Source organism: Zea mays, chromosome 5 (assembly GCF_902167145.1).
Source record: "Zea mays cultivar B73 chromosome 5, Zm-B73-REFERENCE-NAM-5.0, whole genome shotgun sequence".
In the NCBI taxonomy this organism is placed as follows: Eukaryota; Viridiplantae; Streptophyta; class Magnoliopsida; order Poales; family Poaceae; genus Zea; species Zea mays.
Genome location: NC_050100.1, coordinates 194,781,855 through 194,851,645, shown reverse-complemented (window position 1 = coordinate 194,851,645; position 69,791 = coordinate 194,781,855). Strand labels below are relative to the sequence as shown.

General features: G+C 43.2%; 7 protein-coding genes, 1 long non-coding RNA gene and 4 pseudogenes across 12 annotated transcripts in view; 10 read left to right on the top strand and 2 right to left on the bottom strand.

Moving 5' to 3' along the window:
• The window catches only part of LOC100382768 (uncharacterized), a 1,800-nt gene extending 935 nt beyond the window's left edge, over positions 1-865 (top strand). Inside the window, exon 1 of the mRNA NM_001175478.1 lies at positions 1-865. This exon is cut by the window's left edge and continues 935 nt beyond it. Coding sequence (NP_001168949.1) covers positions 409-726 — 318 coding nt within the window. The 5' untranslated portion in view covers positions 1-408 and the 3' untranslated portion in view covers positions 727-865.
• LOC109939992 (uncharacterized) overlaps positions 1-926 on the bottom strand; it is a 2,383-nt gene extending 1,457 nt beyond the window's left edge. The window contains exon 1 of the long non-coding RNA XR_002262488.2: positions 682-926. This is a non-coding gene — a long non-coding RNA (uncharacterized lncRNA). The remainder of the gene's footprint in view (positions 1-681) is intronic.
• Positions 927-2,620: 1,694 nt separating this feature from the next.
• On the top strand, positions 2,621-6,939 carry LOC100275801 (uncharacterized). Of its 2 annotated transcripts, XM_035967865.1 has the most exons (9): positions 2,621-2,877; positions 3,363-3,614; positions 3,967-4,081; positions 5,277-5,393; positions 5,476-5,562; positions 5,669-5,745; positions 5,861-5,988; positions 6,384-6,520; positions 6,627-6,939. In XM_035967865.1, exons 2-9 carry the CDS (start codon positions 3,388-3,390, stop codon positions 6,702-6,704), a joined length of 966 nt encoding a protein of 321 aa, XP_035823758.1. In that variant the 5' UTR covers positions 2,621-2,877; positions 3,363-3,387; the 3' UTR covers positions 6,705-6,939. The 2 variants fall into 2 exon arrangements, with proteins under 2 accessions (XP_035823758.1, NP_001343980.1); NM_001357051.1 differs by lacking the exon at positions 2,621-2,877 and having other exon boundaries at positions 3,323-3,614; positions 6,627-6,937.
• A 2,146-nt stretch (positions 6,940-9,085) lies between these two features.
• Positions 9,086-9,496, top strand: LOC109939850 (14-3-3 superfamily protein pseudogene; annotated as a pseudogene). Its single transcript, NR_163452.1, has one exon. The product of NR_163452.1 is annotated as a 14-3-3 superfamily protein pseudogene (transcript).
• An 861-nt stretch (positions 9,497-10,357) lies between these two features.
• Positions 10,358-10,839, top strand: LOC103645488 (14-3-3 superfamily protein pseudogene; annotated as a pseudogene). Its single transcript, XR_002262071.1, has 2 exons — positions 10,358-10,439; positions 10,536-10,839. The product of XR_002262071.1 is annotated as a 14-3-3 superfamily protein pseudogene (transcript).
• Positions 10,840-20,717: 9,878 nt separating this feature from the next.
• Positions 20,718-22,733, top strand: LOC103643752 (cold-regulated 413 plasma membrane protein 1). 2 transcript variants are annotated; one of them, XM_008666922.3, is made up of 5 exons: positions 20,718-20,921; positions 21,011-21,110; positions 21,210-21,472; positions 21,980-22,050; positions 22,210-22,733. In XM_008666922.3, exons 1-5 carry the CDS (start codon positions 20,845-20,847, stop codon positions 22,461-22,463), a joined length of 765 nt encoding a protein of 254 aa, XP_008665144.2. In that variant the 5' UTR covers positions 20,718-20,844; the 3' UTR covers positions 22,464-22,733. The 2 variants fall into 2 exon arrangements, with proteins under 2 accessions (XP_008665144.2, XP_020393360.1); XM_020537771.2 differs by having other exon boundaries at positions 21,011-21,116.
• Positions 22,734-23,839: 1,106 nt separating this feature from the next.
• LOC100275088 (uncharacterized) lies at positions 23,840-26,110 on the top strand. The gene is made up of 6 exons (NM_001149273.1): positions 23,840-24,204; positions 24,302-24,385; positions 24,757-25,006; positions 25,171-25,267; positions 25,400-25,465; positions 25,880-26,110. The coding sequence occupies exons 1-6, from the start codon at positions 24,054-24,056 to the stop codon at positions 26,072-26,074; spliced, it is 843 nt and encodes a 280-aa protein (NP_001142745.1). The 5' UTR covers positions 23,840-24,053; the 3' UTR covers positions 26,075-26,110.
• LOC109939283 (threonine synthase pseudogene) lies at positions 26,770-27,711 on the top strand (annotated as a pseudogene).
• On the top strand, positions 27,965-29,581 carry LOC103627491 (uncharacterized). Its single transcript, XM_020538628.2, has 3 exons — positions 27,965-28,321; positions 28,748-28,789; positions 29,179-29,581. The coding sequence occupies exons 1-3, from the start codon at positions 27,977-27,979 to the stop codon at positions 29,230-29,232; spliced, it is 441 nt and encodes a 146-aa protein (XP_020394217.1). The 5' UTR covers positions 27,965-27,976; the 3' UTR covers positions 29,233-29,581.
• Positions 29,582-34,989: 5,408 nt separating this feature from the next.
• On the top strand, positions 34,990-38,233 carry LOC541800 (yellow stripe 1). Its single transcript, NM_001397119.1, has 8 exons — positions 34,990-35,118; positions 35,252-35,677; positions 35,761-35,930; positions 36,012-36,109; positions 36,190-36,324; positions 36,415-36,604; positions 36,765-36,882; positions 36,987-38,233. The coding sequence occupies exons 2-8, from the start codon at positions 35,275-35,277 to the stop codon at positions 37,919-37,921; spliced, it is 2,049 nt and encodes a 682-aa protein (NP_001384048.1). The 5' UTR covers positions 34,990-35,118; positions 35,252-35,274; the 3' UTR covers positions 37,922-38,233.
• Positions 38,234-40,370: 2,137 nt separating this feature from the next.
• LOC103628784 (uncharacterized) lies at positions 40,371-42,384 on the top strand. Its single transcript, XM_008648920.3, has 4 exons — positions 40,371-40,673; positions 40,771-40,852; positions 42,071-42,271; positions 42,359-42,384. Exons 1-4 carry the CDS (start codon positions 40,383-40,385, stop codon positions 42,382-42,384), a joined length of 600 nt encoding a protein of 199 aa, XP_008647142.1. The 5' UTR covers positions 40,371-40,382.
• Positions 42,385-46,307: 3,923 nt separating this feature from the next.
• On the bottom strand, positions 46,308-54,259 carry LOC103628782 (uncharacterized; annotated as a pseudogene).
• Between the last annotated feature and the right edge of the window lie 15,532 nt (positions 54,260-69,791).

The following is a 69,791-nucleotide window of genomic DNA, read 5'->3' as shown; positions in this document are numbered from 1 at the left end:
GATACCTGCCTAGAGCAAACAATGGTAAAGAACAGAAAATACATAAAAACGTAAATAAACAGGCATAATCGAAGAGTGATTGCTGTATCATCAGAAAAGAAGGTACTTCTCACTCACAGTGATGAAACACTGTGTCAGAAGGTGTCCTAAGATTGTTTCGAGGTTTCATCATCTGATACTACAAAGAAAAATACAAAGACGTAGTTCAACAACACAGGAAGTGGAAACAAGAGATTAAATTACCCAACAGGATGTCTGTGCATCGCTCGCTGGGCAGAAACCGACCTCGGATCAAGTGTTGGATTATATATCAGGTGATCCTCTCTATCCAAAATCAAAATACGGAGCAGGAAAAACAACGAAACGAGAAGATTGAAAGGGGGCCTTTGGTTACTCAGTGGTGGCAATATGGTTATTGGTTCGATTCTGCCAGCGAGTGTCCTCAATTCCTTCAGAAGAGGGAGCTCGGTATCCTCATCGCAACAGTCTGTTCCACGCTCAAGTGGAAAGAAAAAAGCAAGAGAGAACAAAAAACCTCGCCCCAAGAAAATATTTCGAATAGAAAATAAACGAGGCCCAAAGAAGGAATTTGGATGGCTCGGTTCAGCGGGAAAATCGGCATACAGATCGATCTCGTATACAGAGAGACCTGTGATTTGGTCTGTTGAGCTTGAATATTACCGAGTCGTCACTGCCATCTCACTTCACTTGCGAAGAACCGATTAGAACGAACGAAAAAAAACGATGAGGCATCCCCTGCCCGGAGCCCGCAGATCTGGCTTGGCGCTGGCATGGCGGCGGATGAATTGAGGGGTGGGGTTCTACCTAGAGCTAAGCGGCCATTGAGGAATCCTTAGAGGCGGCGTTTATATGGAGGGGATTGGTGAGTTTAGGGTTTGAGCAGGAGGTGTGGATGAGTGGGCTTGGGCCATGGGCTGTTTTCCTCATGCTATGCTTTGGGTTGGTGGCCCAGTGGGTTGGTCTAGCCCACAGAGTAAGGGCTTGTACTGTTGTATACTTTATTGCCGTTACTTCGCACAAAACAATTGTGACACGGCACAAAGGAATTGCGATATGCCTGTCGCTAATAAAGTTACGAATTGTTTTGGTTTTGCTTGCACGGTCTTCAAATACGTGTCGTTAAATCTAGTTGTGCAGTTTATGGAGGCACAGCGAGGTTGTGGCGTGCTTATCTTTCTAGCGCAGGGGCGGGCCTTATTCAGTTCAAGGCTATTCAAATGAATACCTATTATTTTGGTAAAAGAACTTCAGTACATATACATATATATATAGTGTATATGCATAGATAAAAAATAAATCAAATAAATAAAGAAATTATGTTAATTTGGATCAAAATATCTCCTTCCTATTTCTCATACCTAATAACCTAATAGTTTGCCGTGGACCATGAGGTCTAATAGAACGGTAAAGCCCACCTCAGCATCTCACGGCAAAAAAAAATCCTCAAACCCTATTGTAGTCAAACTATGGCAGAGCCATCAGATAGGCCAGCCACCAAGTCGTGGTCGTGTCTTGCAGCCCCATATGCCATGGAGACACCAGTACCTCCGTTGCGCCATTGTGGCTCCGCAACACAACTAGGTACATAGACTTGACCGCTAACTGTCATTGCGTTGTGTCTGGCCTCGTTGTTGCATCGTCTGTCATCCGTCGTCTGAGGCTTCAATCCACCATAGTCAGGCGCGTCACCGCGTGTCAGGACAGAAAACCAGGGGGCAAGGTCCTATCGTGCCGATGTCCAATCCCACCTAGCATGTGGCCACCCGACCTTGACCTCCCCTGATTTGCTGCTTGCAGTACTGGGATGTAGGTGGGGCATTAGCGATTGGAAAATGCCAAAGAGAACAAGCAGCCAGCCAGTAACCGAACAACAACAAACAAATGCATTTCGATTTAAAACTTTTGAAATAGTTTAATAAAATTTGAGTTTAGTAGACTAGTTATTGAATCAGTTATGACCATAGCGTGTGTGTTTAATTATAGGTTATATATATATAATTAATTATATATATATATATATATATATATATCGATAGACATGTTTTAATCTTCCAAAAAACCATCTTATAAAAAAATTTGAATACCTACCCTCTAAATTTTGGGCCTGCCACTGTCCAGCGGGGGTATAAACGAATTGCGACGCGCGGATAGTCTCGGTGGTCTTTAGATAAACACGATCTAAGTTACATGGCAATTAATTATGTTGGTGTAATCGTACAAATTTGGTGTATTAAATATAAATCCGACGGTTACTACTATTTTTAGGTGGAAATGATTAAATGTGAAATTGAAACTAGGTTTTATATTAAAGAGGTTATGTAGTAGATCGTTTGATTATATAATTGTGTAAAGGAGTGTACCCACGTTGAAAGGAGGGAGGGCACAGGCTCCCACGCTGAATAGAGCGGTTATATTGCTATTTTTTAGATGTTTATTTCCAACAAAGAAGCACTCCATATGGTAATTTATAAACATGTAGGATAAACAGGTGTACGTTAGAATTACATCTGCATAAAAAAACAGCCCGGCACTCCAAGTGCCTCGTCATCAGAAATTCAGAATCCACTAATCTCCGATATTTTTTATCTTCTCCTGTCGCAATCCCATTTTTGCTGGAGAAAAAAAAAACAGGGCTCTAAAATACGAGCTCCACTACTCCTTGGCTCCTTGCTTCAGGCACGCTCATCTTCCACGCTCTGCTCCCGTGCTCCATCGATCAGGAATTCAGAACTCACAAACACGCCTGCTCCCTCTTCGATAAATCCAACCTATTATCCAAACCGTCTCCCGTCTGATCCGTCGCCGTCGAGGAGTCGACTCGCCTATCCACAGGCAAAAAGAAGAAAAAGGAGAGATGTAACGCACCCACTGGGCCAGTCCGCCAAAGCCCACCATCACCAGCGTCGGGCGTTCATGCGCTCGCGCGCAGCCTATTCAGACAGGCACCTCGCTCTCAAAACCTAGGCTGAGAGAGGAGGGAGGCCCGCCCTTATAAGTGCAACACGGCCCCCTTGGCTAGGCGAGGTGGTACTAACCCAGGGCATGCATACCGGCCCCTTACATCCCACCCCCCTAAGAGGCCCAAAGCTCTCCCAGGCAGCAGCGGCAATGTGGGCTCCGATACCATTTGTAACGCACCCACTGGGCCAGTCCGCCAAAGCCCACCATCACCAGCGTCGGGCGTTCATGCGCTCGCGCGCAGCCTATTCAGACAGGCACCTCGCTCTCAAAACCTAGGCTGAGAGAGGAGGGAGGCCCGCCCTTATAAGTGCAACACGGCCCCCTTGGCTAGGCGAGGTGGTACTAACCCAGGGCATGCATACCGGCCCCTTACAAGAGAGTATCTAGCTGGGAGCGTCGCCGGCGATGCTCTGCTCCGGCCGCATGCTGGCCTGCAACGGGGTCTTGCCCGGTCGGCTCCGGCTGCCGAGGGCCGACGCCTACCACCTGCGCCCACCAGCGCTCGCGCGGAGGTGGCGCGTCGTGGCCTCCGCTGCGGCGTCCGGCGGCTCCCCTGACCTCCCATCGTCGTCGTCTTCGCCGCCTAATCCGCCGTTTGGGGCCGGGGACGACCAGACCGCCGCGTCACCTGGGTAAAAAATTCTATAGGAATAGGAAGCTGGTAATTTTAGCTCTGCTGGTGAACTGTAAGACGTGAGCGAAACATGTTGTTCCGCTGGTCTACCTGCGTGTGAATAGTGAGTCGGTTTGTGATTGCCCGTGCGACGAATCTCGTTCGGACATAGTTTCCCAATCCATCAAGAATACATGGACATGCTGGATCTCTTTTTGAAAAGTAGGTTAATATGTTGGATCTGGCTGACAAACTATTGACCTTGAAGTTTCCATGAATATTTGTTTGTACCCTTTTGCATTTATCGATAGTATTCAGGCTTGGTTTGTGCTCGACGGAGCTAACATTGGCCCCTGCTTGGCTTTTTGCAGGTTTTGCATCATTGAAGGGCCTGAGACGGTCCAAGATTTTGCAAAGCTAGACTTGCAGGAGATTCAGGATAATATTAGGAGCCGCCGAAACAAGATTTTCTTGCATATGGAGGAGGTTTGTTAAATTTGTTTTCTTATGTCGCATACTGCTACTTATTTCGTTAAATATTAATTTTGTAAGATTGACATGTATGAAATTGCTTGTCAAAATAGATAACATTAAACAACATGCTGCCATCCATGGTTACTGAAATGGTCACACCCTTGTCTAAAACATAAGTATTAGTGTATTACTTAATTTGAATTAGACACTAAAGCTTAGCGTGATTGTGTTGGGAAATTTTGTTCTATAGCACTGAAAGATTGCATTTTTGGAAAATATCACCAAAAGCGCCTGATTCCAACTGCCGAAAAACAAACATTGTGGAATTTTATTTCTTCGTTAGAATTGATTGGTTTTGAGGACATTCTCCTTGCTTATTTTCTCTAGACAGTAGACACATACATGAAATGACAGAAAATTCCCATGTGCTAGATTGGCCAGATTGCCATAACAAGGCTAAACCACACCCTATAGGTTCTGTCTCCAAATTGATGTGGCTATTATGCTCACGTGCTGCACAACCTCCCCTTTGCTCCTCTCTGCCCCAGGCCGACGCTCGCCCCTGTTCCACACCTGGACGGCAACCCTGCTATGTTCCCATCCAAGCACCAGGCACCACCTGTGCTTATCGCACCCAAGCCAAGATTTCAGCAGCGAGACAAGGAGCATAGCCCCCGAAGCAGGATTGGTGCATATGTGCTTAAATATAGCAGCTATCATCTGGGTTTTGAAGGCTGGTTCTGTTCTGTGTTTAGATGGTCTGGGGCATTTTGGTCCAACTTAACGGCAGCCAGTCCAAAATTAAACAGAATAACAGATTGCTAAATCTGCAGTGTTTGGATCTTTCAATGGTATTTTACTCAGCCAGGTTCTTTCTGTGGTATTTTCTAAAAGACACGAGCTTAGAATGAATTTTCCCTTGTGTAACTGGGTGCTATTGTTATACTCTGTTCTGGGCATCCATGTTATGCAGATACTAGATGACTGCCCATGTGAACTATCAGAAAACTTGAGATAGATCTTTCACAAAAAGAAAACTCGAGATATCCATCATGTTTGCATGCCTTGTGCAGCTTCTTTCGTTCTCTAAACTGATTGAGTGTTTTAGTTGTCTGTTATAGTTGGTTCTGGTTGCAGTGGTGCCAGAAAATGCATCATATGCTCTTTCTAAGTCTTATATCCTTAGTTCCGTGTGCTTTGTTCATAGATTCGAAGATTGAGAATACAGCAAAGAATAAAAAATGTGGAACTCGGAATTTCAGATGAAGAGCGTGACCATGAACTCCCTGATTTTCCATCATTTATTCCGTTCTTGCCTCCTCTGGTATGTATGTGTGGCGTTCAGCACTCAGACACTTTGATGCCTAGTTGTTACTAAGGTATAAACTTCTACCTTATGTGAACAGAGTGCAGCTAATCTAAAGGTCTACTATGCCACATGTTTCACCCTCATAGCTGGGATAATGGTGTTTGGTGGTTTTCTTGCACCAATCGTAAGTCACAGTTTTCAATTTTGGTATCGCTAATGGTGACTATCATAGTTTATTTTGCCATATAAATTGCTTTGAATGCTTAACAAGTGGATGTGATGTCATGCAGCTGGAACTTAAACTTGGTGTAGGGGGCACGTCTTATGAAGACTTCATCCGCAGCGTTCATCTGCCGATGCAGTTGAGGTACTACCACTTTTCCATGGTCCATTAATGTATCAAGGATCATCTAGCTAGAGAAGTCAAGACTGATCTGCTATGGCTACTGACTGCTCTCTTCATTTGTCTACTTGTACTGCAGCCAGGTAGATCCCATTGTGGCATCTTTCTCAGGCGGAGCAGTTGGAGTTATCTCTGCCCTAATGGTTGTTGAGATAAACAATGTCAAGCAGCAGGAGCTTAAGCGGTGCAAATACTGTTTAGGAACCGGTACGTTTTCCTCCAAAACCTTTTCATGCTCGTATACCATGAAGTTAGGTTCTATAGAAGATGGCATATGCCATTCAGTTTTCGCAGCTATACAGACCAGTGTAAACATTATTTATGTTGGCCTGAAGCTCACACTGAAGTCTGATATATGTTGTGAAGTTCGTTGCTTGCTCAGTTTTAGTGCAGTAATAATAAGATGTTGACACCTGGGTCAAAATAGTGTTGTGATGAATTTGAAGTGCTGACAGCTCTTGGGCCCCATATCAATATTTGCCATGCATTCTGTATGACTACCAAAATATACTTTTGCATACAACACTTCCTTCTTATTTATGTGAGCTGAATTTACTGTTTGTTCAGACAGTGTGACAGTTCTATGTTCATATGTCTTGTAGGATACCTGGCATGTGCCCGCTGTTCAAGTACGGGCGCTCTTGTGCTCACAGAGCCTGTTTCCACATTCAGTGATGGCGATCAGCCTTTATCCGCACCAAAGACAGAGAGATGCCCGAATTGCTCAGGCTCGGGAAAGGTAATTGGATCTTTTATACATGCTGAATACTCTCGTGCCAGTGCCACCGAGCCTCGAACCTCGATAGAGATTCTGATTGCACATGAATCATTTGTCAAAAATCCAGGTGATGTGCCCAACATGCCTCTGCACTGGGATGGCAATGGCAAGCGAGCATGACCCCCGGATCGACCCGTTTATTTGAGGTGCACCTTTAGTCCAGGAACTGCTGCAACGTGTGGAAGATGCTTTTGTAGATAACAGCATCCACAAAAGATTCACAGATAGGCCGAATCGTGAATTCGAATCGACGTTGTACGACACGAATAGGACGAACTGAAGAGTGCAGAGAGGTGTATGTTGTAAAGTAATAAAAAAAATATTTAGACCAAAGACCGTTTGGCCCCGTTTTATAGAAATCAAGCTATGTTTGATTGTAATTGTTTGATGGGGAGAACCAGCTTACAAAGACACGAGTTCAGACAGTGCCCAAAGCACAACCCTCTAAGAAAAAATAATAATAAACCACAGCAGTCTAAACCAACACCAGCCAAAGATTATTACAAGCTATGAACCGAGCAAGACGAACTACGCAGCTATTCCTGACTATTTTGCGCCAAGTAAATAGTATTTCAGCCGTCCAGGGCTGAAAAAAAAGCTCCAATAGGGCTGAAAAAAAGCTCGAGCGTGGAGCAAGCCTGTTTTTTTTACTTGAAACAAAAAACGAGCCAGCTTATGCTTGTGGTTAACTCGATTTAACAACAATTTATTACATAAAATTCTAATTAACATATAGTCAGTACTAAATAGTCGATTAATTCACGTTTTAAGGTTACTGTACAAAATCAACCTATTTTCTATATCATATTAGTTATATACTTATTTTACTAATCTAAAATATGTTACTTAAATTGTTTTCGAGATTCTATATTATATTTTGGAAGCGAGTTCATGCTTATGGTGAGGCTAGTCGTAGGCTATGGTCTCACATCGAGAGCTCGAACATGTACGGATTTTTGTGTCTCTCGTGCATTTACATCCAAATTTCGACCACACGATATACTCCAATTCACTATCGAATAATCTTCGACATATATCGCACTAGGTATGAGAATTCGCGCAGATCACCAGAGAGTTGATGACAACCATTACCAACCTCTGCACCATATAGTCGGGTCATCATCAACTTGAGCCGGCCCTTATGAGCTTTTAGTTCTTCTTGGTACTATGCAATGCAAGGCAATGGTTTAGTACATTAGACTCCGACAAATAGAAATGCCAGAGACAAAGAGTCTTTTTTAAGGGTTTGTCTAGTTTGTAGAAACTAATTTTTATTCCTCTATTTTATTTTTAGTAACTAAATTGTTAAATATAAAAACTAAAACTCTATTTTAGTTTCCGTTTTTAGCAAGATTTTAGCAGGAGACTAAAATGAAATAAAATGAAGAGACTAAAAATTTGCCATTAGAAATCAAACATCTCCTAAATCAGCTATCTACTCTTTCATCTAGGAGAAGGTACCAAAACAAGAGGACATATCTGGTGCACATGAAATTTAGTGCAAATGATGCATATAATAAATCATCACTATTCATCTCAGATCTAACGTCTCTGGTTGATCATTATAATTTACAAATAACACTTTCCACCACTACACCACACCATATTAGAGGTGTCCTTAGCAAAATATACCAAACGGCTAGAGACGTTCGATATAAGATGAGTGGTAATGATTTAATATGTGCATCATGTGCACTAAACATCCATGTGCACCAGATATGTTTTTCCAAAACAAATGTTGACATCCGCTTCGTCCCCGATTTTTGTGAATTTGATTTGCCCTATGCCTATTTCGATCTAGAAACTCCCCCTCCGAACACAACGAAGTCGTGCTATGAATTAGAGCAGGATTAAGATCACATACTCTCGAATGCTGTGGATCATCATGATGACACTGCATATGAGTTTCCTATTTTAACTGCAAATACATGACCAAATACATACCTACGAGTATTTTATTGGACACTTTACTATACCATGTGTATGAGCAAGTTCTCTTGCCATATATCGACTATCTGATAATAAACTCGCTAACCTATGACATAATGATTCAGATTATAAATTATTAAAGGTATTCTATCTATACTACTAATTAAGGCTGCAAGGGGTAGGCTGCCTCCTTGCGTTCTGCCTTTTTTTTCATTTCCTGTTTTGCCCTCCTGCCCGCGCACCTCACCTGCCCGCGTCGCCTCCTCTCCTGTCCTCCGCGTGCGTTGGGCGGGCAGCCAACTCCCCCACCAAACCCTAATCACTCCGGCGCCGCGCCGCGCGGACCTGCCTCGATCCGCTCCAGCGGCCGCCCGCCGAGGCGGCTGTGCGGTGGATCCAACCTGTCGTCTTGTTGCGCCTCGTGCGTCAACGTGAGGTAGGAGCAACATCCACTTCCGCAGGCTGGTCGAGTACCACACGAGGCTGCGCATGATGAGGAGCCTCCGCGACTCCCTCCATGGCCGAATCACCGCACGCCTCGAAGCCAAGGTTGGTGTCTCCCCCCTCTCTTTCTCTCCGTCGTAGACTGTGCAACCAATGTGCAATCGCTCAATCAAGAAATCTAGGGCATATAGCCTGATTAGTTCACCAAAATCCGGCGGAGGGGAGGAGCTCTCCGTGGAGGAGCGCAACCTGCTGTCCGTCGCCTACAAGAACGTCATCGGCGCCCGCAGGGCCTCGTGGCGGATCATCTCCTCCATCGAGCAGAAGGAGGAGGGCCGCGGGAACGAGGCGCACGCCGCCTCCATCCGCGCCTACCGCTCCAAGATCGAGACCGAGCTCGCCCGCATCTGCGACGGCATCCTCGCCCTGCTCGACTCCCACCTCGTCCCATCCGCCGGAGGCGCCGAGTCCAAGGTCTTCTACATCAAGATGAAGGGTGACTACCACATGTATACCATTATCGCTAGCAGATCTCACTTTTTTATTCTTCGTATTTGCCTGTAGAGTCTAGACTATGCGATCTATTTATGGAGTGGCGAAGGAGGGAGGAGTCCATACCATGGGAATTGTGTTTTGGAGAAGTTAAAACCTGAGATCTGTGCGTAGATGTTTTGTATGGTAGCAGGGGCATGAGGCTCCCTGTAAAAACCTCCTCCAACCGTGTATGCAGTGTGCGCAGTACTCAAAAGGTTTTCTATAAAATGTCCCTGTATGTATAGGGAGAAGAATCTTCTCTATATAGGGGGAGTGATATGCTCTCCACGTTAATTATGTGGTTCTTATTCCTAATTAACTCCCGTGATATGATAATAATGTGTATTATGGTATTATAAATATTGTTTGCTTCTAATTCAAAGAAAAAAGATAAATAAATGTTAATCTGTAGTGTATAAAGGAAGCTGGATTGTAGTGTATAGGGGAAGCTGGATAGGGGGGAATGGTTGGAGACAAAACATAGTGGGAGAATAAGGGAGTTTAGTGTAGTAAAATATATTAAAAAATACAGATAAGGGGAGATGTATAGGGGAAATGGTTGGAGATGGCATGAGTTCTTATTATCAATTGGGTCTAAATTTAACGTGTGGTCTTTTTGTTTGAACTTTTTGTTATTTGTGGCCGAAAGTTCAAAAGATAAAAAGGGGAAAGGGGTTGTGCAGGCTGTGACGTTTTTTAGTGAGGTTGTTGTCCTTTTATTTATGTTGCACATTGAAGTTGCTTATCTATGAATTTGCCCTGTATGATGCACGATGCTGTGCTGTCTCCTGTAATGCATGGTTGAAATATGTGAAATTGTGTTTCATGGTTTTACCCCCTACCCTACAGCACGTATATATTGTTATCTGATTTCTCCACATGATGATTTGGCAGGTACCTTCCTGAGTTCAAGTCTGGTGCAGAGAGGAAGGATGCTGCGGAGAGCACCATGAATGCCTACAAAGCTGCTCAGGTTGGACCATGGTGTACATGTTGATAGGATGAAGGTGTACATATCTTATTAATTGTGATTCATAGTTTCTGGGTTTTTTGGGGGGGGGGTTTGTAGGACATTGCTCTTGCAGATCTGGCTCCAACCCACCCCATCAGGCTTGGCCTTGCTCTCAACTTCTCAGTGTTCTACTACAAGATCCTGAACTCCCCTGATCGTGCCTGCAACCTTGCAAAACAGGTTTGCTTCTTCTCCTTCTATCCCCCCTTTGTGATTTGCTTTCATTTTGAGACCCTTTGTGATTTGTTTTAATTTTGAGACATGATGTCTCCTAGATTGTGTGTAGCTTCTGGGCAACGGATTGAGTGTGCATAAACAGCTCCTGTCTCCATCAGCTTATGTAGGGGTTTGGTTGATTCAATTAAAAAAAAGATGGTGCAAAGGAAATAGTTCACTTGCCTCCATCTGCATGCCTATTCACTGAAACAATTTTTTCTTACATTAGGCACTGTGTAAGTGATGGATCTAATTACTCTGGGTGCTAACAAAATGCTTCTTTTGTTGCATATTTGTTTCAAAGAACGAGAGCTCGAAATAGTAACAGGAAAAAATACCCAGGAGAAAATACTACTGAGAATAATAGTAGCGCAATCTTTGATGGTATACAAGTAATAGAACCCAATTTTGGTTTGATAGATAAACCAGATGCAGATACAAATGACATGATTTCTGAAAAGTTGATGGTACAAATTAATCTTAACGAAGGCATTGAAGAGGATATCCCACCAAGCCAATATACTACCAGGTGTGAAGAGAAATTAACTATGACTCAAGCTGCCATCTCGAGGGAAGCTGGACCTCCAGGTTATGATCCTGGAGAAAACTTTCTTCAGGTCAGTTCAATGATTACTAGCTGTGAGCAGAGTGTGATAATGGCTCCTAGCGCTATCGCAAGAGGAGTTGGTCCACCAGGATATACGCCTGGAGAACACCAGGGCAATGGGGCTCCATGGAATACAAGCTATGAGCGAAGACCGTTTACGAGTCCTGCGACTAGCTCAAGAGAAGTCAGACCTCCAGGATATGGGCCTGAAGAAAACCAAGGCAGTGGCATTTCCTGTAATACAAGCAGAGAGCAAATATTGTTTATGAGCCCTACAACCATCTCGAGAGAACTTGGTCCACCAGGATATTTGCCCAGAGAAAACCAGCGCAGTGACACTTCATGGAATACAAGCTGTGAGTCGGGACTATTTATGAGTCCTGCGACCACCTCAATAGAACATGGTCCACCAGGATATGGGCCTGTAGTCTTGATGCTTGCTTTATTGTGTATACTATTTAGTATAAATAGTTGTATATATTATTTTTGTCCTGAAATATTTAGGATGACTATATGTACGAGTTATGACTATGACTAGGCTTGAGTAATCGGTCTGGTCGAGGACTAATCATGATTAGTTGCCCAGTCTGTCCCATGACAACTAGGTTTGACTATACAATTTATAAACATTGGATCCTATCTAAGTGCATTCAAAGCAACTAGAGTCCATTTGGACTTTGATTATCCAAATTCACTACCACTTCTACCTTTGGTAATGGATAAGCAGCTGAAGCTCTTGTTCTTCCCCTGATCCTCATGACTAACATGCTCTTGTCAGGCTGTTGAATTGATTGATGCAGAAATAGCGCAGTCATTTTCACAACAAAGGAAAAAAAGAGATGGCGGTGGTCCTACATATCATGAAACTTTTGCTTATGCTCAAGGGTCGTTTGCTCGTGTACCTGAAGCTTACGTTCTAAGCCTGGGCATTTATCTGCTTCCCAACAGAGAGTGCACGAGGTACAGCAGCAGAACATAAACTTCTGAATTAAAATTTTGCATATTGTTTCTGCATTGGATACATGACTGTCTGCATCTAATTCTGTTCTTTTCAGGACTTTGTTCACGTGTGGCATTGAAAGTTCCCTTTGACCCGGGAACAGGATCTGGATGTCGCCTAGAGGGGGGGGGGTGAATAGGCGAATAAAACTTATTACTTTAAAACTTAAATTCTTACTCTACTCGAAGACTTAGTACGCAGTGGAATGAGAAGACTCTTCGAGTAGGTCGCAGCGGAATGGAAGATCCTGTCTCAATATGTCCTGCACTTCAAATCAAGCTTATAACACAGATAAGTATTGAAGTGCAGATATAAAAACGAGTAAGGCAGAGAGTCAGGATAGAACAGAGCACACAGACGCAAGGGTTTATCCCGAGGTTCGGCCAAGCCTGAAATGCTTGCCTAGTCCTCGTTGGAGTTAGCCACACCTGGGCTTGGAGTCTATTTCAACTCCTTCCTCCGTTTGCTCAGATCTGTCAATATGACAGATAGAGCCTTTCACTATTGAGTGGGGTTACAACAGAACCGCGGCTGCTTACAAACTTCTTGGCAGCACTCCGGCAGAGTAACGATACGCTCAAGACCTTGCTCTAGCTCTAAGCAGCACTTCTCCTCTCTCTTAAGGCTTATAGCTGTGCCTTCTACACAAACTATAGAGTTACACACACGAGGGAGAGTGAGAATTGATTCGAGTGATGTCTACACTTGTTGGCTGCACTTGTATATTGCTTGAGGCGCCTAGGGGTCCCTTTTATAGGCACAAGGGGCCTAGGAGCCGTTGGGAGCAAACCAGGAAGGCAAATCTTGTCTTCTGTCGGGTGGCGCACCGGACAGTCCGGTGCACACCGGACACTGTCCGGTGCCCGATTTCTTTCCTTCTATGGCAAAGCCGACCGTTGCAGATGCGGGAGCCGTTGGCGCACCGGACATGTCCGGTACACACCGGACAGTCCGGTGCCCCCATTCGACCGTTGGCTCGTCCACGTGTCACGCGCGAATTGCGCGGCCGACCGTTGCCCAAGCCGACCGTTGGCTCACCGGACAGTCCGGTGTACACCGGACAGTCCGGTGAATTATAGCCGATCGTCGCCAGACTTCTCCCGAGAGCGGCCTGTTCACTGGAGTTCAGCCTGGCGCACCGGACACTGTCCGGTGCACCACCGGACACTGTCCGGTGCACCACCGGACAGTCCGGTGTGCCAGACTGAGCTGCCTTGGCTGTACATAGCCAGGCCCTTTGCACCTCTCTTCTTTTCTTCTTCTTTCTGTTTCTAACACTTAGACAAGTATATTAGTCCACAAAACCAATGTACTAAGTATAGAAACATACCTTCTCTTAACCATTAAATCTATAGCATTCCACATGCTTGAGCTTTGATGTTGGACTCATAAATCATCAAGTTGGCTTGACTTGATCTAGATTGACATTTCTTCGCTCCAACATCCTGCAAAGGTCACATAGAACATCTCCAAACATAGGAACAACCCAAACTAAAGATCAAGATGAACTTAGCTCTTTTGGGTTGCTTCCAGTTCTGGTTTTGACACTTGTTCTCCTTCTAGTGACCTTGATCTCCTTCTTAGAGCTTGATCTTGAGCCTTATGACTTACACCACATGACTGTAGCTTTTACCTCATTGGTTGTAAGTCACGTTCTTATGTAGTGATCCTTGATGTGTCGTAGCTGTTCTCAACTCGATCACCCTTGACTTTGCAAGCCTTCTTCTTCACCCTTGGCTTTGGGTTCCTCAGTCTCCTTGACCTTCTCCCGTGCACTTGGTACCTCGAAGCTCTTCTTGCCTCAGTCCTTGGCTTGATCAGTTGTCTCCGAGCTACTCACCCGAGTATCACTTTTGCAATGTCCATCTTACTTGTGATGTCCATCATGTATCCATAATCCAGTTCTTGGACCATCACATTTGTTCACTTGTGTTGAACCCTGTCAGCTTTACACTAAGCACCTGTTCAACACTTAACACACTTGTTAGTCCTTTAATTGAGTTGTCATCCAAACACCAAAACCACAAGAGAGCTTTCAATCTCCCCCTTTTTGGTGATTGATGGCAACACAATTAAAGCTTACATTAGAATATGATTTAAAGCACAGACTTTGAAATCTAAGTTTATAGAATTGCTCCCCCTAAATATGTGCTTACTTCAAAATCATAATTTTGGCCTAATATGCCAATTTGCACATACTTAGGCAATTCGAAGCATTTCTAAACCTTAGCACTTTTTGGAATGCATTGTGTCAAGAATCAAACCATGATGTTATAACACACAAATGCACATAATCAGAGTTAAGCACCATTCAAATTAGTGGATATATCACAGGAATATCAACCTACCACTATTCACCATTAAGATACCAATTTAAACTCAGATACTAATTTAAAGCAATATTAAGCACCATAAACCATATGTATCATAAGCACCATAAACCATATGCATCATTATCCACATGACTGTCTATTTCAGAATGAACACAATAGATGCCAATTAATTCATAGCAACGGAAGCACTAGTCCATATGATGCACCACATATAATACTGCAAGAAGCATATGAATAACACACTAGCAAAGCTCAAACTAACACATCACCAAAGCTCAAACTAACACATTACCCTTTAGGATAAGCTTTCCTCTCAGGTTGAGATATAAGCTTTAATGCACATATTCTCCCCCTTTGACATCAAACACCAAAACCATATTCAAGCAAGAACATAGGATGATGTCAAGGGACAGCAGGGTGTTAAGGAGGAGAGACACAGTATCAAAACTCCCCCTTACTTATTGAGCATATGCACTACCAACATTTAAGTAAGATACAAATACGCAAAAAGATTACCACTTCCTTTTGTACCTTTACCATGTTGTAGTGTACTTCCCATCTTGAGAGTATTTAATCTCTCGAGAGCTTCTCCACACTTGTGCCTGATTCTTTATCCTAACCTTTTCTTGTTGCTAAGACACCAGACTTAGAACAAGTTATAGTATTGGGCACAAGAAGAAACTTCTATTCTAGTGATTACCAAAAGATACCAATTGAAGCATACTACCAAGGCTACCAATTGAAAAATCATCACTGTCATAGCTCCATGATATTTCAAGATAAGCATCTAGGATCACCAACTATTATAGAGCACGAGCAACCTTTAAATACGTAATTACTTACAACTTTAGATACCAATTACTAGACTTGTGGAGGTACCCAAGTCCTGATCGCTCCATTTCTTGCTCATATTCTCTTTTCCACCTTGAGACTATATAGGATCACTCAAAAAAACAGTTAGTCTCAAAAGACACAAGTTATGTGTGCTCCCCCTAAAGTTGTGCATCAAGTATTTGAATGACTTGCACCTTGCACGTTCTAGCATCCTCAGAAGTAAAGGGGAAACATACCTTGGTCTAGGCATAATATATCAATTACATCACAACAAGATACCAATTGAATAGATGAGATAATACAACTTATGACTAGTGGAAACAATGCATGCCTCATGATATATAACATTTAAAAACACCAAGGCACGCTTCACACATGATGATCATTGCAACACATATACTAATTGAAAAACAACAAGATCATACATATAAAGCACAATGTCTAAGCACACCATGATTAAGAAGTATTTTCTTAGGTACACCAAAGGAAACAACATTTTAAAGCATAAAGCACCTAAGCCAAGATACTACCAATTGAAAGGCAAAAACATAGCTATGATCACAATCAACGGAACTTCAAGATATTCAATGAAATTGCATAGTTCCATTCTCCATACCTTTGCCTTTTACCTGAATGCCATGAGATTCATTCTTTTAGGTATTGTGTAGTGAGAGCACATGTTGTCACCAATTTAGGGCACCTTTTGCTCATGCACCTCATAGCTCGAGAGGGTGCATTAGAGACACAACATGGATTTCTTGTTTTGGTATACACAGAGTATCAAGACAGAGTAATCATGTGAACATGGACTAAACAAAACTATCATGCTTGCACATAGGTTAATCATTAAAAAAACATAGCATGACTTACAAAAAGATACATGTCTATCCACATACACTAAGAGAGTTAATCATGGTGGATATAACAAATGAAAGAGCTACCCATGAATGATTCAAAAGATATATCCTATAGTGCACTAGTCATGTTTAAACAAACATCATTATGATTCATTTAGCACAGGCAATCATAAAGCATAACTACTCCAAGGACAGGTAGCACAACAAGCTAACTTAAGAGCAATACTAAATTGCAGTTATGTACTTAAAATACACGAGTACCGTCCTTTGGAGAGCACGTTGTAGATTCTCATCAAAGTCCTTTACTTGATTCACCAATAATGATTCAGGACCTATACACCTTATTTCACTTGAGATGAACATGGGATTAGTGTTTTACAATAAATCAACCTTGGGTCAATAAACACCAAAACAATTAAAAAAGCTTAAGCATAGAGTTTGATATAACCGTCTTAAGCTTTCCCATGGTCTCCAGTCCATCTCAAGGCACCTGCATGATCTAGTTAGCACAGTTTGGTACCCACCTAGGGATGGGTCCCTGACATTCAACTAAAAGTGCCTTTGGTACCCAAATAGTCTTTGTGCTAGTTCTAGGTGATCTCGTTATAGATCTAGCACAAGTGTATGATTTGGGTCTCCTAAGCGAATAAGATTGAGACAAATTTACTTGCTTAGGAACCTCACCTTTATTACATACCTTAGATAGATGACCTTGCTCACCATACTTGTAGCAGAAGCGTCGCTTAACCTGACATGACGCTTGCTGTTTGTCATTTTCCTTGGTGAGAGTCATCTTGGAGGATGCACATTCTTGATTCTTCATGACCGGACATGAAGTGATCATGTGGTCCTTATTGTTGCATCCAAAACAACTCCTTGTCCCTTCATTCTTGTCTTTGTACGGACAAGACGCGATGAGGTGGCCTAACTTCTTGCACTTGAAGCACCTCCTTTTTCCTTTTCCCTTTTTGTACTTGAATGACATGGAGAGATGATCAGTGCAAACAACATGACTAATTGAATTTTTACCTTTTTTCTTGTTCATGTTGATTTCTTCATTTATAGCTTTGGGAACATTCTTCTTATTGAGCTTAACACTTGCTGCAGTTTTTCCTTTCTCAAGCTTCTTCACCACGCGCCCGTGGATATCTTGAGAGAGTTGAGCTAAGCGTCTTCTCCTCAGTTGTCGTTGCTTCTTATTCCCACAGAATTTCTTTTGTGACCCTAAAACTTGTTGCTCAATCAATGATTGGCTTTCTTTTGAGCAACAGGGGTTAGCACATGATGATATACAATCTAAATGCGCACACGTGCGAGAATGAGGTTCACATGAATTTAAGTTTGAAATTACAACCTCATGAGCAACATTAAGCATGATATGGTCATCAACTAATTTACTATGAGAGTATGACAACATATCATACTTTTCACTAAGAGCAAGCTTTTCTAAATTCATTGTTTCTACTTGACTTCTAAGCATAGAATTTTCAGTTTTAAGTTGAGCAACATTAGATAGAGCGTCATAATTATTACTTTGCTCAATTAACATTGAATCATACCGTTGGACCAAGACATCATGAGAGCACCTCAGCTCCTCATGTTCTTTGGTCATCTTCTCAAGGCTGTTGTTTGTTTTGATGAGAGTCTCCTCTAGCCTGAGAAGCGTCTCGCCTTGTTCCTTGTTCCTTCTCAACAACTTAACCAAGAGAGCTTTGTCCGCTTTGTTGAGATGGTTGTAGAAACGGCGAATCTCCTCTTCTTCCACATCATCGGTCTCATTTTCCCTGTCATTAATGTCAGTGGAAGCAATATAGGAAAAAGTACCTTGTGATGATGAAGATTCATCCTCGCTATCATCCTCATATTCCTCCTCATCATGGCTTTTGTCTCCACCGTCATTGTAAGCAATAAAACATTTATTATTAGTGGAGACCAAACCTATCGACGAGGTAGATTCATCGTTGGGTGTCCATCGTTCTTGATCTTCTCCCTTTGAATGGTTAGCATCACAAGCAATATAGGGAGTAGAAGTAGTACAATTTGCCACAAAATATTTTACTTTAATTCTATTCCATAAATCATGAGCATCAACCATTAAATCATTGTCACTACTCATGATGGCAAAATAAGCACCTCTAGAAAGAGAATCAACTAAGATGCTACAAGCACGGTGATTGAGAGAAAAACATCTTAGTTCATCATTAGAGGGATTTTTACTAATATCGGATGGAAAAATACTTCTCCTAAAGATCTGTCTCAAATCAGGATCAACACTCATGAAAGCATTATAAATAGAGACAGACCAAGATTTGTAATTAGAGCCATCGCCTAAAAGAAGTTCTACAGTTACCTCTTGTGACGACATCGTTATCTCCGGACGGCTAAGCCCACACTGGAGAGGCCTAGCTCCGATACCAATTGAAAGTTCCCTTTGACCCGGGAACAGGATCTGGATGTCGCCTAGAGGGGGGGGTGAATAGGCGAATAAAACTTATTACTTTAAAACTTAAATTCTTACTCTACTCGAAGACTTAGTACGCAGTGGAATGAGAAGACTCTTCGAGTAGGTCGCAGCGGAATGGAAGATCCTGTCTCAATATGTCCTGCACTTCAAATCAAGCTTATAACACAGATAAGTATTGAAGTGCAGATATAAAAACGAGTAAGGCAGAGAGTCAGGATAGAACAGAGCACACAGACGCAAGGGTTTATCCCGAGGTTCGGCCAAGCCTGAAATGCTTGCCTAGTCCTCGTTGGAGTTAGCCACACCTGGGCTTGGAGTCTATTTCAACTCCTTCCTCCGTTTGCTCAGATCTGTCAATATGACAGATAGAGCTTTTCACTATTGAGTGGGGTTACAACAGAACCGCGGCTGCTTACAAACTTCTTGGCAGCACTCCGGCAGAGTAACGATACGCTCAAGACCTTGCTCTAGCTCTAAGCAGCACTTCTCCTCTCTCTTAAGGCTTATAGCTGTGCCTTCTACACAAACTATAGAGTTACACACACGAGGGAGAGTGAGAATTGATTCGAGTGATGTCTACACTTGTTGGCTGCACTTGTATATTGCTTGAGGCGCCTAGGGGTCCCTTTTATAGGCACAAGGGGCCTAGGAGCCGTTGGGAGCAAACCAGGAAGGCAAATCTTGTCTTCTGTCGGGTGGCGCACCGGACAGTCCGGTGCACACCGGATACTGTCCGGTGCCCGATTTCTTTCCTTCTATGGCAAAGCCGACCGTTGCAGATGCGGGAGCCGTTGGCGCACCGGACATGTCCGGTACACACCGGACAGTCCGGTGCCCCCATTCGACCGTTGGCTCGTCCACGTGTCACGCGCGAATTGCGCGGCCGACCGTTGCCCAAGCCGACCGTTGGCTCACCGGACAGTCCGGTGTACACCGGACAGTCCGGTGAATTATAGCCGATCGTCGCCAGACTTCTCCCGAGAGCGGCCTGTTCACTGGAGTTCAGCCTGGCGCACCGGACACTGTCCGGTGCACCACCGGACACTGTCCGGTGCACCACCGGACAGTCCGGTGTGCCAGACTGAGCTGCCTTGGCTGTACATAGCCAGGCCCTTTGCACCTCTCTTCTTTTCTTCTTCTTTCTGTTTCTAACACTTAGACAAGTATATTAGTCCACAAAACCAATGTACTAAGTATAGAAACATACCTTCTCTTAACCATTAAATCTATAGCATTCCACATGCTTGAGCTTTGATGTTGGACTCATAAATCATCAAGTTGGCTTGACTTGATCTAGATTGACATTTCTTCGCTCCAACATCCTGCAAAGGTCACATAGAACATCTCCAAACATAGGAACAACCCAAACTAAAGATCAAGATGAACTTAGCTCTTTTGGGTTGCTTCCAGTTCTGGTTTTGACACTTGTTCTCCTTCTAGTGACCTTGATCTCCTTCTTAGAGCTTGATCTTGAGCCTTATGACTTACACCACATGACTGTAGCTTTTACCTCATTGGTTGTAAGTCACGTTCTTATGTAGTGATCCTTGATGTGTCGTAGCTGTTCTCAACTCGATCACCCTTGACTTTGCAAGCCTTCTTCTTCACCCTTGGCTTTGGGTTCCTCAGTCTCCTTGACCTTCTCCCGTGCACTTGGTACCTCGAAGCTCTTCTTGCCTCAGTCCTTGGCTTGATCAGTTGTCTCCGAGCTACTCACCCGAGTATCACTTTTGCAATGTCCATCTTACTTGTGATGTCCATCATGTATCCATAATCCAGTTCTTGGACCATCACATTTGTTCACTTGTGTTGAACCCTGTCAGCTTTACACTAAGCACCTGTTCAACACTTAACACACTTGTTAGTCCTTTAATTGAGTTGTCATCCAAACACCAAAACCACAAGAGAGCTTTCAGGCATCCCCACAATCAAAATGTGGGAGCAACAGGTTCTGGTCTGTCTGGTGTTGCTACTGTCTCGAGTACTCTTGGTGTACTTCGAGCTTACAGTCCAAATTCGACATCAGCATCCTCCAGTAATTTGTCAACTGTCCATATGGGTGGACTAACATGTATAACTCAGCCGACGACAGAACTGGGGTCTGAGGATACTGTTATTGCACAATTTTTGAGGTACACATGTTTTGACTATCTTTTACAGATGTGTCATTCTTTTTTCTGTTGCTTGCTTTGGACTGATTATATTCTTGCGCCTTCCATAGTAATCCTGCCCAAGTTGGACCAAGCGAGTCTCCTGTCCTATTTAGTGGAACAGTTGGTGCTGCATCTACATTTTCTCCATTGGCATCTAATGACCTTCCTGTTAGTGTAACGACTGTCTCAACCAATGTATTTTTCCTGTTGACCTCATGACTATGTTGCCATATATTATCTTCTAAGACCTTTCTAACCTTCTGCCAGGAAATAAGTGCTATGGTGCCCCCTCCATCAACATCTGCTGATCGTCTGGGACCTGTATTACTTGGTTGTATACGAGACGTCTTGTGGCACGGCCATTTCTTAAGGTATTTCTCGCTACAATTAATTGGTGACAACTCTGTTCTGTTCCACTACAGGTATCTCTTGATATTGGACCGCACGAACTGGAAGACCAACATGCTGACAGCTCTCTTGGTTCCTTACATTTTCTTCACTCTGCCTAATGTGTTGTTTTCTCTGATCAGGTGATTAGGCACATAAACTCTATCTCAATTCTCACTGACCAGTCTGTTGTACATTGCATATATCAATTGTTAGTTACCATGATAGTTTTCATGTCACTATGGGTAGCAGATGAGATCGATGTAGTACAGTAAACTCGTAGGATCAAAGCACTACCACAGTACCACTACAATATTGTCATACTCTACACATCGTAGAATGACAATTACAAAATTTATTAAATTCAGTTATGTTTCTGTGGATCAGTTATGGCCTGTTCGTTTTAGTGAGTTTAAATTCATGGCAAGTCAAAATGCTCTTCTAATTTTTTTCCCCAATCCATATAAGATGGAAATAACCGAACAAGGCCTTAATCTAGAACATCCATATTGGTTACATGTTGTTGTGAAGTCTGCTGTAGTGATAGCTCAAAGCACTTTCATGAGAGAGTGTTCTCTCTTGATCACTTGATCTATAACAGAGAATACGAAAGAAAATTGTCTTATATAATCAAACCTTTGAATTTTCAGAGGAGAGGTGGGGAAATGGATTGCGATTATTGCTGTTATTCTGCGCCTATTTTTTCCGCGCCACTTCCCAGGTACATCTCCAGCCTATTGGTTTCAGCCTATCAAATTTCCAGATATTGGTTTCACTTACATTTTATTAACATTTTGCGGTTTTGCCCTTCAAATAAAATAGCCACGGTTCATACATTTTGCTTAGCGACTCTTTAGCATGGTTTCATCCTGTGCACCAGATTGGTTAGAGCTTCCCGGTTCCATCATCCTGCTCACAGCGGTCGCCCCCAGTCTGTTCGCACACACCTTCAGGGACGACCTCGTCGGTGTCTTCATATGCCTTGCGATCGGATGCTACCTGCTCCAAGAGCACATCAGGGCGTCAGATGGACTTAGGAACGCCTTCAGGAAGGGCAATGGCGTGTCCAACTCCATTGGCATCCTCCTGCTCTTCATCTACCCTGTCTGGATCGGGGTGCTGCGAATCCTGTAGGCACTGTTGCCTCCGTGTTCCCGTCTGCTGTCCAGGCGTCCAGCTCCGTTGCCGTTCGTCTCTTGTGCAAATGTTTCTTCTATGGTGATCGTGGTTCTGTGCTATCGGGATGGGATGTAAATCGAGATGTTGGCCATATTATCAGGCGGTAAACCCTTGCCGCTTCTGTTAAGTTGTTGCAAGTTTGAGGATGGGTGTTTATAGCAACTACTGTATATCATTTGATGTTATTCCTTCTGAATATGATGTCAAGCGGTGACAAATATTGAAACATGAACCGTGCACGCTTGCTGTTGTCCTCTACACCAGGCTTCCGTTGGTTCAGCAGCCTTTGCCTGCCATTCACTCGTGCCCGTCGCACCACACAAGCCTTTGCCTGCCATTCACTCAGAACGAACTGACGAATGGAAAGCAGCGCGACCTGTTGCCCCATAGAGTTTGCAATGGTCGAACATGGTTTGTGCGCAGCTGGTACATTTTTTAACAACACAAATATGTAGTTTTCCCCCTGGGTTCCTCGAACTATTGGGCTGAGAGGATGTCAGGGCAGGCCTTTGAGCCATCTTTGCGCCTACTGGCATTCCTTCTCGTTTCCATTGGCCCACTTGGTTTGGATCACGTCAAGTGTATGGAACAACTCGGAGAGCCCATGTTGCAATTTAACCAATTAATAATAATAATAATGAAATGGATGGAAAGATCCACAATGGGAGGGGCAAATCTCATAATCTTAGCTATCAATCAGTCGCCGTCGTCATTTTTATAGTTCCTGGTCATCGGCTCATCGCCACCTTACAAAGCGTGTGCATAATAGTATTGTTTTTATTAAACATGAGCTGAAAAATAAAAAAAACAATATACCACTTGGGCCAATTCAATACTATAGGAGAGTGCCCGTGCGTTGCAACGGGAACGTATAAAACCACGATAAACTATGTGGCAAATCGAGAAGTTTTACATATACCAGTGTTCTCGATTTGTATATCAGCTATGCTTCCTGTGGAGCAAGGTAGCGAACACAAGCCAGCCTTTTGTATTAGTGCATTCTGTTCAGTTCTTACTTGATCATCTCGTGTTCTCGCGTGTGCCATGGCCGAGTGGCAAGCTCAACACTGGTATTGTTGTCTTGTCTCAAATGAAGTTCGGTTCCACAAGTTAACCGAAAATCTTCATGGGTGATAGCTGTGTCAGATTCTTCTGGCAAGTAATGTAAGTGATAGCTGTGTCAGTTTACACCCATTTTCTTGGGCATCACTTGTCTCAAATGAAGTCCATTGAAGGTTCGCAATTTATGTTCCGTGGCATCGCACGGGCACCTACCCAGTATAAAATGAAATGGCAAAACCTTAACCCTAATTCCATGTGCGAAATTGTGAATGACCACTGTGCCGACACCCTACGTCCAGCACCACTCTCCACGCCAGCGCCGCTACTCTCCGCCTGCGCCCCCGTGCCTCCCACCGGGCCACTTCGCTAGCGCCGCCCGCTGCAGCACTAGCCGTCGAGCGCGGCGCTCGCCGCCGACTTCTCACGCGGCCGCGTCGTCGACCCACGTCCCCACCGGCTGGGGTTCAACGGGAGAAGGAACCGATGGACGCGCTCATGGCGAGCTACGCGTCCGACACCGACTCTGACGGCGGCGAGTCTGCTTCCGTCTCTGGAGGCGCCCCGGAGGTCCCGGAACCTTCGGCCTTGCTCCCACCTCCTCCCCTCGACCTCCTCCAGCCCCCCAACTTCGTAGGCACGATTCCTTGCGCTCCCATCTTTTTGAACCTTACAGCTGCTGATGTTATGAGTGCTGACGGTATCTGCCTATCTGGGGACAATACGTGGTGCAGATTACTCGGCGATGGCGCAGGGGGGTCGCGTCCGGAGCTTCCCCCATGTGGAAGGCAACTATGCTGTACATGTTTATATCCCTGGTCTGCGCTTTTGCTTGTTGGTCTTGCTACAAATGTTATTGTTCTTCGATGTGAATGTGCACTTAGAAATCAACATCAAATATATATGTTGTATCCGCTCAGCTACCTGTTTGCTCGGTGTCTTTTCAGGGATTAGAATAAGCTTGTCGATAAAAAACTTGGAAACTAACAGAACATGTCCGGAAATAATGTCTCAAGTTCATTAGTGAAGGGGAAAATATTACCTACATTTTTTACTCAAATTGTGGCCATTATGGCATCATATGATTCCTACTGCCCCAATGGTCACCTGAATACTTGCAGAACTAGAATCAAAACTTTCTTTTTCAGTCTATAACTGCCCCTCACTTATATTTAGCTGTCTTATGCAGTCGTCATACCTTCTGATGCAAGGAAACAACTGGCTCTTTCTATGAAAAGAGCTGCATCTCTTGTGCCGGATCTCTATGCCGTTGATGCAGACTATGCGCTTTCTGAATTGTGCAAAGATGAACAGAAGCTTGAGAAAGTGCTTCTGAGCAGGGAGTTTCATGTAAGCTTGGGAAGACCTGTTGCAGTTCAGGTGCATCAGATTGACTCATTTATTGCAATGCTTCGCCAGAAGTTCCAGCCACAACAACAGTTAGTCATCTCTAAGAACTTCACTGCTTGGTGACTAGTAGTTTGTCCCCTCTGTGGACGCATTTTTCTCTACAGGGTTACAGTTGCCTAGTATTCTTCTTTGTACTTTTCAACTTTTGTATCTCATTGTCACTGATGGAGATCTTTATACATGTGGAACAAAGGTACTGGATGGAGTTCAATAAATGGGAGCACTTTGTCAATGATGATTGTACACGGTCATTTGTTTCACTAGAAGTTACAAGAACTGGTTTGCCAGAGGTATTTACAGTATATTTTGTGCCATTTTGTGTCATATTTACAGGGTGAAGGCTCTGCCTATTTCTATGTCATATTGATTTTTCATATTGAGAACCTTTTGCATCTTGTGCTTATCCTCAGTTTTCTTTGCAGATAACGAGGCAGATACTTATGGTAGATGAAGTGTATCGATTGCATGGTCTTCCTGAATTTTACACGGTAATGGATATTGAGCTATGCATTATATTGGTGTTAAGGGTGACCTACAAGATGCTATGAAACATGGGTTTTCCTTGATTCCAAATTAATTCATTCAATTAGTTAAATCTAGCACAATTCATTCAAATAGATAATTCTAGCACCTTGCTTGTAAACAAAAGTTAGTCAATTCATTCATATGGTGGAATTGTCTGACAACTGACATGTCCACCAAGGCCAATAGTATGCAAAAAAGAAGCTGGTGTTTTTCATGTAAGTTAATGCAATAGTTGATTTGGAATATCAGTACATGACTACATGAAGAAGTAAATCAGTAATCTGTCATATTAAAATGACTAGAACATCATATAAGACTTCTAATTTCGTCACCAAATCTAAACGACATTATGTGACTGTCATTTGATCATTTGGCAGAATCCACGGCCACATATATCGTTGGTGTGGGCATTGGGTGATGTCAGCGGCAAACTAAAGCAGGCACTAAAGGACATTGAAAAATATCAGAGCAGTATGAGCTCATTGCAAAAATGTAATGTTCGATGCAAGTTCAGTCGTGTAGTTTGTAAAGTAGGCAAGAAGGTGCATGATATCTGTAAAGTTGCAGATTGAAACACACATGAATTACGCTCGATAAGCTTCGAGGTACTGACCTCGTATGGTCTGGACCAATTCTTGTGATTGGAACAGTGAAACACAAATTCATTCTCTTCTTCAGTACATGGCAGTTACTGCTAACTTTTCCCATGCAAATTACGAAATGATAAAGAGGTCATTGAAACCTGGCAAGAGCTATGGTACAAAAAAAATATCAAACTGTGTGATTCTGCTACCCTTGTTTTAGCTCTCCCCAACTATTCCTTCTACAGCACCCGCTTCTTCTGGGTTTAGGCTTCAGCTGTACAAACACATGGTTGTAATAGCTGATCATCCCACGGTTGCTATGAATTAGGTTATAGTTTTGATTAAGATTAATTCTGATTTCTGAGTCCCATATCACTACTAACTATTAAGGGGGCAGTGTAGACTGCCCCCGCTCCTGCAACGCCCGCGCGCCAGCTCCCGCACGCGCTAGCAACTGCCTCCCGCGCGCGCCGCCAGCCATGGATTCCGCACGCGCGCGCCGCGGATTCGGTACGACCGCCGCGGATTCCGCTCCCACGCAGCCAGCCATGGCGCCGCTCGGCCGCCTCCCTACGCTCGCGGAACAACCGCGCCAGCAACCGCAACGCCCGCGCGCGCCGCACGGCCGCCGCGGATTCGGTACGACCGCCGCGGATTCCGCTGATCCACCTCCATCCGCGTCACTCACCAGTCCCCTCCCCTAATCCCACTCCGCCGCCGCCAGCTTGCCCACCATGGTGGCGACAACCCACGCCGCCTCCATGTCGTTCCTCCTCTCCCACCCCCAGTCGCGCTCTGCCACCCCAAGCCGCCACCTCCCGCTCCGTCTGGCAGCCTGCCGCGTCCGGTGCGCCACCGACGCCTCCGCCCTTTCCCCGGCGGTCACCACCAAGCACTGGCGCGCGACGGATGAGAACATCCGCGAGGAGGCGGCGCGGCACCCGGCCCCGAAGCAGGGCCTGTCGGCGTGGTACGAGCCCTTCCCGCCGGCCCCGAACGGCGACCCCAACGAGCGCTACTCCCTGGACAAGATCGTGTACCGCTCCAGCTCGGGGGCCTCCTCGACGTGCGACACGACATGGAGGCGCTGGCCCGCTTCTCGGGTGCCTACTGGCGCGACCTCTTTGACTCCCGCATCGGGCGCACCACCTGGCCGTACGGGTCCGGCGTGTGGTCCAAGGAGTCATGCTCCCCGAGATCGAGCCCGACCACATCGTCTCCCTGTTCGAGGGCAACTCGAACCTCTTCTGGGCCAAGCGGCTGGGGCGCGACCACCAAGGCAAGATGAACGACCTGTGGGTGAAGCACTGTGGCATCTCCCACATGGGCTCGTTCAAGGACCTCGGCATGACCGTGCTGGTCAGCCAGGTGAACCGCCTCTGCCGCGCGCCGCTGTCGCGCCCCATCGCCGGCGTCGGGTGCGCGTCCACGGGGGACACCTCCGCCGCGCTCTCCGCCTACTGCGCCGCCGCGGGGATCCCGGCCATCGTCTTCCTCCCCGCCAACCGCATCTCGCTGGAGCAGCTCATCCAGCCCATCGCCAACGGCGCCACCGTGCTCTCGCTCGACACCGACTTCGACGGGTGCATGCGGCTCATCAGGGAGGTGACCGCCGAGCTGCTATCATCATCTTTATGCATTATTTTCACTGTAAGAGTTATATTTATGTATCTTATCCTCATATTTAGGCATTTCTGGAGCAAAAGCTTGTGGAATTTGATAGGACGGAGAGACTGAATCATTTTGTTTTAACTGATTCCGATATAGCAGTGGTTGATGATCTTGGACATATATTTGAAAAATATCCCCATTTTCATCTGGCTGTTACTTTTCGTAATAACAAAGGGCAACCATTGAATTCTGGGTTTGTTGCTGTAAGAGGAACCAGTGATGGCATCACTAAGTAAGTTGACAGCTATTGAATATATCGTATTATACACAGCCAGCAAACTTCAAATTAAACTATGTTTTTTCAGAGCTGTGGAATTCTTGAAACAAGTCCTTGGAACTTACAGCTTAAGATATATTAAGGCTTCCCGTATGCTTGGTGACCAATTAGCACTTGCATGGGTCGTCAAGTTTCATCTACCATCGGCATTGGGAAAATTTTCTAAACATGAAGCATTTACTGGTGAAGTTAATGGAACATCTGTTCTCTTCTTGCCTTGTGCTGTTTATAATTGGACCCAGCCTGAGGGTGCTGGACAGTTTCATGGTATACCCTTGGATGTTAAGGTATAACATTTTCTTACTTGTAAGGAACTTAATTGGTCAGTGTTTTGCTCTTTTTCTTCATGGAAATAAATTGTGGCCTAATATTAATAGAAAATAGTATTCTACAGGCTCCTTACACATGAATGCATGCTGCTAACATAGATGTAAAAACTAGGAAGATTTGGTTCACCGTTACCTTTTCTCTCATATGTCATTTATAATTCAAATAAATATCTAGAAACTGCAATAATACTGTGCATTGTGGATCCATGGTGCTTTCTTTTGTTATAAGCTATGCTCCGATTGATGATCAGTTTGTCAGCATGCAAATATGGATCATTTGTGCAGGAGTATACTAATTCAATAAATGTGCATGATGTGTAACATTGCTGAATATGTTTTCTATTTACTGTGACATCCAGAATAATTCTTGTACCATTTTTTCAGGTTGTCCATTTCAAAGGTTCAAGAAAGCGATTGATGCTTGAGGCATGGAATTTCTACAACTCATTTTCAATTCATTTACTCTTCTTTTAAATGAGCTTTCGATTCCATTTTATGTACTATATAAGTATGCTCATAGATGTGAATGCACCCACAGCTATATGTGATTATCTGTTACTCCCTCTGCCCCGGTATATAAGGCGTAACCACATATAGTCTAAGACCAAGGACTGTATTTAATTCTCTCTCAACACTAGAACTACTGCATCAATATATATTACGGGACTTGAATAAGTGGTTATGCCTTATATATTAGGACAGAGGGAGTAGAAATAAATACCATCCAGTTTTATATGAAAAGTATGTACTAGGAGTAGATAATCAACGACTTGTAAGAAGGGCATCTGGTCATGCTTTGTTTATGATTTATACAGAGGCTTTGGAATTTCTCAGCTGGAAAGTTTCTGAAGACATACCGGCCATGTTAACACAAAGTACTGCATCCCAGCGGCGTTTTCTATCACAAATAGCAAGTATATTGTCAGTGGCTCCGAAGACAAATGTGTCTACCTATAGGACCTCCAGTCAAGAAGAATAGTGCAGAAACTGGAAGGCCATACTGATACTGTCATTGCAGTCTCATGTCATCCCAAGGAAAACATGATCGCATCCGGGGCGCTTGACAATGACAAGACCGTGAAAGTTTGGGTCCAAAAGGAAGAAGATTGATGAGCTGCCTGGTTACGCTCTTATCTACATTGGCTGTCATGTGGACTGACTAATGGTAAGCAAAATATGCAGCTTCCCAAGCAACTAAAGTTTGCTGCAGTGGAGAATGTGATACTCCTGGCATGTGTAACTGAGTGAGTGCTATATTGTCTGTTCAGCAGCTCGGCGATGATATTAGTGAACTCAAGTGTTCTGTAGAGCTATTCCTGGGAGGCTGGGATCATGTAAGAAAGACTCAACACAACAATGCTTGAACTTCATTTGTTGTGTTTCTGATCCCCTAATCTTTGATGCGGAGCTGTTTTTGTTATCTATCCATATTAGCTCAATATTTTGAAGTCTGTACGCTGGGTTACAGATTCAGTTGCTGGTCATAGATGCTGAAGTATATTAGCTGACCTTGTTATGGTTCATTGATTTATTTTTTTAAGTTGTGGCACATAGAAGGAAGAAAAAAAAGAACTTTAATGTGGCTGCTGTGCTCAATTTGGGGGAGTTAATTTGAAAATTCTGAAACTCAAATGCAACTCGATGAAAGCTGAACCAAGTCTGCTCTAGAACTGTGATATTAGCTGCCAAAGTGCATGCAGGTGTAATTGGTGTATCAGCTAACTTCTGTACATTGTGTTTCTTTCCAGTTGTGCATCGCGTTTGGATTGTGCCCACATAAACCCTGCCTAACCTGCGTAGCCCGGCCCGGCCAAGATTAGGCAGCAGATTGGGTCGCCGTCGCCCCGATCTGGACGCTTGGGAGCCACTTGGTCATGCAAGCAGCAAGCGAGAGTCATCAAAGCCAAATATCGGTCACAGTCCACACGCTTTCGTTGCATCCAGTCAATGGCCTAAATTTGGTCGTGTTGCTGCCGCGGGCCCGGGATGGAGTATACCCGGGATTATGGCTTATGGATCTCATACTTGTGAAAGAAAATGAGAAATATCTTTGCATGTTGAGTAGGCTGTGTTGGGCTTATCTGCTTACAGATGAATGGGCTACTTTTCTTTCTTTTAGTTGTACTAGGTGAGTGCCCCTGCGTTGCGACGGAAGTAAAAAATTATATGAAATATATATAGAGCTTAGTTGATGTTTGATTGTAGTGAACAAACGTAGCCACGTGATAGAATGTTTTATAATTACTTGTGTTAATAGAGGGAACTTTTTTTATTGATTCATTGGTACGTTACTTAATTGATGTAATGGATTTCAATTGTATCCTTTGCAGTAGCTAAGCTACTTAAGAGTCCATATATTCAGTTATCCTTCCATGATAGCTTCACCATATTATTTCAATCTATTTAGACAACAGTGAATGTGATAGCTAACTATGTTTGTTCAGTGCTTTTGATACAATTATAAAACTATGTATGAATCAATAAAAAAAGTTCCCTCTATTGACACAAGTAATTATAAAACATTCTATCACGTGGCTACGTTTGTTCACTACAATCAAACATCAACTAAGCTCTATATATATTTCATATAATTTTTTTACTCCCGTCGCAACGCACGGGCACTCATCTAGTTTATCTATGAATTCCAATCGCTCATGTCTCTTGAAAATTATTAGGTTGTGCAAGAGCATGGCTTGATGACCAGTTGCCTCTAACTTTTACAAGAGTCGCTATATTTCAAGTGTGAATTTTGAGACAACAATCTTAGACAACTAACTATCGGTTTAACCGATTTTTAATGTAGTCAAACAATGATAAAATTACACGTTGTCTAGATACCTGAAATATAAATATAATTGAAACAAATTTTATATATCTCTTTTCGTACCCCCACATTCCTTTTTAGATAATGGAAGTTTCGGCTTTGTCACCCACATGGAGGGTATAGCCAGGCTTATAAACTGACAACAAAAGGACTAGCACACACATCCTAGAGTGCACTCTTACAACACAAACATGAACAAGACATCTAACAAAAAGGCTAGCAACCTCATAACACAATCCTGTTCGTAAAACTCCAACCAAAATGATTGAAATTTTGCATTGACGCTGCTTCGATCCGTCTACACGTCTCCTTCATTATTTTCTTGTCTTCATCCTTCTGCAAATGTCCTAGAACCTAAGCCAATAGGTCGTCTGAAACAAAACCTGCAAATAAGTAACTACCGAGATTTGGTCAAACACTAAGTTATTTCGACTTATCTAGATAGTCCAGCACAAAATCGCAACACATGTAATAATCAGATCTTTAACTTTGAGAGGCATCCCATGTAACCAAGACCAAGAAATATGATTAATTGATCTCGGGGTACTTAAACCAAAGCAACACGCTAAAAGTCTCCAAAAAATCTAGCGTAATGACATGTAAAAAATAGATGTTGAATAAATTCATTCGAGTCACAGAACACACATTTTATTTTGTCCCTGCCAATTAGGCTTAGCTAGGTTGTATTTTGTGAGAGTCACACCTCTAATGAGATACCACATAAAGACCTTAATTTTTAGAGGTATTTTTAACTTCCATAGATGTTTGAAATAGAAAACTTTAACATCGTTAATAAGAGCATGGTATATGGAGCGGATCGTAAAAAGCCATGTGGCTGACAAATTCCATTTGAACTCATCTCTCTCACTAGATAGATTAGTATGAACAATACTCGAAACCAATATGTTCCAACATATTAGGTTATCACCCACAAACACTCTATGGAAAGAGAAGTGATGTTTATAGGAATCCTATTAAAAACATTCGCCACCGTATCGCTTTTCTTACTAACTATATTATATCAGGACGAAAATTTCAACATTAGAGGTTGGTTACCGGTCCAATTGGCCTCCCAAAATTTAATATGCTTCCCATATTTAAGAATAAAGGAACCAAGACTAAGAAATTGGTCTTTAACTTTCATTAGCCTAGACAAAAAATGTGAGTCACCGTGTTTTCTAACTACCTTAGACAAGATACAAGATTTGAGGTATTTGTTCTTAAGAAAATTCTGCTACAGACCATCCTCATTAATCAATTTAAACAACCATTTACCAAGCAAGCACTTATTTTGAATCTCTATGTTCTGAATACCTAAACCCACTTTAGGTTGACAAATAGTGTCCTAGAGTGCAAGCCTATATTTCTTTTTATGTTGATATCCTTGACAAAAGAATCTGGAGCGACAGTAGTCTATTTTTTCTAGTACACCGTTAGGCACTTTAAAAAGGACAACATAAACATAACTAAGCTTGTCAGGACAAAGTTAATCAAGATTAATCGACCTCCAACCGACATCATTTATTCTTTCCATCTGTTCAATTTCTTTTCAAACTTTGCATCTATGGTTTTCCAACCATTATTACTTAACTTTCTATAATGCATTGGGATCCCTAAGTACTTGGGAAGCCGCCTTTTTGACATCCAAACCGAGAGAGATAGAGTGTTTCTTCCTCCTCATATAGACCAAAGCAAAAGGCTCACTTTTATGATAATTTATTTTTAACCCCAAAACTTGTTTGAAGGTTAGCATTGAGAGCTTTAAATTTATCGCTTTCTCTGAGTCACGATCCAAAAAAAAGATTGTGTCATCTGCATATGGCAGAATGGATAAACCCCCATCCACTAAGCGCAGGATGAGTCCTTCGAATTAACTCTCCTCATTTGCTCTATTTACCAAAATAGCGAGCATATCTACAAATATATTCAAATATATTGAATAGTATAGGAGAAAGAGGGTCCTCTGCCTGCCTAAACCCCCATCCACTTGAGGTCATTTGTTGCTTAAGCTGGGAAGATATCCGTTTTTCTACTGGTCCTTAGCCGAAGTCAATGAAACAGAGCTCTAATTTGCTGGATATGATGTTGGCTCCAAAGTCAACAATAACGGTCCTGGTAGCAAAGCGGCATGAAGTAGGCCCCGTTGCTCTGGCCTAATTTCCCCAACGTCAAATGAGACAACTAACTATTCAAACCAACAAGCCGTATTAGGTGATGTTTAAATACACTAGAACCAATAGTTAGTTTGCTAAAAAGCTAGATGTTAGTAAAATTAGCTAGCTAGTAATAATTAGCTAGCTAACTATTAGCTAATTTGCTAAACATAGTTGAATTATTAGCTAGACTGTTTGAACATCTTCAATTAATTTTAGCAGCTAATTATTAGTTCTAGGCTCCGGTTGACTTTCCGAACATTTCCTTCATGTATGTTTTTTTCTATGTCTCATCAAACTAGCCTGTCTCTAGTTGCTAATACTGAGATAGACATTCAGTTGCAGCAGCTAGCAAGGATAGACAGCTAATCTAGGAACTTGAAATATTGAGATTCATTATTTTATGTATAGGATTTGGTTCCGGCTTATATATAAGTTCTACTACTTATTTAGACATAATGTATAGTAGTTACTCCGTATGCAACAAAATTTATAGAAAATTCTTTGAGTACCACTGGACCATATACTCATCTTTATATGCCACTGAAAATTACGCATTTCCTTTGTCTTCATCGATTTATAACTTTTGTTGCCTTATATGCAATTATCGTTACATCTAAAAAAACTCCGTTACCTACGGCGCACAAAGCCGGGACGCGGCCGGACGCATGCCACTTCTCCCCCACGGGCAGCTGCTGCCAGTGTGAGCTGCGAACGGTGCGCCGTGCGCGCCATCCTGCCTCTAGCCCTCGCCATGCGCAGGTTGACTTGCGTATTTGCTGTTGGCGGCTGCCGACCCGCTGCACGCCTGCACCTCCCTGGCTCCCTCCCCGGCTCCCGCGCCGGTGCCTCTGCCTTACTGCGTGGGCCGCCTCCGTCGACCTCGTGCGCTCGCAGCTCGGCCTCGTGCCATCGTCATCCGCGTGCGCGCCACCGCGTGGACCGCCTCCGTCGGCCTCGTTGTAATACTTGGCGGTGTACACGTGGGACTAAAAGGAAAACCAGCAATAGTGACACATAGGGGTCAGGGGAACTAAAAGCACAACCCAATGCCGACGAAGACAACGCATAATTTTCAGTGGCACCGTTAAGGAAAATTTATATATTTTAACGGCATTCTAAAAGATCTCTTAAATTTATATGTCTAAAACAAATTAGAATGAAATTTATATGTCTAGACAAATTAGAATGACTTATAATCTAGAACAGGTACTACAAAAGTCGGTCCAGTGACTCCAGTAGGCTCTTCTGGACTAACGGTAATAGGACATGTTTTTTTATAGAATATACACAAGCATATTTGTTAACGAGCACTTAGCAGATATGAGTACTGGACTAACGATAATATGTCACGATTCCCCGATAAACTTCGTTCCAAAGAAGTCATAACCGTTTGGTTCACTAAATGTAACGTAAATGATAATGATAACGGTTCACACTCGAATACCGGCGGTAACAAATTTGAATGAGACGATATCCATTTGTAGTATGATATCGATTACGATTGGACTTAAACAAACATGATTTAACGTTATCGGTTACCGATTACGTTACCAATACGTGAACCAAACGGCACCTAACTTCCATCAATTTGTCCGTGAGATGAACTATATACAGGTATACAGACATGAAGGCAAGAAAAATGCTGCACCGATCAAGTCGCTTTCCTTCACCATTCTCCCCCCTAACAACTCTCTCGACAGCTAATAATGCGACGACTTGGAAATGTCTTAGTATTTTTCTGCCACGGAAATAGTTAAGGGTTTGGACTAATGATTGTAAGTGAGATTTTTAGATAACGAGTTGTTCTAAGTGAGATGGCATGTGTGGTTGACATTTGAAGGATTTCTCTATATAAATCCCGGCTACTATTAACATCTCAACCTCACCATCTTCTCTTGATCGAGGCAGGGATCAAGCGACCGAGACCCGCCATGGACCTTGCACGGAGCGGCGGTGCCGCTGCCGCGGACGACGGGGGGGAGATCGAGAGGCACGAGCCGGCGCCCGAGGACATGGAGTCCGACCCCGCGGCGGCGCGCGAGAAGGAGCTGGAGCTGGAGCGGGTGCAGCCGTGGCGGGAGCAGGTGACCCTGCGCGGCGTGGTGGCGGCGCTGCTGATCGGCTTCATGTACAGCGTGATCGTGATGAAGATCGCGCTGACCACGGGGCTGGTGCCCACGCTGAACGTCTCCGCGGCGCTGATGGCGTTCCTGGCGCTCCGCGGGTGGACGCGCGTGCTGGAGCGCCTCGGCGTGGCGCACCGCCCCTTCACGCGCCAGGAGAACTGCGTCATCGAGACCTGCGCCGTCGCGTGCTACACCATCGCGTTCGGTGGTCGGCTGCTCAGCTCTGCTCAGCTCACCTCAGCCCGGGACGCGTGACGGTTGCCGTTGGCTGATCCGTGCGCGTGTGTGCAGGTGGGTTCGGCTCCACGCTGCTGGGCCTGGACAAGAAGACGTACGAGCTGGCCGGGGCCTCGCCGGCCAACGTCCCGGGCAGCTACAAGGACCCTGGGTTCGGCTGGATGGCCGGGTTCGTCGCGGCGATCAGCTTCGCCGGCCTCCTAAGCCTGATCCCCCTCAGAAAGGTGCTGTACAGTGCGTGTACAAATCTAATGAGAAGTAGTCTGCTGGTTTCCAGCTACCAATAATTGCTACTCGTTTTCCAGGTTCTGGTCATTGACTACAAGCTAACTTACCCAAGCGGGACTGCGACCGCTGTTCTTATAAACGGGTTCCACACCAAGCAAGGAGACAAGAACGCAAGGTATGGGTTTTGGGCCGTACGTGGTTGGATTGGATCGAGCATCCATCCCTTGATGATGAGTTACTTACTTCCCATGGCAGGATGCAAGTCCGAGGGTTCCTCAAGTACTTTGGGCTCAGCTTCGTGTGGAGCTTTTTCCAGTGGTTCTACACAGGCGGTGAAGTTTGCGGCTTTGTTCAGTTTCCTACGTTCGGTCTGAAGGCCTGGAAGCAGACGTAAACTAAACAGACACGCGTATCAGTTTCCTACTCTGCTGCTGTCTGTCTGTCTCCGTAATCTGATTCTCGGTTTCTTGGGCGTGGCAGGTTCTTCTTTGATTTTAGCCTCACGTACGTTGGTGCGGGGATGATCTGTTCGCACCTCGTGAACATCTCCACCCTCCTTGGTGCCATCCTGTCGTGGGGGATACTGTGGCCACTCATCAGCAAGCAGAAAGGGGAGTGGTACCCTGCGAACATACCTGAGAGTAGCATGAAAAGCTTATACGGTTACAAGGTTCTTCTTCTTCTTCTTCTTCTTCTTCTTCTTCTTCTTCTTCTTCTTCTTCTTCTTCTTCTTCTTCTTCTTCTTCTTCTTCTTCTTCTTCTTCTTCTTGAAAAAAGAAAGTATTGGAGATCATATGTCAGTAAACATGTCTTTCTGTCTGGCCTTCCAGGCATTCCTCTGCATAGCTCTGATCATGGGAGACGGTACATACCACTTCTTTAAAGTCTTCGGTGTCACTGTTAAGAGTCTGCATCAACGGCTGAGCCGCAAACGTGCTACCAACAGAGGTGAAAACACCACAGACTCGGTTCTTTCTAGCACACGAGCCTCCCCCATCACTCCTCGATCGATCGAGAGAATAACACCTGCTGCCGGTTGACTGAATGAACAGTGGCAAACGGTGGAGACGAAATGGCCGCGCTTGACGACCTACAGCGTGACGAGATCTTCAGCGACGGGTCTTTCCCCGCCTGGGCAGCTTACGCCGGGTACGCCGCGCTGACCGTCGTCTCAGCGGTCATCATCCCGCACATGTTCCGGCAGGTCAAGTGGTACTACGTGATCGTGGCCTACGTCCTCGCCCCTCTCCTCGGCTTCGCCAACTCCTACGGCACGGGGCTCACCGACATCAACATGGCCTACAACTACGGCAAGATCGCGCTCTTCATCTTCGCGGCCTGGGCCGGCAGGGACAACGGCGTCATCGCGGGCCTCGCCGGCGGCACCCTGGTGAAGCAGCTGGTGATGGCGTCCGCGGACCTGATGCACGACTTCAAGACGGGCCACCTGACCATGACGTCGCCCAGGTCCCTGCTCGTGGCGCAGTTCATCGGGACGGCCATGGGCTGCGTCGTCGCGCCCCTCACGTTCCTGCTCTTCTACAACGCGTTCGACATCGGGAACCCCACCGGGTACTGGAAGGCGCCGTACGGCCTCATCTACCGCAACATGGCGATCCTCGGCGTGGAGGGCTTCTCCGTGCTGCCCAGGCACTGCCTCGCGCTCTCCGCTGGGTTCTTCGCGTTCGCCTTCGTCTTCAGCGTCGCCCGGGACGTCCTGCCGCGGAAGTACGCCAGGTTCGTGCCCCTGCCCATGGCCATGGCCGTGCCGTTCCTCGTGGGCGGGAGCTTCGCGATCGATATGTGCGTCGGGAGCCTGGCCGTCTTTGTCTGGGAGAAGGTGAACAGGAAGGAGGCCGTGTTCATGGTGCCTGCGGTTGCGTCCGGTTTGATCTGTGGAGACGGCATATGGACCTTCCCGTCTTCCATTCTCGCTCTGGCCAAGATCAAGCCACCGATTTGCATGAAGTTCACTCCTGGAAGCTAGAAACAGTATTGACAGTTCACAGAAATGGAGAATGCGAGATACACTGAAGGCATCAACTGTGGTTGGTTGAAGTGTTGAAGAGCAAGTCCTCTGGTCGTCGACATGAAGCGGAGCCATATGTCCCCTGTATTATCCTTGTTGTGCATGTGTGGGTTCTCCAAGGGCTACAGCACTCGAGATTTTCTATAGAGTTGATCATATGTTTTGTTGTCATGTTGGGTTCAACCTATGTTTATGTTTTGGGTGGAAAAAAGATACAACTGTACATTTTTAACAGAAATTAATGCTCATTTTGGTTGTGTATTTACATTCTTTCAAGTTTGTGGTTACTGCCTTGTATAGTTTGTTGTCAACAATGGAGCTGATTGGTTACTCGTGTAACCCTTTCTCCAAGTCTACGTAGTACAACTTTTTTGCGCTTCTTTGGTTCCACAACATATGGTGTGTAAACCCTAAAATAATAAGTTAAGAGATCAGATATTCCTTCTATGTATTTTATATGAAGTAATACTAAGAAATCATAATACTAAGAAATCATGTAAACATAAGATAAAATAGAAATCTCATCGATCTAGTAGGATAACTAACCTCCTCATGAAAATTAAAGGATGCTCTTAATATATATATATATATATATATACACTATATGTATTTAGAGCCATGGGCTCTATTTAGCTAGAGGAAGCCCCATCCAAATATGAACGTACGTGCATTCACAGCCGACTGACCTTTCAGTTTCCATATAAATACCGACGTGCTCCCGCGATTAGCTCCTTTGCTCCTGGCTCAGTTTCCATAACCGCAAAACCCCAACCCCGCCACGACTCCGGGATTCTCCGCCGATTCTTCCATCCCCGGCGACTCCGCTCCCCTTTCCGACGACTCTTCCAACCCCTCGCCGCTCACTGTCGATCCAGTCGCAAACGACATTTGAGCGGCGCGTCCTCGGTGTCCCCAATCCTCGCTCCAATATTCGCGCCGCTGCGTCCGGAGACCGGCGAAAACCCTACCTTCTCCGGCAACGCTTCTGCTCCTTCGCTCTCCGCCGACCCGACTGCTTCCACGTTCTCCGCCATCCTCAACATTCGCCGCCGTCAACGGGTACCGCTCCAATTGGTAGTCCATCCCCAAACATTTTCGGTGTGTTCTTCCCAACCCTAGCTCGCGCGCATTTCATTGGATCGAGTTCGACCGTCAACAAACTAGTTGTTTTTTGTTCATTTTGCATTGTGTGGATCACGACTAGGGTTGAAATTATTTATGCAGTTGATGTATTACATTTACGCACATTTACACAGTTGGTTACGCACACTTACACAGTTGGTTACGCACATGTACACAGTTGTTTATGCACATTAGGTTACATGTTTATGCACATTAGTTAAAGTTTTTTGCATCATATTATGTTCAATTGGTAATTGAGTGGTCATCTAGTTGTTTTTGTGACTGCATACACTTATTTATTCCATTATTGTTATAGTTAATACATTGTGTGACAGCATGTATTGTTTTATTGGATCATATCCAGTTTTTTATTATTTTAAAACAGACATTATTTATTACACTAGTTCACAGTTAATACAGATTGTTTATAGCAAGTTTTGTTTTGCTCAAACATATCAGTTTGCAGGCAAATTGTGTTTTATGTTTGCAACTGTATGCAATGGTATGCAACATATTCAGATTTTTATGAACGTATAACAGGACAGAACATATATGCTACTGTGTTTCATGTATGCATTTGTATGCAACATATTCAGTTTGTTATGCTGGTATATCAGGTCAGAATATGTATGCATCTGTGTTTAGTAAATGATCAGCCAACTAGTTGTTTTTCATAGAGTATATGTTTTATATAAAATTTCATATATGTTTAGTGCATACATTTATGTATTTCAGATGATTACAGCTAATACATTATTTGGTTACAGCAAGGTCTGTTATTCACTTATTATTGAACAGTTCAGTCCATGTTTTATCGAATCATATACAGTTTTTTATTATTACAAAACAGACATTATTTATTACACTAGGTCACAGACAATACAGCTTGGTTATAGCAAGTTTTGTTTTGCTCAAACATATTCAGATTTTTATGCAACTGTGTTTAGTAAATGAGCAGTCAACTAGTTGTTTATCGTAGAGTATATTTTTTATATATAATTTCATATCTGTTTAGTGCATACATTTATGTATTTCAGAGCATTACAGCTAATACATTATTTGGTCACAGCAAGGGCTGTTTTTATTGAAACATATTCAGTTTTTCCTAATGATTGAACAATTCAGTATGTGTATGCAAATGTAAATAGAGAACAGTATATTCAGATGTTTTAAGTTTGGTATTTAAAACAATTAGGTTCATTGATTCAATCATACCACACCATAAATACATATGCATATATAACATTTTATTTTTTACAACATTGTATATTATGTATGCAGCTTTTAATTTAAAAAAATGAAGCAAGTGGACCGTCCTCCAAATAACCCCAAGCGTATAACAATTCAGTCAAGCCAGGAGTGTTTCAGTGTTGACATTCCCTCTGCAGAACAGCCTAATCCATGTCCAGAAGTTGAAAATCCTCCAAATGTTGACAGTGAAAATTTGACCAATGAAACAGTTCAGATTGATTCTGATGAAGATGACTTCATGCCAGCTCTGAAGAAGCGTAATGTTTCTGAAAGCCACACAAGAGTGTTAAGAAAAGTCGTGACAAAGAGGATTAAACATGAGGAGCTACCCCGACAGGTTAATGTTATGCATACCCAACAAACAATTTCATATTTGTAATGTTCTGATTTTTTTATAATAACAAAATTATTTCATGTTGTATATTGTTTAACAGAGGCTTAATGTGAGGTGCAACCCTCAAGATGTCATTGCAAGCATTAACATTTTGAATGAAAGACAACGTGAGGCTATAAGACGTAAATGTTTCTCTACCATTCTTGACATGACAGTAGATGCGTTGTGCAGTAGATCACACCTTCAATGGTTGATGGACAAGCTAGACCCCAAGGATATGACAATACGTCCTGGTCCATGAAAGGAACTCAAGATCACAAAGGACATTGTTCATCTTATCCTTGGCGTGCCAAATCATGGCGGTGGTAAACCTTTGGGTATTGACGAAGCAGTTGCAGCAAGCAACTTGAGGGCTGAGCTTGGTGTGGCCAAAGATGAGTTCAATGTGACATTTCTACAGGATCGTCTAAGGAAAGGCGAGGATGATGACCTTTCAATCAGATGTTTCTTTCTCATTCTATTCAACCGTTTGCTGTTTCCAACTGCTAGCTGGGGCATCACATATCACGAGGTGCTTCTCACAGAAGAAATGCACCGTTTCCATGAGATCGACTGGTGCCAGTTGATTTTTAATGATCTATGTGAAGCTGCCAAGAAGTGGCACAACCGAATCACCACAAATGTCTCCACGACTATATACGGATGCTCCATTGTTGTCCTTGTAAGTATAGTGTTTTTCCGTATGCACATTTATTTCATTTTTGGTTGCTAACTGTTGGTAGTTATGTAACATGTTTTACGATGTTGGTTATGTCTACTTACATAGATATTGAACATTGTAATTCTTTTTATGTAGTTGCATTACTTGGATCACCTGCATACAGCCGCTGCCCCCCAAAATAAGACTGGCACACCTCGCATTAAATTTTTTTGATAAGAATAGCATAAAAGCTTTGACCAAAGCTGACAAGAGGAAGGTACGCCATGGGGCTGAACCTTTCGGACATTGTGAAGTAAGTTATTCATATTTTCACAGTTGGTTATGCACACTTACACAGTTGGTTACTCACAGTCACTACAATTTTATTTCTAGTTCCGAAGCTCGACGGAGACATGCTATGCAGTTGGACCTAAGATCGATCGCCAATCTGAGGCAAGTTTATGATGTATTATATACATTGTTTATGATTATTTATGGAACAAATAGAATAGGAAGGTGGACATGGATTCTTATTAATTTTTGCTGAACAACCAGCCGGAGTGCAGGACCAATATTTTTGATGCACCGCGCCCTGTCCCCATGCCTCGGCCAACTTTTAACATCAAACTTCCATCTATCAAAGAGATGATGTCAAGTAAGATCAACAATCTCCCACATCGTCATCGATCTAAATTCACAGATATTCTTGCTGCATATGACTTGGAGGTTGACAAGTCATGCGTAGCCATAAAAGACAACATTGACAAAATTATTGAGAAGCAATACGACATAGCAGACAAGTTTATAGAATTGATAGACGAGGTACTACGTGCCGAGTCTGAAAATTTGGAAAACGAGACTGATGAGCCACAGCAACAGGGGAATTCGGCTGATTCAGCAGGTATTCCTTATTCAGAACATTTTATCTTTCGACATGTGCATACGTTTTTTGTTATAAGTACAGTTAACAGCTTATGTTTTTGTCAAGTATACACAGCTACATTTGATTTATAATGCAAATTTTTACATATATTATTTTCAATATAATTGTGTACAAGGACACCCTGTTGATGCCACCCATCCCACACCCGATATGCCATCCCAAGCTTCGTAGCTTGAGACCCAACTGGGTGGTACTCAGTTTGAAGAAATTCACGAAAGACAACAGCATATCCGTAGAGTGCTTGAGACGTGTCCCGACGAATCGGATGTGGTTTCAGATCAACAGGTAATTTGTCCAACTACAATACTATTTTTACTCATCATACGTACATGTATGCATACTTCTTTTTAGCAGTATACGAACCACACTTTTTTGTCAACAGGATTTCTGTTTTGATGTTCGAAACATAAGTTTGAGGAACACATATATCACACCTCAAACCACATCAGCTTGCACCTGCTTGCCGAAATTTGACGTGACAACGGAAAAAAAATGTTTGTTAGCAGTCCATGTCTCATGTTATAATTCCATTTTACTATACATACTACACAGTTATACTAATTATATACCTTTGTGTAGAGAGGTGAAATGGCAACAGAGGAAATGGAACACAATGACAGTGGGCCAGTTTTTGACCAGACCCCAACTCCTCATGTCAGTATTATAACATACATATTACATAATGCATTTTATGATATTAAACTGATTTTTTAATGTTCAACCACTTACAACCATGTTGCATTTCAGGATGATACACTGAAAGGTACTACAAACTCTGGATCTGATCCACCCCTTACAGAGCAAGAGTGTGTTCGTTCTCTGTGGGATTTAATTTGTTCCAAGGACATTGACCAAAGCAGGTACATGTTACCCAAATTACGAATAACGTATTTATAAGTTTGGTTCATTTATGAAATATGAATCTATAACTTTGTTCATCATACAGGGTTGTTATAGATTACGGTGAATACAGTGCAAACTGTATGGATATTTATGAATCTTTCGCGGAGGGCAAATGTCTTGAGAATGTTTTTATGCAGTGTTTCATTGAGTGTGTTCGTGATGATTCTAAAAATCATCGTCGAACTCTGACATCTAACAGATTAATACTTGATGTCAACGTTGGGGTAGGTTCTTCTTCACAGTTATTGTAACTATACACATAATATACTTACACACTCTATTTTTTTTATAGGCTCTGTTAAATTTTGAAGAACAGGAACGTCACAGCAAGAATCCTCAGCCGTTTGATCAAAATGTCTTACAGAATTGCTTGCACAACACATTGCCTGCTTTGGTAAATCTGGATAAATGCAAGTCGGTAAGTCCCATTAACATTTTGTTCCCAGTTTCATCAGCTCATTAACTGTACATTTTAATTATCATGACATTGTAACAGCAACATGTAACCTATAATTACTTTTGTCATCAACAGATATTGGTACCTATGCTTAGCAGGGGACATTGGACACTGTATGTGATCAATCTACACCATCGGGTTATACACATTTTAGATTCGAACCCGTATGGTATACAACTTGGTGGCACCGAATGGAAGGACTACCATTATGATCCAATTTATTTAGGTGGCAGGAAATTCCCATGGGCTAGGGTGATAATGAGTAGGCTGAGCAAAGCGTTACAACACGTTTGCCCCAATGCAGACTTTCCTAAGTTTGGTAATTTTCCAATGGATATGCCATCTAATTGCTCAACAATGAGGACAGGGTCAAATGACTGTGGATTTTTTGTAATGAGTTACATGAAGTTTTATGATCACAATGCAGGTGTCATATCTTCTTTCAATCAACCAGTAAGTGACTGTGCTAACTGTTTCTATAATCCGGTTGCCATCATTTGTACATGTTAGCTATAGACGTGTCTAATGCACGCTATGCTTTTATTGCAGAACAATTCCCGAGACCTACGTGCTCATGCCCTTCATCAACTCACATTCCATCGCATCAACAAGGCGTTGCCACTTCCACTAGATATCCAGAGATTTATGTTTGCGCGCAATTAGTGAACTATGTCAGAACTAAGCAATGGTGTGGGCAATGTACCGTACTGTGGTATTTTGGCCATTACTGTCAGTTAACAATTTTAGGAAGCTTCCATGTGCTGTTTGAGAACAATTGTCATGCTACTTTGTCTTTGGGGTGTTACCCAGGTTCTTTCTGTGAACTTTAGTTGGCTGGATACTTATGGTTATGCTGCGAATATGTGAACATCAGATGTTTTCACTTCTGTGGGCTTTAAATATGATCTGTTTTTATGTTATGAAGATGTTATATGAATACCTCATTCCTTAATATTACCATCAGTTCATATGCGAGTATTATCCAGGTTATATACGATGTTTCCTACTTCAAATTATGCAACATTAGTAAGCAATATACGCTCTATTTATCAGATTTCAACAATCTTTTATCTTAGATTATTCGTATCAGATACAACAGACTACTCGCGCGCCTGACTCACTGCTGTCGTTATCAAAAGACTAATTACTGGTCATATAGTTTACAAATTATACGATCATCGCACAAGTTATCTACGATGTTTTGTAGTTCCACTTACGCAACATTATTAAGCAATATATGCACCATTTATTAGATTTCAATATCCACCTCTATATAAATCAGTTGCCAAACATACAAGGTTTATTGTAAAAAACAAATTAATCGTATCTCATACAACAGTCTAATCACTGTCTGACTCACTAATATCGAAATCATTTCCGTGTTTTTTTGATGTTGTTGTCTCATTCCAATCAGGAGCTTTACTGCCACCCTTGTTCCTAGATCCTGGAGGTCGTCCTCTCTTACGTCCAGCAAGGCTTGCCAACCTTTGTGTATTTTCCTCCATTGACAAACATGTCCTACTGTTGTGACCATCAGCAATTCCACACTTCTGACATTTCCTGGTCATTTTCTTTGTACCTTTTGCTCCCAATTTAATAACCCTTTCTTCACTCCCCTTTATTGTTCTTCCTTTGGGTTTTGAGTTATTTGGTCTTACCAAGCTTATCCCATCGACTGCAAAATCCAGTTTCTGCAATTCAAAAGTAAATACTTCTCAGCATATAATATTATGTAGTCCAACATACAGTATTATACCATTATTACCTTTCTGGCATGATCATTTTGTTCACTGACACCACTAACATTCATAATTGTGTGATCATGCAAATTAACCTGTAATTAACAACACATTTTGTTAAGCTCAATCATAACCCAATAACTCAAACTTATAAATCATGTATATGCATAACTGCAAATCAGTATAGTTGTTAAAGATATTACCTCTTCTAATGGACGTATTGGTATATGTATTTGATCATTGGCCACACCTTGTTCAAGTATATTAGATATGTCTTGAATTTCCTGAAAATTTGGATGAAAGCTCAATATACATCATTTACAAATAAACATTCACAACAGTATGATCAAAACCTTGTTATTCCTTTCGTCAAATTCACCATCCTTTTCGTTATCTCTATTGTCTTCATCATCGTCCTGAGATTTTATTGTTTCACACCTCATCAATATAATATGATTAATAATATGTTACAACATACATATTAAAACATTACATACCTGTATACCATCTCCTCCACTAGTTCCACAAGTTTCCTCAACGTCTATATCTGTTTCCAAACGCGAAAGTACTTCGAGAAGCTCATCCATTACTGTTAGGGCTCTATCATTTCCTGCTTTGGATAAACTAGCATGATGCACTACTTTCATTGCCTTTTTTAGCAACATCTTCTGTCTATATGACTTTGTTTCTCCATCCTTCCCCTTCAAATTCCTATCATCTCTTGAAAACGGAACATCTTGCCTTGCAGAGTAGGTGTATCTTTGTAAAATATATTCCTTCGGTATCCGGTCAATCTGAAGATGCATAAACGCGCGTAGTACATGCACACAGAATAGCCCTATAAAACAATAACGATCATAAGATTTTGTACATATGTTTTCAATGTATATATTTACTATTTAGTACTCCATACCTGTATGTTCCCAATGTTTGCATTCACAAGTATACTTTCCTGCATCTTCATCAGCTGTCACTTTGAATTGGTGTTGTCCCCACACAATTTTATTCGATCTAGTTGTATGTTGCACTACCCAATCATTTGCACCCCCTTCTTCGTCGTGCATTATCTTGAATGCGGTTGCATATTTCAAAGATTCCTGGAATTTATTCATCACAGCCCTTGTGTATGCTCTTGCAACCCTTATCTCAAACATGTATAGCGTGTTCGTTTCCTTTTGACCCTGTGGCATATATAATGCAAATTAGTTTACACTTATATTAAGGTATCAATATACGACATAACAATTTTATCCTCACCATGCTTCCCACTGATTCCTTTGACTCTTTCATCTTTCTACTGTGTAGAAGTTTCATCATTTGCTTGGCGAATTGATGAAGCAGAGTATTTGCATCGACATGTGCACTTTTGACAAGCCTGATCATGCTTTCGCTACGCTGTGTAGACAACATTAGACCACAATAATGATTTTTGAAAAAAGCAGGCACCCAATCCTTACGTATTCCATACAGCTTATCGAGAGTAATGTTATCGTGCAGATCAAAATCTTCAAGTAGCATTGACCATGCAGTCTCAAACTCCAACTCAGTCAAAGGATGATGTATTATAGATTGAAACCGTGTCTTAAAGTCCATTTCCTCAAATCTTGCATACAACTCGTTTAGAAAAGGCATATACCTATTTTGCACATGCCATAGACATAAACGATGTATTGTGTGTGGGAAAACCCTCTCGAGGGCTACTGGCATTGCAGGATCTTGATCTGCAAACATATATGACAAAATTGTACGAATCTTATTCCATGTTATATAAAGAAAATAATATCAAATTTAAGCCATATTTGATGTATATACATTTAATTCATTATTATCAGTCATACCTGTCAGCATCACTCGTGGCCCTTCGGTTCCCATGCATGTTTTGAAGGCGTTGAATACCCATTCAAATGTATCAACAGTTTCATCCCCCAACAATGCGAAAGCAAATATAGTGCAATGGAGGTGGTGATTTGAACCAACAAACATACCTAGTGGTTTTTCATACAGATTAGTCTTATGTGTTGTGTCAAATGTAACCGCATCACCAAAATCCATGTAATCCCCTTGCTGGCTTGCATGTGACCAAAATATGCTCAAAATCTTGCCTTCTTTATCCAATTGGAAGTCAGAGAAAAATTGTGGATTATCCTTTTTGCAGGATGCAAAAAAGGATAGTAGCTTTGCCACATCATTTGCATTTCTTTCTCGTTGCTTTGCCTTTTTCCTGAAATTATTGTCAAAATTTAGCATTAGGCGGAAACAACAATCAGCAAATATCAATTATGAATATCAATCGAAACATATTATAAACTTACAGGTTATACATGTCCTGTGCTGTTACAGGCACACTCTCAGGACCACCGTGCATTTCTGATACATAATCCATAATACAATGTTGCGGGATTCGACTCTCTTGCATTGAACTTATGAACTCCATGTATTCAGGATCATGCGTCTTGTTGCATTGTAACTGATTCTTTTCGGTATCCTTTTTAAAAAATTCATGATTATGATCCAAGTGCAACAGATCAATACGCACTGATATAACTGTCTCTTTTGCATCATCATAAATTTTTTAAGTTTCATACCGGCCTTGCATTGTGTCCGCTTCGAACTGGTACTACGTATCTTTGGGTTTGATATTCCCCTTACTGCTCTTTTGCCTTCCATCGAGCAATTCAACCACTTACAATTTTTCCGTTCCCTATACTTTTTCAATGGAAATCCAACTTCATATGCATACCTACTATAAAATTTATATGCTTCATCCACCCCACTGAATGTCATACCAACTTTAGGTACTAATCTCGGATCAATTGTAACTTCCTATGCAAAAATATAAATTGTATCAAGTATGGTACCCTACATATTTTTATGTTGTATGTACATCATAAAAATTTTCAGACCATAGTTTCACAGTGTATGCACAATATAACTACTCAATGTCATACCATCTCTAGCTGCCTTCTACTGTATACAATTTAACCTACAATACTGAAAATTCAAATCAGTTCAATATTACTTACATGTCTCTGCAGAATCACTGGTGTGTCCTGTTCATGATCACCAATAGTACGCATAGTATTAAGGTGATGTCCTCCTTGATTTACTGTCATCCTCAATGCCTCAAATATGGTCTGATCATCAACCCCCGGGGCCCTCAAAGCTGCTGGTGGAGTAATTGCATCTACAACAGTAGCTGATTCTGTATGCGTAATTCCATCTGACGCTAACTGGTTCCCTCCTTGTTGTTCTTCCTGCACCATTGTTACGATATCCAAGCATTGATTTGGTCGATGGACAGACATCGACGTCGTATACTCACTTATGGACTTGTTACCCCATGGCGCCGCCATCTTCCAGAGCAAATACGCCCTTCACCCAGCCGCGGACTATCAAATGATGCGTACTCTCCACTTTTTTTTGGAAGATTATGATTTTTTCCCTGTACCATGCGTATATCCAATATCGTGGACGCGAAATTCACGGCGCATATCCATTACCCGCTGAATTTTAGGATCGTGGCCGCGCTGATCGTGGGCGCTCTGATCGTGGGAGTAACAACCATTTATGCAATTTTGTACATAGATTTACGGTGTCGTAACTGTCTGTTTAAATGCGCTCCCCCAATTTACGGGTTACACGTCACCGACCCACGTTCGAACAAGTGGCCCACGTCGGTTTACGCATATTTGTACAAGCTATTATAATTGTATAACTGTAGTGCATTAAATCGGGCCGCCTGGATAGGTCCATTCGGTTCGACCACGCTCGGCTCGTCTGGCTGGGGCTCCGCGCACCTATATGAAGCCCAGGGCTTCCATTACCATCGCCCTATATATACCCTATATATATATATATATATATATATATATATATATATATATATATATATATATATATATATATATATATATATATATATATATATATATATATATATACACTAGGTGGATGCCCGTGCGTTGCAACGGGAAGATAAAATACCACGGTAACTCATGTACAAATGTGTTATAGTATTATAGGAAAAGGTTTCGTAATTTATTTATAATCCTACCCATACATTAATATACAAAAACACTAATTATTATTCTATATTTTTGTTAGTATCACTAAAAGTAGATGTTTACATACCTTAAAAGATATAGGTGTATATTCGTCTGTTGCTATGGAATCAATATGATAAGATACATTGATATGCAAAAATACTAATTATTATTCTATACTTTTGTTAGCATCACTAAAAGTAGATGTTTTCATAGCATCAGTTCGTCTAAGTTTTTTTTGTTCAACATCACATACTTGTGTTGCTAATGTAACAAAAAAAATTCACACGCCTCACAAACATTACAATATGATCAAAATAGACACTAACCAAACCTTGGAGGACTTTGTGCTGCTAGTGAACACCTACTCTACTGCTATGCTACTTACCTGAGACAGAGGAAATACACACGAGCAACTATTGTGGACTTGTTGCAAAATAACAAGGAAAGGTATTAGTAATAGCAAGCATAATTGTAGTAGCTGCAAGTATAACAATGACAGTCTGCTCTTTAGTACCTTACATGTATGAAATAAAAAACTATATAGGTAAAGTGAACAGCATGTCGTTATGTAAATCTAGCACACTAATGCTATGACCCTAAATTGCGAAATTCAAACAACCAAAAAGGCAAAAAATATTTATTTCATCAACCCATACTTGTTTGTTTAGGCCCACACAAACAAGAAGCAAGGAATCACTAACTTCTACACCCTAGTATTTTTTCTTTTGGTTTAAAAGTAAGGGCTCAGATTCTCACCTGAAATCTAGAACGATTACCAAGCGAGATAAGCATCAAACATTATTTAAATATAGGGACTCAAACGAGTTGTATTGTTGCAGACTGGTATTGTATTATTGAAGCCTTTTATTCGTGTCTTGGACCATTTTTAGCTGGCTTAACACAACACATATTATGTTAACAAATAGGTGTAGAAACTCATGTAAAAATATTCAATAAGACTATGTTCACCATTTCTCAAAAATACATTCTGCCAACCATTACCTGCTCAATAAAACCTTAGCATCATGAGTGACCCTTTGTAGGTCCACAGTTATCACATCTCAAGATCTCTCAGCTGATTCGCTTTCCTGCTTTACTTTCTCATAAGATTCCACAGTGGGCAACACAGGAACAATAAAAGTCTCAGATTCATCGTTGAAACTATATGACAGGTGAATGAATTTGTATATATGGAGAGCAGTAAAATTAGTCACCGAGAATCAACCAAAAGCACATAAAGATGTAAGCTTTGAATGAATAGGAAGTGAGATCATCTGGTCAACTGCTACACCCAACCTTTCGTAGTGCAATATTATGCCCCAAAGCAAAAAAGTTAGCACAGATCATACACAAATCAAGAACATATATGCTACTATATAGTGATAACATACATGATTGTCCAAGGGTGACAAAGGAAATCAGGATCTGGAAGAGACAAATGAGGGCAGTAGGGAAGGTACAGGACAAGGTCGTGGCCTGACCTCGCTGTCAGACAGTGAGGGTGGACTTGTTGTTCCATACGGGGGCGCTGGAGTTGGTGTCCAAAAGCTAGAGTAGCTCCCGCTAGACAGGCAGTGCCGCAAGAGCAAAGAGTCCCACCCATGTGAGATGAGCGAGCGCATCAATCAACGGCCGAGCGCAAACAAGATATGAAAAATTGATTTGAGGATCTAATACATGATAGGGTAAAATCGTTGAAGAAAGAACTCAAGATAGAAAGAAAAAGAGAGAAAACAACACCTTGAGCGAAGATCCATGGCTGCTTGTGAATCACGTCGAGCAGGCGAGTGGAAGGGATTCGGGGAGCAGACGCTTCTATACCGTGAGCCACTTCCCGGAGCTACGCGGCCATGGACCACGACCGCGTCGCGGAGGTGCTACAATGCCGCCCGACATTCCTAGTGCCGACGCCGTCAGGGCCGCTGCAGACCTGTTTGTTCGGTTGTCATGTTTGTCAACGCTTCCAGCAAATAGTAAGCGAATATATAGTACTGAAACTGAAAAGTCAACAAATGCAAGAATAAATTGATGGCCAAATATCATACCCGAACCAGCCACATGGTTGGAAATATAACACAACTTTGTCTCCGGTTGTCAGGTTTGTCATAACCATCTCTCCAGGAGAATCAACCCAAGTACGCCCAAATATCAGGTTGTTAACCTTTGTTAGTGGTGGCACCAAATCCAACACGACACCAGATTTTTTAAGTGTCACTCTAGTCCTGTGACATGGAAATTATATTACAGGGATTAGAATAACTGGGTCCCAATTCAGCCTTCAAAAAGGTTTCCATTTTATTCCAATAAAATATTTTTAAGCCATACAGATCTCCAAGAAAGAAATACAATTCTAACAATTAACCTTCCAACTGGATAGATTTCCAATGAATTTCCCAAGAACTTTGTCTTCACCTTAGGCGTGATATCATAAGTAAAATGCTCATTCTCACAGTGAGCAACACCCATTGGGGGATGATGGCTTACCTGATAAAAATGAGAGTACAAAATGCATAATTAGAAAACTTTGTTGACAAAGTTGTCTCCATTCAAGATAATCTGCAATGACATTCGTATCACCGACCTGCTCGGCAAGAAATGTAATGCCCTGGTGGTTAACCATCTCATAAGTCTCTCCAAGGATCGGATTAAAAGGCTTCCATGTGCGTTGATATGTGAAGTATACCGAAACAGCCCATGTAGCTGAAACAAATTGATTAACAGCTCAGTCAAGTCAAGCATGATATGGCACCGAACGCTGTGCAAGGCAAGGGAAGGAGAAAACTCACAAGCATAAACCATATGCATGTATGGATCCTCACATTCATCTGCTTTGTCTAACAATTCACAGTATTCCATCAACTGCATTCAGCACGAATAGGTAAAAACATTAGCATGAATCATCACAAGATAAAAGAGAAGTTATTTTCTGTATGGAGCTCAGTAAAGAATAGGAAGATACTTGTATCACATAATGGGTGACCAAATCAAAACTTATAATGGCCATCCAATAATAGGGTCATACCGCATTAGGTTACTTACCTCTATGTTTTTTTATTGAATTCATGGCATTACAGGCAACCTAATTTCTACAGCAGAACATGAAACACGACATCAGGAGTTTGCCATACAAGTAATTGCTACCGAACAACCATAAGGCAGCTTGTAAGGTCTTCTAACCTTATACATTAGTAAATAAATATTTGGTGAAGGGGAAAATTGCTACAACATAGAATACAATTTATGCAGAAAACATTTTTTTAAAGACGACAAGGATCAAACAAGTTGTGGAACAATCTATTACGGAAAAATTACTATAGGTCAAATCGAGCTAGAAAAACTGTTTTTTTAGAGTCGAACATAAATAAAAAATTCAGGTTATAAATTTGATATGAGCTAGCACAATAGAAAGAAAACTAAGCACATGCATTTCTGCATCCCATAGTAGAGGAATTCATCGATTCAAGAATAACCTTTAGCATGCATACCAATACTGCAGCAAGACCAATAACCCAAGTAAAAAGTGTATCTTCCAATTAGTGTAAAGTGGCCTTGCCAGATGTACCTGATCTTTGAAATAAGCAACAACTCTCTTAGCACACTTCTCTAGACTTTCTCCATTTGGCGGAAGAATATCATAACTGCGGCACCACTCATGAACTTGTTCTTTGCCAAATCGATCTACAGTTTCTTGCTTATTAAGGCCTTGTAGCTCACCATACCTAGAAATGTCAAGGGATATTTAAAGAGAAGCACAGTCAAACAACTATTATAATCGTATACTCCCTCTGTCCCAAATTAAAATTGGTCTTAGTAAATTAATAGATTCATATAATACTTGATGTATATGTTTTATATATGTGTCTAGAATCTAGATTTATCATCATCTATTTGAATATAGACATAAAAATCAAGAGCTAAAATTAATACTATTTTGAGACAGAGGGAGTAATTAGCAAATCAAAGAGTATGGAGAAAGTATTACATCCGTTCATTCAATTGCCAAGCTGTGATGACAGGAATGGACTATTTCATTGTCTCCTCACTGTATATCTGACTCCACTTGTGAGCTTGTTCACTCTCATTATGCGTGATAACTGGGATCTGTAAATACATATATCACCAGCAAAGCATGATTTCTCCGGCAAGTTAATACACATGCTCTAGAAGAAATTACTGGAATTTAAAAGGAAAGACACAAACCTTCTTGCGCCGATGCTGCATCATGGCAAGCATTGCGGTCATCTGAGCATGAATCAGTGATGAAGTATATATCACATCGATTGGGATATTGCATATCCTTTTACTTGCCTCAATGGCCTCCTCAACACCCTTCGGTGTCAGGGGTACATCGACGCAACCAGTAAACAGATTTTTCTCGTTCCACAGGGATTCACCATGCCGAATCAATATAAGAGCGCTTTCACCTACAACGACATAGAGATAACAGATTAGCAGATCTTATTATATGCCCCCAAATTCTGAGAAGCCCAAAGTTAAATGTGTCAAATGGACAGTTTTATCAAATTAAAAACAAATAACCACCATAGGAGGTCGTTAAAATTACTTGATTTCTTTGGGGTGTGGCCGCTGTTGCCATCGAATGGTAGGTGCGTCGGCTCCATGATAGAAGACTGCGAGCTCGAGGCCCACATCAAACCCAGTTTTCTGCTGCCTAAACCACATCTTCCTTTTAGATAAACCAGGCGAGCATTGTCCATCCTCTTTCGAATCTAGAGTTCTTCGCACTGCACCAGTGGGATTGCAAAAATGCTAGCGCGTGGTGAGAGATAGCCCAAGCCATTATAATCCAAGAAAAAGAAAAGCAGTTAGTAACTGGTTCTACTGGTAATGAGTTCTAGGAAGAGGCCGAATAATTATTCGCTCGCTAACTTTATAATGAAACAGGCTCAATTCGACCATTTAGCCATAGAGCAAAACTGATCCAAGAAACCAACATAAGATTGATGAACTCTTCTAGTGAAAACATTCCTCCCTTTATTCCACAAAATGGCAGAGCAGTAAAATGGAATACATGACCAACAAAAATGAACAAGTCCTCAATGAAGCGCACCTCAAGAACTCAGCAGTGTGCGGCATCAGAGCCGTACCCTTCCTCCCTGCCACTGCTGCCCTCCGTGGCGAGGTGAGCGATGTTTCCTATGCGCACGTTGAAGGGCTAGGGTTGGTGGTGGCGAGAAGAATCTCTTTGTGAGTTCACCCGTGACGACGTCGCGGAAGAAGGCGGCGTCGGACGCGAGCTCGCCGGCCGTCTTGCCGGCCCACTTCCTCGCCAGCGCCGGCACGGCCGCGTCCTCCAGGTACACGCCGATGGCTGTCTTGACCCTGCCCAGCGGGATGGAGACCTTGTACGACACCCACACCACCGTGCCGCGCTTGGGAAAGGTCAGCGCCAGCGAGCGGTCCACGGCGACGACGAAAGCGCGAGGGGGAGCTGAAAGGAGATTCGCAGCGGATGACAGGATCTAGGAGGAGGGCGTTGATGGCGGCGGATGACGGGATCTGGGAGTGGCCTCCTGCACCAACCTGTCCTTGGCGAGAGATCCGGTGGCGGTGGGGGCTGCGGCGGGTGTGTGTCCTGCGTGGAGGACATGATACCGGCAGCCACGAAAGGGTCCCCTCCGGCCTCGCGGTAGGCGGAGTCGATCTGGTTGAAGGTGGCGCTGGCGAATGCGTCGAGCAGCCAGGCGAGCGCTGATGGCGGACCCTAAGCATGGAGAGCGGATGGCGGGCGAGCGCTGAGAGCGAGATCTGTGTGGGCGAGCGCTGAGAGCGGTGGAGAACTGGAGGGGATTCTCCTGTTCGGCAGAGGGATCGCTGATGGCTTGGGGATTGCATCGCGGGGTGGGTACAGGGGCGACATTCGCGGGGACAGGCGCGTGCATGCCGCGGGGGGAGGCGGAGCCACGAAAGTGGTCTACACTATGCTCTTAATAGTTGTATATATATATATATATGTATTCAAGATGAATTGATTCTTGGTAAAAGAGAATACCTTATTATTATTATTACTATTTCTAAACAAGTAAGGTGATGGATATTTTTGTTAAACTTGGAATTTGATCACAAACTCAAAAATAATATCTTCCCTAAAATGAAATAAAATGTGAGCATGTCATATTTTGAGCTTTTGCCTAAACAAAGGAATAAAATAATTAATATAAATATATAAAAAAAATATATATTTTACACTATGGAAATATGTTGGATTGTTGGATTTGAACATTAATTGAAATTCGGATTTTTGGCTGGATTTGAAAATTGAGAACAAATCAGAAAAATTCATAAAAGAAATAGAAAAGAACCACCAGCGCTCATGGGCCGATTTTCCCAATCCGGCCCAGCTCGCCTCTGGTTGCGCCAACCCAAATGGCAATGCCGTGCTGTAACGTGGGGCCAGGCGGGCATACTCCTCCACTCACTGTTCTGTGGGGCCCCGCGGTCAGCCGCTCAGTCAGGTCTTCTTCTTCTCCGATGACCTTCTCCCATCCGCACTGCACGGACTCCTGACCGCCACGCGCGCTGCACCGAGTTGCTGATGTGGGGACCACCCCTCCGTCCGCATGGGGGCACAGTCAAACACCCACTGGTGGTCCCACCGTGCCCGAGGCATCCCATCCGCGGATGCTGACCCATTCTCGATTTGCAGGGGGGTAAGTTGTTGCCGCTGCCACGGTCTCCTCGCCGTGACTCTCGCAACCGTCCTGCTGGCCAAGTCGGTCCTCCCGTGCGGTGTATAAACACGACAGCCGTTTCCCCGACCTTAGTGCAACACGAAAAGTACCTAGTCACATAGCCGCCGCTTGGGAGAAGGTCCGGAAAACCGCCGCCGCCGTCAACACCTAGATACTACCTTGCCTGAGCTCTGTCTCGGATCCGGGTAGGTTCGCGGGCGCTCGTGGATCATCTGCGTGTCGTGGGAGGAACGCTGGGCGCACTTGACTACTCTGAATTGCTCACCGGTCTTCAATGGATCTTCAGAAGCCGCCCTCGCCGCGGATAGCATCCATGTGGCCGTCTCTGCTCTTGGTAAGTTACCCAACCTCCCATTCATGGTCCCAGAATCGCGTAGGACCGATTGAATTAAGGAATCGGGGGTCGGGACTTTGGATTGGCCGAACTCCGGCCATCTCTCCGTCACGGGCGGTGTAGGCGCCGCCGGGTGTGTGTCCTGGTGAGGAAGAAGCGCGCTGGCCATCGATCTTGAACTGTGCGGGCGTGATTAGAAGTGGCTGACCGATTCGTTTTCGACCGTTGGATCGTGTCCGGGTGCTCTAGATTAGAAGTTGGAGTGGTGCGCCTGGCGCCGTAGATTTTAGATCGAATGGTGGAGGTTAGATACCGGTTCAGATGAGATCCAATCTAATCTGGGCCGTCCGTAGCAGATCGAGTGGATGAGAGTTAACCGTAACCCTTCGGCCTCGTACGTTTTACAAAAGAGACCCTCTGTTTTAACCAAATAAACCCGCCGTCCATCGCACGATAGATCTGAGTCTGTGGGGTTTTTGCATGTTTAGCCCCTGGCTTTCAAGTATTTGGTGCAATATCCAGAGTTCGGGGAAAATCAAATAATAAATTTAGAAATGGATTTTTAGTACACAAATAATCCCAGAAACTCATTTTATTCATAGAAAATTCATATGAACCCCAAATAGATCCATTCTAGTTCCTATAATTTTATAATATTATTGCTTATCATCTAGTACCACTATTTTGACATGAATGTTGCAATAAAATTTTTATCCTATTTAATCTTGTACAAAACACATAAAACCTTCAGAAATTCATAACTTAAAATATATAACTCCAAATTGATTCATTCCAGTGGCATTTATTTTGTTTAAATATCGTTTATCACCTGGTATCTTTGTCTAACCATGAAACTTGGTTTAAAATTATCCACATGAATAACTCTAATCTAGGCATTAAATAACTTCAGAAAATCATAACTTAATAACCCTAACTCCGATTTTAGTGGTTTTCGATCTCGTGATCTCGTAGCTACGCGTAGATCATTGTTATACAATATATTCTTATGTTTGGTGTGATGTTTGAAAGTCGCCTAGAGGGGGGGGGGTGAATAGGGCGAAACTGAAATTCTCAAAAATAATCACAACTACAAGCCGGGTTAGCGTTAGAAATATAATCGAGTCCGCGAGAGAGGGCGCAAAACAAATCGCAAGCGAATAATGAAGTGAGACACGCGGATTTGTTTTACCGAGGTTCGGTTCTCTCAAACCTACTCCCCGTTGAGGAGGCCACAAAGGCCGGGTCTCTTTCAACCCTTACCCTCTCTCAAACGGTCCCACGGACCGAGTGAGCTTTCTCTTCTCAATCACTTGGAACACCAAGTTCTCGCAAGGACCACCACACGATTGGTGTCTCTTGCCTCAATTACAAGTGAGTGTTTGATCACAAGAAAGAATCAAGAAAGAAGAAAGCAATCCAAGCGCAAGAGCTCGAAAGAACACAAGCAAATCACTCTCTCTAATCACTAGAGCGTTGTGTGGAATTTGGAGAGGATTTGATCTCTTTGGTGTGTCTAGAATTGAATGCTAGAGCTCTTGTAAGTAGTTGGGAAGTGGAAAACTTGGATGCAATGAATGGTGGGTGGTTGGGGGTATTTATAGCCCCAACCACCAAACGGAGCCTGTTCTTGAGGATTCGGTGAAGATATAACCGGTTGATGGCGTAGCAAGCGGTGTTGACCGCTTCGGCCCAAAACCGATCCGGTGTCTTGTACTCATCAAGCATGGTTCTTGCCATGTCCAATAGAGTTCGATTCTTCCTCTCGACTACACCATTTTGTTGTGGAGTGTAGGGAGAAGAGAACTCATGCTTGATGCCCTCCTCCTCAAGGAAGCCTTCTATTTGTGAGTTCTTGAACTCCGTCCCGTTGTCGCTTCTAATTTTCTTGATCCTTAAGTCGAACTCATTTTGAGCCCGTCTCAAAAATCCCTTTAAGGTCTCTTGGGTATGAGATTTTTCCTGCAAAAAGAACACCCAAGTGAAGCGAGAATAATCATCCACAATAACTAGACAGTACTTACTCCCGCCGATGCTTATGTAAGCGATCGGGCCGAATAGGTCCATGTGTAGGAGCTCCAGAGGCCTGTCACTAGTCATGATGTTCTTGTGTGGATGATGAATGCCAACTTGCTTCCCGGCTTGGCATGCGCTACAAATCCTGTCTTTCTCAAAATGAACATTGGTTAGTCCTAAAATGTGTTCCCCCTTTAGAAGCTTATGAAGATTCTTCATTCCAACATGGGCTAGTCGGCGGTGCCAGAGCCAACCCAAGTTAGTCTTAGCAACCAAGCAAGTGTCGAGTTCAGCTCTATCAAAATCTACCAAGTATAGCTGACCCTCTAACACTCCCTTAAATGCTATTGAATCATCACTTCTTCTAAAGACAGTAACACCTACATCAGTAAATAGACAGTTGTAGCCCATTTGACATAATTGGGATACGGAAAGCAAATTGTAATCTAAAGAATCTACAAGAAAAACATTGGAAATAGTATGGTCAGGTGATATAGCAATTTTACCCAATCCTTTGACCAAACCTTGATTTCCATCCCCGAATGTGATAGCTCGTTGGGGATCTTGGTTTTTCTCATATGAGGAGAACATCTTTTTCTCCCCTGTCATATGGTTTGTGCACCCGCTGTCGAGTATCCAGCTTGAGCCCCCGGATGCATAAACCTACAAAACAATTTTAGTTCTTGACTTTAGGTACCCAAACGGTTTTGGGTCCTTTGGCATTAGAAACAAGAACTTTGGGTACCCAAACACAAGTCTTGGAGCCCTTGTGTTTGCCCCCAATAAACTTGGCAACTACCTTGCCGGATTTGTTAGTAAGCACATATGATGCATCAAAAGTTTTGAATGAAATAACATGATCATTTGATGCATTTGGAGTTTTCTTTCTAGGCAACTTGGCACGGGTTGGTTGCCTAGACCTAGATGTCTCACCCTTATACATAAAAGCATGGTTAGGGCCAGAGTGAGACTTCCTAGAATGAGTTCTCCTAATTTTGCTCTCGGGATAACCGGCAGGGTACAAAATGTAACCCTCGTTATCCTGAGGCATGGGAGCCTTGCCCTTAACAAAGTTAGACAAGTTTTTAGGAGGGGCATTAAGTTTGACATTGTCTCCCCTTTGGAAGCCAATGCCATCCTTGATGCCAGGGCGTCTCCCATTATAGAGCATACTTCTAGCAAATTTAAACTTTTCATTTTCTAAGTTATGCTCGGCAATTTTGGCATCTAATAATGCTATATGATCATTTTGTTGTTTAATTAAAGCCATGTGATCATGAATAGCATTGATATCAACATCTCTACATCTAGTACAAATAGAAACATGCTCAACATTAGATGTAGAGGGTTTGCAAGATTTTAGTTCTACAACCTTAGCATGCAACATATCATTCTTAGTTCTAAGGTCGGAAATAGTAGTATTGCAAATATCAAAATCTTTAGCCTTAGCAATCAAATTTTCATTTTCTATTTTAAGGCTAGCAAGAGAATCATTCAATTCATCAATCCTAGCAAGTAATTCAACATTATCATTTCTAGGATTGGAAGTTGAATTAATACAAACATGAGAATCAACCTTAGCAATTAATCTAGCATTTTCATTTCTAAGGTTGTTAATGGTCTCATGGCAAGTGCTTAGCTCACTAGACAATTTTTCACATTTTTCTACCTCTAGAGCATAAGCATTTTTAACCTTAACATGCGTTTTGTTTTCCTTAATAAGGAAGTCCTCTTGAGAGTCCAAGAGATCATCCTTCTCATGAATAGCACTAATCAATTCATTTAATTTTTCCTTTTGTTGCATGTTAAGATCGGCAAAAAGGGTACGCAAATTATTTTCCTCATCACTAGCATTATCATCACTAGAGGATTCATATTTAGTGGACGATTTAGATTTAACCTTCTTCCTTTTGCCGTCCTTTGCCATGAGGCACTTGTGGCCGACGTTGGGGAAGAGGAGTCCCTTGGTGACGGCGATGTTGGCGGCGTCCTCGTCGTCGGAGGAGGAGTCGGTGGAGCTCTCGTCGGAGTTCCACTCCCGGCAAACATGGGCATCGCCGCCCTTCTTCTTGTAGTACTTCTTCTTTTCTCTCCTCTTTCCCTTCTTGTCGTCGCCCCTGTCACTGTCACTAGACATAGGACATTTTGCAATAAAATGACCGGGCTTACCACATTTGTAGCACACTTTCTTGGAGCGGGGTTTGTAGTCCTTCCCCCTCCGTTGCTTGAGGATTTGGCGAAAGCTTTTGATGATTAATGCCATCTCCTCATTGTCGAGCTTGGAGGCGTCAATTGGTTGTCTACTCGGTGTAGACTCCTCCTTCTTCTCCTCTGTCGCCTTGAAGGCCACCGGTTGCGCCTCGGACGTGGAAGGTTCATCAAGCTCGTTGATCTTCTTTGATCCTTTAATCATACATTCAAAGCTCACAAAATTCCCGATAACTTCCTCGGGGGTCATTAGTGGGTATCTAGGATTACCACGAATTAATTGAACTTGAGTGGGGTTAAGGAATATGAGAGCTCTTAGAATAACCTTAACCACCTCGTGGTCGTCCCACTTTTTGCTCCCGAGGTTGCGCACTTGGTTCACCAAGGCTTTGAGCCGGTTGTACATATCTTGTGGCTCCTCCCCTTGGCGAAGACGGAAGCGACCGAGCTCCCCCTCGATCGTTTCCCGCTTGGTGATCTTGGTGAGTTCATCACCCTCGTGCGCGGTCTTGAGTAGGTCCCAAATCTCCTTTGCATTCTTCAACCCTTGCACTTTGTTGTATTCCTCCTTGCTTAGAGAGGCGAGGAGAATGGTTGTGGCTTGGGAGTTGAAGTGCTCGATTTGGGCCACTTCGTCCGTACCATAATCCTCATCCCCTATAGATGGTACCTGTGCTCCAAACTCAACAACATTCCATATACTTTTGTGGAGTGAGGTTAGATGAAATTTCATTAAATCACTCCACCTAGCATAATCTTCGCCATCAAAGGTTGGCGGTTTGCCTAATGGAACGGAAAGTAATGGAGTATGTCTAGATGTACGGGGATAGTGTAAGGGGATCTTACTAAACTTCTTGCGCTCTTGGCGCTTGGAAGTTACGGCCGGTGCATCGGAGTCGGAAGTGGAGGTTGATGAAGTGTCGGTCTCGTAGTAGACCACCTTCCTCATCCTCTTGTGCTTGTCGCCTTTCCGATGCGACTTGTGGGAAGAAGGTTTTTCCTTCTTCTCCTTGTGGTGTGAGGAAGAAGATCTTTTCTCCTTCCGTTTGGAGGAGTCCTTCTTCTTCTCCTTCCTCTTGGTGCGGGACTCTTCCGATGAAGTGCTCCCTTGGCTCGTAGTGAGCTTGTCGCCGGTCTCCATCTCCCTCTTGGTGTGATCTCCCGACATCACTTCGAGCGGTTAGGCTCTAATGAAGCACCGGGCTCTGATACCAATTGAAAGTCGCCTAGAGGGGGGGTGAATAGGGCGAAACTGAAATTCTCAAAAATAATCACAACTACAAGCCGGGTTAGCGTTAGAAATATAATCGAGTCCGCGAGAGAGGGCGCAAAACAAATCGCAAGCGAATAATGAAGTGAGACACGCGGATTTGTTTTACTGAGGTTCGGTTCTCTCAAACCTACTCCCCGTTGAGGAGGCCACAAAGGCCGGGTCTCTTTCAACCCTTACCCTCTCTCAAACGGTCCCACGGACCGAGTGAGCTTTCTCTTCTCAATCACTTGGAACACCAAGTTCTCGCAAGGACCACCACACGATTGGTGTCTCTTGCCTCAATTACAAGTGAGTGTTTGATCACAAGAAAGAATCAAGAAAGAAGAAAGCAATCCAAGCGCAAGAGCTCGAAAGAACACAAGCAAATCACTCTCTCTAATCACTAGAGCGTTGTGTGGAATTTGGAGAGGATTTGATCTCTTTGGTGTGTCTAGAATTGAATGCTAGAGCTCTTGTAAGTAGTTGGGAAGTGGAAAACTTGGATGCAATGAATGGTGGGTGGTTGGGGGTATTTATAGCCCCAACCACCAAACTAGCCGTTTGGTGGGGCTGTCTGTTCGATGGCGCACCGGACAGTCCGGTGCACACCGGACATGTCCAGTGCGACAGCCACGTCACCAAAGAGCCGTTGGGTCGACCGTTGGAGCTCTGTCTTCTGGGCCCGCCTGGATGTCCGGTGCACACCGGACATGTATTGTTCAATGTCCGGTGCACCAGAATGGGCGTGCCTGACTTCTGCGCGCTTCTGGCGCACTTCTGGCGCGCATTGAATGCGCTGCAGGTAGCCGTTGGCGCCGATATAGCCGTTGCCCCGGTGTACACCGGACAGTCCGGTGAATTTTAGCGGAGCAGCCGAAGTGAAAACCCGAGGCTGGCGAGTTCCTGAGGCCGCTCTTCCTTGGAGCACCGGACATGTCCGGTGTACACCAGACAGTCCGGTGAATTATAGCGGAGTGGCCTTTGGAAATTCCCGAGTGTGAAGAGTTTGAAGTCGGAGTCCCCTGCTGCACCGGACATGTCCGGTGGTACACCGGACAGTCCGGTGCGCCAGACCAGAGGTGCTTCCGGTTGACTTTTGCTCCTTTATTTGAACCCAATACTTGGTCTTTTTATTGGCTAAGTGTGAACCTTTTGCACCTGTATAACTTACACGCTAGAGCAAACTAGTTAGTCCAATATTTGTGTTGGGCAATTCAACCACCAAAATTATTTAGGAACTAGGTGTAAGCCTAATTCCCTTTCAATGTTAATTTTATCTATACCATGTTTGTTTGTATTGCTACGACTAGCGCGAGGACACGTGTCATCTGAAAAGCAAGTTGGTAATTGGAACCTCAAGTGCCAAGCAAGTTGTGCCCTTGATTCACTTTTGTTACCCAATAATATTCTTTATAATCATTTACCATGTATAGGTTTAATTTTGATGGGACCCAATAGGTCACCCTAGATTGTTTATCTCATTACCTTGTTTGCCCCTGAATCACATGGGTAGTTTTTGCTATTGCTTTATATGGTTTTGGGATAATCATTTATTATATCCATGTTCCAGTTATTATGTTATTTTATTTATGTTCATGTCAAGATCATTATATTATTGTTAATTGGAACATGGAGCTTAACTTGAGAAACACGTGCCACCACAAGGGAAGAATGGGACCCCTTGGCTGACTAATTAGGAAAGCTAGTGGAAGACTACCTTACCCGAAAGGGGCAAGGGCAGTAGGGGAGTTGCATGCAAGGAGGTTCTCGGGTTGATTTGCTGTGATGGCGGTCAGACGGGGGATTCTTGCAAGTGCTCTTCCCATAAACTGTAGCAGGTTTTCGGAAGCTAGTGGAACTTTGTAAAGGCCTCGTAGTGGATCCCTAGCCATTCACCTCGGTAGTGTCTAAGGGCCTAGCTAACCCTGGTGACATGGGAAACACGACTTGTGGGTAAAGGGTACAACCTCTGCAGAGTGTAAAACTGGTATACTAGCCGAGCTCACGGTCATGAGCGGCTCAAGACTCTCCGATGATTAAATTATGGAACCTAAACTCAATTTGTCATATGCATTTGCATGAGTTTATTATTAATTTTGTTCTATTATTTTATTATGGTTTGGTATTCACTTACACTTAGTAATTGCTAATAAAATTTTGACCAACCTATAAAAGCAATGCTCAGCTTTAACCCCTGTCATTGATTAGCCTTACACATCACATGAACTCCCACCTTTGTGAGTTCATGTCCACTGGTTCCCCACAACATGTTGAGCTATGATCATGTGTGAGCTCACCCTTGCTGTCTCACACCCCCCACAGGTCAAGAACAGGTACCACTAGATGAGGCGCATGGTGGATGTTGCTCTGTGTTCGTGAGAGGTCTAGGTCGTCGTCTCCCAGTTGACTTTCTCGCGCCAAGGATGGATTGTAGATCCTGTTATATTTATCTCTTATTTTGTAAGACTTCCGCTATGTATTAAGTACTCTGATTATATTGTGACATTTATCTCTATACACTCTGTTATTATATATATTGTCTTCTTGGCGCATGTATGAGATGCATCTGGCTTTGTTCCTTAAAGCCGGGTGTGACATGGTGCATATGAGATTTTGTTGCACATGATACACAAATTAAATCATGTCCATCCATCTTAAATCTAACATTTGTTGCTGTCCTGTATATGTTTGTTGCAAAAAAAACACTCCACTGTTATTCTTTACCACTTCCATCTTACTTTGTACACACGTATAGATGTGAGAGACCGTTAGATTTTTAAGATGGATGGACATGATTTAATAAGTGCACTATGTTCACCAAAACCTTGTGTCCACATCCTCCATGCATCCGTGGATGCGACTGATTTTCCATCTCCAACTGTGCAGCTCCCATATTGCAGCGACAATGCATTCTAGTGGACCTCAATGTGGCTGATTGGATGTCTGACAGGAATACAGGCAAATAAGCTTAGGGGGTGTTTGGTTTTGTGGACTAAAGTTTAGACCGGGTCACATCAAGCGTTTGACTTTCAAATAGGAGTATGAAATATAGACCCAACCAACTGTACTAGATTCGTCTCACTTTTTAATCTTCGGCTGAGAAATTAGTTTTATAATCCGACTACATTTAATACCCCGAACGGAGGTTCAAACATTCGATGTGATAGGGGCTAAATTTTAGCAGGGGCAAACCTTTGGTTACACCCCGCTAAAATTTAGCCCATGTCCCATCGAATGTTTGAACCTCCGTTCCGAGTATTAAATGTAGTTGGATTATAAAATTAATTTGTCAGCCGAAGATTAAAAGACGAGACGAATCTAGTCCAGTTGGTTGGGTCTATATTTCATACTCCTATTTAAAAGTCAAACGCTTGATGTGACACGAGCTAAACTTTAGCAGGAGCAACCAAACACCCCCTTAGGCTACGTCTAGATACAACAAACTAAACACACGCTGAATCATATGTATTGCAGGAGAGCCAGAGATGCGGAATATGACTTCATAAATTAGGAAGTGGGGGTTATGCATTCACACCATGTCACCGTGTAAATAAGTTTTTTTAACTTGGGATAAATATGGTAGTTATCTAGGTTCTTGTACAAATATTTTGGGTCTAATTTTTAAAGAAAAAATTTACTGACAAATCTGAACTATTTTTATAAAATGGGTTGACTGATAGGCTAAATTCCGATTCACGGAAAAATATTTTTAAATAAAATCTTACAAACGAAAATAAAGAAGGCGACGAACAACTTGAACATTAGTTTGTTCACTTAAAAGAGCTAAACGGAAAACCTACGACTGCTAGTATAGGGAGGAGCCAATAAATAAAATCTGGCGAAACTACTCGGCGACCGTTTCTACCTTGTAGTGGGGAAATAGACATTCGAGTGACTGATTAGCGAAACGGTTCTGTAACTACCAGGATTCTGGCGATCAATCTAGAATCAAAACTGCTCCAAGAGTAAAGCGTTTCTGCGCCTACCTATTTGGCTCATCTCATTTACTATTTCAAACTTCACTATTTTAATAGTATAATTTACATAACCATATATTGGTAATGTGTTCTATATTTTACATTATAAAATTTAAGGACCTAATCAGATTACCTATTTATTTTTAACTAAAATTAATTAAGTGCTCTAATTTATTATGAAGAAATATTTGAATTGTGATCCATTACCACCCCTACATATGCACGATCTCTTAAAGATAGCATAATATTTCACGCTATAATCAAAACTGCTCCGAGCTGTCAAGTAGGCTCTTATACTCGGTTTGGATTTAGATATTAGAGCACATAATTGAGAATTGGAATTAGTTTTCCTGATTTTGTTGTTTTGTTGCACATGGTAGAGAAAATCTCCGGTCGGGTGTTGGAATGCACCCGCCCTAAGTCCTAAGATGAGGAGGGGCCTAAGCATTTTGCCTGTCTGCTAAACGATGAACGAACACAACAACATACAAGGATTTAGAGTGGTTCGGGCCGCCGGAGCGTAATACCCTACTCCACTGTGTGATGTATTGAGCTTGAGAGCTTGTATAAACTTGTGAGCCTGAGCTGGGTCTAAGTGTGTGTGTCTTGTAACGCAGCGTGCCCTCCCTTTTATAGTCCAGGGGGCACGTACAACGGTCCTGAGCCCCGACATGTAGGCCCAGGGACATAACGGATGTAATACTTGGAGCGACTAATGCTCGCCCCCAGTGCAATCTTCCTTGCGCCCTGATATCCGCGATCTATGTAGCATTGGCGTGCATGGGAAGCCTCCCTGGCAACGTACGAGTGATGATGGATGGGCACAGTGCATCTTGCAGCACGGGCGTACTGTTTGGCAATGGAATGGACAGGCACACCGTCTGCAGGATGGCCTGGACGCCGCCTGCCAGCTGAGTGGATAGAACACATTAAATGCTGAAGGGGCACATCGCCTGTCAGCGGGATCGTCAGGCGGCGCGTCTTCTCCGTAATAAATGCAGAGACAGCACGGGCCAGAGGTCTTACGTCAGGCTCCGTCCGCGGGCTTACGTCACGCGCGGTAGGCCACGTGGCGGCATCGGGTCTTCGCCTGGACGGGGAGCAGTAGCGTTATACGGACAGGTACGCACCAGGTTGGGCCTGGACACATGTCGGTACTGTCACACCCGGCTTTAAGGGACAAAGCCAGGTGCATCTCATACATGCGCCAAGAAGACAACATATATAATAACAGAGTGTATAGAGATAAATGTCATAAAACATTAGATTATTTATTACATAGCGGAAGACTTATTACAAAATAAAATAATAAAGATAAAACGAACTAAGGATCGTCGGCGCCAATGTCAACTGAGAAACGCCACCTAGATCAGATCATACTCCTCGCCTTGTGGCTCCTCCTGAACCACCTGCTCTTCTCCTGTGGGGGGTGTGAGACAGCAAGGGTGAGCTCACACATGATCATAGCTCAACAAGTTGTGGGGAACCAGTGGACACAAACTCACAAAGTGTGAGTTCATGTGATGTGTAAGGCTAATCAATGATAGGGGTTAAAGCTGAGCATTGCTTTTAAGTAGTTGGTCAAAATTTTATTAGCAGTTACTAAGTGTAAGTAAATACCAAACCATAAGTAAAGTAATAGAACAAAATTAATAACAAATCCATGCAATGCAAATGGCAAAATTGAATTTAAGTTCCATAATTTAAACATCAGAGAGTCCTGAGCTGCTCATGACCGTGAGCTCGGCTAGTATACCAGTTTTACACTCTGCAGAGGTTGTACCCTTTACCCACAAGTCATGTTACCCATCTGCCAAGGGATCGCGACTTCCCATACACCTCTACCTAGGAAGCGCGGCAGGGCAACACTACGAGGTCTTTACAAAGTTCCACTAGCTTCCGAAAACCCGCTACAGTTTATAGGAAGTTCCAATGCAGGGTTCTTGGCTGACCGCCATCGCAGCAAAATCAACCAAGGACCTCCCTACACTGACCACTCCCCTACTGCCCTTGCCCCTTTCGGGTAAGGCAGTCTTCCACTAGCTTTCCTAATTAGTCAGCCAAGGGCGTCCCATTAAACCCTTGTGGTGGCACGTGGTTCTCAAGTTAAGCTCTATGTTCCAATTAACATTAATGAACTTGACATGAACATAAATAGAATAACAAGAATAATTGGAACATAGATATAATAAATGATTATCCCAAAACCATGTAAAGCAATAGCAAACTACCCAAGTGATTCAGGGGTGAACAAGGTAATGAGATAAACAATCTTGGGTGACCTATTGGGTCCCATCAAAATTAACCTATGCATGGATAAGTGATATTAAAGAACATTATTGGGTAAAAAGTGGTCAAGGGCACAACTTGCCTTCAATGAGCTCCTGCTCAGCTACTTCAACCTGCTGCTCACCAGGATCCTCGGTTACGTGCTCTTCTACTCGCCACAATACAAACAAGCACAGTATAGAGGAAAATTAACATCACACCAAACATGTAAACAAAACACACAGTAATATTCTACACATTAAAATAAAATTCTAGGAACAGGAATCATAATTTTTGGAGTTATAGGATTTAAGTTATGGATTTTCAAAGGTTTCATGTGTTTAAAATAGGATTAAGTGTGAAATAAATTTTCTTACTGTTTTCATGACATAACAGAGGCACTAAGTGCTAGAGAATAAAATTACAAAATTTTAGGAACTGGAATGGATTAATTTGGAGTTAGTATGAATTTTCTATGAATTTATCAAGTTTTAGTAATTATTTTCATGTTAGAAATCCATTTTCTATTCATTTATTCGATTTAAACTATCTCTGGACTGGGCCTCAATATCTGATAACAGCAGGGGGCTCGGGGTAACATTTCTAAGGCATAGTGCACAGCCACGATGGACGGCGGGTTGATATCCCCCTTTTTCCGAGGACTCTTATGCTAAAGTGTTCGTCGAAGAGGTATCTGATGATCCAAGCCGTCCGACCATGAACCGACGCCCTAGATTAGAAGCAACATAACCAGGATCAGTACTAAATAGGGGCCCTAGGATTTGATGTGGGTGGCCAGGATTTTATGTTATCCGATCCAACGTGGATCGCCCGATCAGCCATCAACGACCTAGATCTACTTCCACTGAATCAGTACCTTCATTCTAATCCGGGCCATCGCTGCCCGATCCAACGGTGTGCAATCGCCACTACCAATCCCGGCGGCTTCACGGCGGAGCATGGTGCTCCCAGTCCGACCCCGCCGACGATTTGGCGCCCAAGCGGACGAGTGCCCAAACCCCAACACGCGCACCTCCAGGACATACTAGGGAACACGTCAAGGCATAGGGAAGGTGCCATACCGAGAATCGCGGTGCGGTTTTACTTGGCTACGGTGGAGTGCGGCCGACGGCGAACCGTGAGCGACGGAGAGAAATTCCCCGTGATTCCGACCAAATTCCAGGGCGAGAGGAGTTTGCCCAGGTCCCTCACGACACGGAGCTTCCCCGGAATCCTTACCCGAGTACTGAACGGCGGTGACGGCCGCAGACGACGTCGGCGGCGCCCTAGACCTCCACTCCTCTCCCTACGGCAAACGACGGTGGCAGGCAATGGCTGGGTACGGGGATACGGCAAGACCTAAGGGAAGAAAAGGGTTTATACCCACCGGCCTCATGCGTACGGTCCGGCGGAAGCGGAGGCCGTTATGCTGGCTGGTGTTGACCGGCCGCGCCTTGCTCGGTTCGGTGGTTGCGTCCGCCAGGGATTGGGGAAGATCCACAGGGCGCATATGGCCCAACTGGCGGAGACGGCAGCCATGGCTGAAGAGCGGGTCCCAGCTGTCGGCC

Bases quoted from the DNA above. Each gene is read 5' to 3' on its own strand.
- LOC100275801 (XM_035967865.1), top strand. From the start codon at position 3,388: ATGCTCTGCTCCGGCCGCATGCTGGCCTGCAACGGGGTCTTGCCCGGT. The intron at 3,615-3,966 runs GTAAAAAATTCT...GGCTTTTTGCAG, and splicing joins CAGACCGCCGCGTCACCTGG to GTTTTGCATCATTGAAGGGC. The intron at 4,082-5,276 runs GTTTGTTAAATT...CTTTGTTCATAG, and splicing joins TTTTCTTGCATATGGAGGAG to ATTCGAAGATTGAGAATACA.
- LOC103643752 (XM_020537771.2), top strand. From the start codon at position 20,845: ATGGGTGGACTAACATGTATAACTCAGCCGACGACAGAACTGGGGTCT. The intron at 20,922-21,010 runs GTACACATGTTT...CGCCTTCCATAG, and splicing joins GTTATTGCACAATTTTTGAG to TAATCCTGCCCAAGTTGGAC. The intron at 21,117-21,209 runs GTAACGACTGTC...ACCTTCTGCCAG, and splicing joins CTAATGACCTTCCTGTTAGT to GAAATAAGTGCTATGGTGCC.
- LOC100275088 (NM_001149273.1), top strand. From the start codon at position 24,054: ATGGACGCGCTCATGGCGAGCTACGCGTCCGACACCGACTCTGACGGC. The intron at 24,205-24,301 runs GCACGATTCCTT...TACGTGGTGCAG, and splicing joins CCAGCCCCCCAACTTCGTAG to ATTACTCGGCGATGGCGCAG. The intron at 25,007-25,170 runs GTTAGTCATCTC...TGTGGAACAAAG, and splicing joins AAGTTCCAGCCACAACAACA to GTACTGGATGGAGTTCAATA.
- LOC103627491 (XM_020538628.2), top strand. From the start codon at position 27,977: ATGGCATCACTAAGTAAGTTGACAGCTATTGAATATATCGTATTATAC. The intron at 28,322-28,747 runs GTATAACATTTT...CCATTTTTTCAG, and splicing joins GTATACCCTTGGATGTTAAG to GTTGTCCATTTCAAAGGTTC. The intron at 28,790-29,178 runs GCATGGAATTTC...TGATTTATACAG, and splicing joins GAAAGCGATTGATGCTTGAG to AGGCTTTGGAATTTCTCAGC.
- LOC541800 (NM_001397119.1), top strand. From the start codon at position 35,275: ATGGACCTTGCACGGAGCGGCGGTGCCGCTGCCGCGGACGACGGGGGG. The intron at 35,678-35,760 runs GTCGGCTGCTCA...GCGTGTGTGCAG, and splicing joins CTACACCATCGCGTTCGGTG to GTGGGTTCGGCTCCACGCTG. The intron at 35,931-36,011 runs GTGCTGTACAGT...CTCGTTTTCCAG, and splicing joins GCCTGATCCCCCTCAGAAAG to GTTCTGGTCATTGACTACAA.
- LOC103628784 (XM_008648920.3), top strand. From the start codon at position 40,383: ATGAAGCAAGTGGACCGTCCTCCAAATAACCCCAAGCGTATAACAATT. The intron at 40,853-42,070 runs GTAAATGTTTCT...CTAAATTCACAG, and splicing joins ACAACGTGAGGCTATAAGAC to ATATTCTTGCTGCATATGAC. The intron at 42,272-42,358 runs GTATTCCTTATT...GTTTTTGTCAAG, and splicing joins GAATTCGGCTGATTCAGCAG to TATACACAGCTACATTTGAT.